General features: G+C 39.2%; 6 protein-coding genes and 1 long non-coding RNA gene across 15 annotated transcripts in view; 5 read left to right on the top strand and 2 right to left on the bottom strand.

The window, feature by feature from the left end:
- LOC121982436 (serine/arginine-rich splicing factor RSZ21-like) overlaps positions 1-959 on the top strand; it is a 5236-nt gene extending 4277 nt beyond the window's left edge. For 2 of the 5 annotated variants that reach the window (XM_042535486.1, XM_042535488.1), the window contains 2 exons: positions 4-75; positions 171-554. In XM_042535486.1, the coding sequence (XP_042391420.1) occupies positions 4-75; positions 171-228 (130 nt within the window). In that variant the 3' untranslated portion in view covers positions 229-554. The other 3 variants (XR_006112098.1, XR_006112097.1, XM_042535487.1) reach the window with 3 other exon arrangements.
- A 573-nt stretch (positions 960-1532) lies between these two features.
- Positions 1533-9400, bottom strand: LOC121982435 (uncharacterized transporter jhp_1155-like). Of its 4 annotated transcripts, XR_006112095.1 has the most exons (11): positions 9110-9400; positions 8711-8864; positions 7609-7783; positions 6664-6779; positions 5386-5445; positions 3947-4073; positions 3673-3739; positions 2899-3214; positions 2579-2655; positions 2442-2513; positions 2274-2341 (listed from the first exon to the last, which is right to left on the bottom strand). XR_006112095.1 is itself a non-coding variant. In XM_042535485.1 (10 exons), exons 1-10 carry the CDS (start codon positions 9302-9304, stop codon positions 1877-1879), a joined length of 1167 nt encoding a protein of 388 aa, XP_042391419.1. In that variant the 5' UTR covers positions 9305-9400; the 3' UTR covers positions 1533-1876. The 4 variants fall into 4 exon arrangements, 1 of the variants encoding a protein (XP_042391419.1); XR_006112094.1 differs by adding an exon at positions 1533-2011 and having other exon boundaries at positions 2276-2341; positions 2442-3214; XM_042535485.1 differs by lacking the exons at positions 2579-2655; positions 2899-3214 and adding an exon at positions 1533-2011 and having other exon boundaries at positions 2276-2341.
- Positions 9401-21944: 12544 nt separating this feature from the next.
- Positions 21945-23515, top strand: LOC121983388 (gallate 1-beta-glucosyltransferase-like). The gene has a single exon (XM_042536324.1). It carries the CDS (start codon positions 22017-22019, stop codon positions 23475-23477), a length of 1461 nt encoding a protein of 486 aa, XP_042392258.1. The 5' UTR covers positions 21945-22016; the 3' UTR covers positions 23478-23515.
- Positions 23516-38191: 14676 nt separating this feature from the next.
- On the top strand, positions 38192-38492 carry LOC121982434. The gene is made up of 2 exons (XR_006112093.1): positions 38192-38348; positions 38415-38492. It is a non-coding gene; the product is annotated as an uncharacterized LOC121982434 (long non-coding RNA).
- Positions 38493-45566: 7074 nt separating this feature from the next.
- Positions 45567-46981, bottom strand: LOC121982433 (transcription factor MYB44-like). Its single transcript, XM_042535484.1, has one exon. It carries the CDS (start codon positions 46832-46834, stop codon positions 45815-45817), a length of 1020 nt encoding a protein of 339 aa, XP_042391418.1. The 5' UTR covers positions 46835-46981; the 3' UTR covers positions 45567-45814.
- Positions 46982-51900: 4919 nt separating this feature from the next.
- LOC121982432 (protein unc-50 homolog) lies at positions 51901-59083 on the top strand. Of its 2 annotated transcripts, XM_042535482.1 has the most exons (10): positions 51901-52095; positions 53538-53605; positions 54788-54813; positions 56301-56391; positions 56554-56649; positions 57637-57705; positions 58221-58279; positions 58370-58492; positions 58585-58656; positions 58742-59083. In XM_042535482.1, the coding sequence occupies exons 1-10, from the start codon at positions 52009-52011 to the stop codon at positions 58795-58797; spliced, it is 747 nt and encodes a 248-aa protein (XP_042391416.1). In that variant the 5' UTR covers positions 51901-52008; the 3' UTR covers positions 58798-59083. The 2 variants fall into 2 exon arrangements, with proteins under 2 accessions (XP_042391416.1, XP_042391417.1); XM_042535483.1 differs by lacking the exon at positions 56554-56649.
- Positions 59084-61300: 2217 nt separating this feature from the next.
- LOC121982431 (sodium/proton antiporter 2-like) lies at positions 61301-67930 on the top strand. Its single transcript, XM_042535481.1, has 10 exons — positions 61301-61600; positions 62653-62829; positions 62998-63126; positions 63994-64170; positions 65157-65263; positions 65402-65522; positions 66374-66435; positions 66518-66820; positions 67211-67505; positions 67600-67930. The coding sequence occupies exons 1-10, from the start codon at positions 61373-61375 to the stop codon at positions 67717-67719; spliced, it is 1719 nt and encodes a 572-aa protein (XP_042391415.1). The 5' UTR covers positions 61301-61372; the 3' UTR covers positions 67720-67930.
- Positions 67931-71338: the final 3408 nt, after the last annotated feature.

The following is a 71338-nucleotide window of genomic DNA, read 5'->3' as shown; positions in this document are numbered from 1 at the left end:
CAGAAGTCCTGGCCCTGAGAAGAACTACAGTCCTTCACTGCCAAATCACCCTGAACAATCTCCTTATGCCAATGGGTAATGATATTTGCTTTGAAATTCGAACATGGATCTCTTAGTCATTGAAATGGTGTTCTATTGTGATTGCAACAACTGATGCTAAATGACTTCAGCAGGGATGGCAAACAGAGCAGGAGCAGGAGCAGGAGCAGGAGCAGGAGCAATAGCTGAACTACATTGTGGTCATCGGAAACTGTTACAAGTGGGGGGACCTTGGAGTATCTTTGGACCTACTATAATTTAGTTTGCTTAAAGTGGTTAAGTTCGAACAATGAAGCTTTGGATCCTTCCATTGGTTGGAGCACTCTCCTCAGCTTACTGGCATATGGAGAGGTTACTTTTCTAGTTCAGTATTCTGTTTTACGACTTTATTTCTGACACTGCACTTGATCTTCGTAGCAGATTAATCATGTTTTAAGACTGTTAATTTAATGCTGTTAGGTTAACCTTACTAAGGTCTTTAACAATGCCATCCCCCTTCTTTTTTTGTTGTTTGAGGTGTGGTTCTGCTAAGATCTAGATCGGCCGCACCATGGGCTGCTCTTCTCCACACTGTCTCGGCTTTTCTGCTTCTCCCAATCTATTTCTGCTAGGTCCTATGGCATCTCAAAAATGGTACTCGGCTCTGTGCTCGCGGGCATGATGAATCACTGGCAGATGCTTGAAAAGATAAGAAACTTCATAGCACTGTTAAGTTTTTGGTTTTGCCAGTATATACCGATCAAGTTCATTCCTACTGGAGTTTGATAGGGTGTTTGCTTTAGTTCATATCAAGCTATTGATCAAAGTTTTATTTTGATGTAGTAGTGATTATCGACTAAAATACTTAATGCCTCTACTGACTAAGAATGCTGTGCTGTGTTCTGTTAAAGAATGCTCAATCTAGCCTTTCTTTCAGTTAATTCTAGCGAAACATCCTTTCTCTATCAGCGACTACTATAAACTGCGAGTGGGTTTGTATGTGCATTTTCGAACGAAAGACATAATGTGGCATCTTCCTTCAATATGGGTCGGTCTGGGCATTTAGCCGACTGTCGATGTGCCTGTTGTGGTTCGAAAAATGGCATAAGCTTATTGAATTTTTTAAAACTTTTTATTTAATTTGTAAGGAGGTGCATCAGGGCCACTGTCGAACACGAACACACTTCCAGTCGACTATATCATATTTTTAAGACAATGGTCTCATCGTCAGTGGGATGCTTCTTCTCTTGTTATTGCCAACATAAAACAAAATCAGACAAAATAACTCTCATAGCTTAAAAAACAATTTATCCTAATAAATGTTATGATTTTGAAATTCAATGTGACATTAAAATATATATTTGTACGATGCAATCCTTCATTATAATTTATAAGATGATCTATAGAGGAGGGTTCTATACTATAACACCATGCTACTAAAAGATAATAATAATGATGATGAACAAATGTTATAAAATAAGATGAGTCTAGTGGCCATGTAGATAAAACAGTTATTCGCATAACAAGAAATTTAATTAATTTTAGTTGAACTTTTTTATTTGATACAAATGGTCTGAGTAACCCAAATTGTCGACCCTAATACAGTAATTTTACAAGGGCGACCCTCTATACCACGAGGAATTCCTCAACTCTTCGGGGATGACTTAGGGAATCTATCTATACCTATTGAAATTATGATGCATTTAATCACAAGTTATTTTGGATGGAGCATATGCATGTAAGCATAGGAATCACTCTTCGACTTCCTTCGAATTCAAGAAGGCAATTACAAATTTCAAACACTACATTATTGAAAGAATGGATGAATAAGTGGTGTTTCCAACTGATGCAACCTGAATCAATCATTTTCCTTTTCCAGAGCAATATAGGAAGTGCCGCAGATGGAAGCCAAAATGAGCAAACATCCAATGAGTTTGTTTAAAGTTGGAGAGGCCCCCTTGAAAGTCAGGCTCCACATTTGCGATAAAAGCACCTGCATCAAGATTATTCGAAGGCATTACTTAAGGAGAATATTAAATCAAAAGGTATCTTTTTTTTTTGTCTGAAGATTGGCACTAATAAGTGTTTGGATTTGTATGCTACAATAGTCAATCGATGCAAGTCAAATTTTGGCATTAAAAGAATACAATTTGTAAAGTTTGCAAAGGTTACTAGGCAAATAAAATGATGTTGATTTATCATCCCAGCAAATGTCAAAAGGCATTTAACAATGACTGAAATGTGCAAGAAATACGACCTTTAAGTAAAGAACGTTTGTAGTTTTAGCTATTTTGTCTAGGTGAAGCCCACGAGCTAGAAGCACCTGCAAAGTAGCTTATTTCAGCAAAATTCAGCTTGTGTATTACTTAAATGACGATAAGCCCCGGTAAGTATGATGCAGATCATGAAGTACAATATGGTACCTCTGCAAGAAATGCCAAGACACCAAGCGTGATTGCCAGGAGAAAAGTGAATAGATCGGGTACAACAAATTCCTGGAATTGGAGTTTAAATAAGAAGAAATACAATTTGATACAATTTGCAATTAAAATATGCTTACTCAGTAAGGCAGAACCACTCAATAACACTGAAGTTAAGTCAATACGAAAGAGAAGATACTCGAAGGCATAGCGTTTACTGCGAAAACAACAGGCCTCATTAACTCTTGTAAGCGTGTTTACATCATTGTTCTCGTCCATGAAGGAAACAATTTCTTCCCATGTATTGGTTTAGATAACAAAAGGGCCATATAAGTATCTCCTAATAACAGTTTAGCATCAAGACTGGCACATGCTAGAACTTCCATCTATTTGGACTAAAACGATGTTAGAAACCCTTGTTCGATCTAATTTGATTTAAAAGAAAATTGACGTGCTTAACTTGTGTATATTGAAACGTTTTTGCCTGTTGAGTGATGAATGAAAATGTTAAACCCTTGTTCGTTTTTGCCTGTTGAGTGAAAGTAAAAGAATATAATAGTAACAATAAATGGCGATAGCTCATTGCGCCTAAACTAAAGAAGTTAACTAAGGCCAGTAACAGATAACTGAGTCTAATTATGATAATTATGTAGTAAATGAAACTCAAGAATAGGGGTGTCAAGCGGTGGTGCTTGATCCAGCTGCCTAAATGAAGCATGGGTCTTGGCATGGTTGTCCTGTGTTGTACTCGGCATGGGTTAGGGGGCTGGACTAGCCTGCAAGGCCAGGGGAAAAAATGAACCAAAAATATATATATATATATATATAGATAGATATAGATATATTATTTTGAATTTATAAGGGTATTTGGTATTTACAACCAAATGAACATTATGTCCTCATGGATTTATTTATTTTCTATTTACTGTTTTAAGGGTAGAATGATCAGTTGACCATGTTTGAAGGGGGATCTTTTGGGAGGAAAACCACTTGTGCCTGGTGAAATATAAATATGTAAAAGTTTAATAATATAAATATATTACAAAAATGTGAAATATAATTCCTGTAGCTCATCTCCTAAAAATGGTCAGAGAATCTCTGAAATGAATTAGAGCATGATTATTTCATAACCTAGACAAATTACTGTAACCATGGAAATAACGACTATTTTTTGCTGATAGATATAGCTAGTGATTATATAATAAAAAATTTATTATTCATTAACAGATTGTACCTGATTTACCAAAATGAGTATGGCTGAGAGAGGAAGAGCAAGTATTGCAAATGAAAGAACTGTGTACCTGTGAAAAATAGGAAAAATTAACCGAGTATTTAGGTAATTAAGATTGTATTCAACTTTTAAATTAAGTTGTGCAATTTTGACGTTCACAAACTACAATGCCATTCAGAAATTAATGATAAAAAAGTTGATCAGCAAAGAAATAACAAGAAGAATAAACATAAAACACAGCTAACAGGCTCTGATCATTTAGCAGGTAGAACTTTACATGGGTTGATCCGTTGCCTTTGCACCAGCACGTACAAGACAGTAGCTAACTCCACCCAGAATTGTTGAAAATATACCAATTAAAATAGCAAACAAGGCATGCTTTTCTCCATTGGCGACACTGTCACCTACATGTATGGAAACCCCGATGTTAAATATTGGAATGTGCAAATGAAAAGTGAAAAAGGAAAGAGCTGTTTCTTCAATCAGAGAGGTTGCAGTATGATGCAAACTAGCACACACTGAGTTATATGTTGCTTGAGTAAATTATATGTACACCCCCTCTAGTTTACTGAAATTCTGTGCCCCTTCTTTCAGGTGTGGATATAAGTTTAACCAAAATCTTAAGCAGCTTTTTAACAAATGAAAACATAAAATGATGAGTACAACCATAAAGCATACTGATATGGTATATTCAATACAATTGGAGAATATATACGTATCAAGAACAACCAAACTGTCAATATGTGGGCTTCTATTTTCACATTTCAGTTGAAGCAGAACTGCTATTCTGTGGATCTTGATTAGAGGATAGATCAGTTGAAGCAGAACTGCTATTCTGTGGATCTTGATTAGAGGATAGATGGTTGGCAAGGCAATCTGAATATTTGGATAATTAGACATGGTTAGCTAAAAGTCCAAAATTACCTTGCTGCAGAACATAATTACAGTCTCTCATAACACTAAGATTCAGAAGTATCGGTGATCACAAGGCACCCTTTCGACGTTTATATACTTTTAGCTAAAACTGATAGTGGAAATCATATTTAAACTCATCAACAGATCATCAAGCTGTGCTTGTGTCAATTATCAGGGTTTGGCTACAGGTATCTTAACCTCCAATGATCTCTATACAAGACTATATCACAAGTGAATCATACTTATGCTAATATGACAATTAATAGTTTAATGATCAATTTTTCAATCAAAGAAACGTATTTGAGGTATGCACTATCTTCCTTGCTTATTTTTACTATAATCTCTAAGACTGGTGATTTACCAACATGTTGCACAGGAATAATAATGCAAACAACTACATGCTTTCCAACAATCCAATATTCTTTTCACTAGAAAATAAAAGATTCCACACAATCTAAAAACATGCAAATCATGTAAACAACCATTTAAAAAAGATAACCTTTGACGGAATGGACAAGAAGGGCAGCCTGGTGCACAAAGCTCCTGCCACGTGGGGTCCCGGGGAAGGATCCATTGTACGCAACCTTACCTTGCTTTTTGCAAGAGGTTGTTTCCAGGATTCGAACCCGTGACCTTTTGGTCACAAAGCAACAACTTTACCGTTGCGCCAAGGCTAAAGAGCAAACATTAAAATAAGAAAAGAAAATATACAGATAACATATGAGAAACTGATGACAATGTTTCACTAGATTGCTTCATGCAGAACAAAGAGTACACGTTCAGATCAGCAAAAGACCTTACCTCCCATAAGAAGCACAGGTTGAAAAATCAAGAATAGACCAAGAAAACTGCAAACTAAACCTGATGCACAAACATAAATGAATAAATTTATTGTTATTGCTTAGATTAAAAAGGAACAGAATTCCAGTTTATTTAACAGTAAAGCGTGTTATAAGGAAGCATCAAGTTTTACATTCAAACGTCTTGAGGAAGGAAAACAATAATAGAAGCTGATGCCCCAATCAAATGTAACACATATTTCTACTGAGAGGGATAAAGGTGAGTACTTTAACAACCATTAGGTCCCACTTCTAACCTATCTATACTTAATGTTAAGTACAAAGCTGGCCATCAATTTGTAAATTGCCCCCTTTTTCTAAAATATACAAAAATATTTGGTTACATAATTCAGAAACTACAATGGCTTAGTTATTGAAGAAAGAAATTACCAGCTCTATATTTTAAAAATTATTAACATAATAACAGGAGCCTCAAAACAATGAATAAGCTAATAGTTTATTAGTGCTAAAAAAGTTGAATAATTTATCCAAATAGTCAGGGACCAGCATACTTTATGATGTGAGAACCAGAATTATATCAGGCCTTGACCAATACACTCAAAGACAACATTCTATCATCAATCTATTATATCACCTATCTTGTGAAAAATAGATGTTAATTCCCAAAGGAATTTAAATAATAATAGCTATCTCTGTACTTCTGTTACTCCTGAAGTCTGTACCGTTCAATAATGGATTAGAGAAGTTCAAGAAAAAATTTCCCACTGCCCTGATATGTGAGATTGAGAAATAGAACCATACAGCTTAGCATTGAGAAATAGAATCATACAGCTTAGCAACAAAATTTGATTAGTCATTTGGCTCATATGCGATAGTCTTATTAAATGATGCACTACCACAAGCCCAGCTAAAGAAAATATATATAGTAGAATAAGCCTATGCCTAATCTTAAGACAAATGTGAAACACAGTTTTTCCTTTACCAGTTTTATCAAGACGACTTTGATACATGTCAGTTTTTTTGTCCAACTTATGTAGCCCTAGTTCTAATTTAGCTCAGTTCACAAAACTGGAACATGGACAGTAATTACATCTCCTTTCTTTCAATAAATGTTTCTCATGTAAAGATAAAAAAAATTTGTAAGAAAAATATTTGCAAAATAAATGATTTGATGATTATCCGCTAAAACATCTCTATGATTAATACAAGTACAAAAACAAATTTATCCAGGAGATAGGTATATGTATACAACCATCAAAAAAGTCAGCATATAAGCTACCTCCAATGTAAGGAAGAGGCAATTTCTCCCGTAAGATGATTATTGCTCCAAGTGATGCCATGATCGGGGTTGCAAAATTCAACATAACTGCATAGGACACAGGTAGATTTTGGACACTGAAATAAACAAAAAGGATGAATTTGGTTATTTTTCTATTATGAAGTGTTTCAAGACCAAACTGATAGAGGTTTGTTAATATTGCGATTACTTCAAAATAATTCTAAAAGTAATGAAATAAATGTGGAGACTCATACAGAAAAACCATGGAAATTCATCTAACTCAAATGCTTAAGAAAATAAACAATCTAATGTGAAATTGTGCAGCGGTACCGATTTTATGCACTAAAAATCTCCATATTTCTTAATCTCAAAACCTATCAGTAAAATGATATGAACCCATGCAAACAAAAACATCTTGGCAAATGCATCATTGAAGAAACGACTTACTGATAGATCAAACCACTGAATTTATATGTTCAAATGTAAAGCAGAGTTAAAATGAAAATATAATTAATATTTTTATTAAAAAATAGCAGAATAAAGAAGATTTCATCTGTAATTCCATATGTTCAAATGTAAAGATGGACCTGTGAATGGATCAGCAACTAAGTAGACGCTACAAATAATCTTGAAAAGGAAAGTATCTAGTAAAATAATCTGTAATCATTTTACAAAAAGACAATGGATCAAAAGGTAATTGAAAAAGTTTATATGTTACTAAGGATAGTATCCAGTAAATATTTTCAATTTGATCTTTCCAACATAAAAATTGGATGATAAATCTACTAATCCATGCAGATTGCCATTTCAGATAACAAGTCAATGACCAAACAAAAGAAGAAATCTAGAGAGAAGACTACTGGATAAGGGGATTTAACTAAAATGTAATGACCCAACTGAGACATATCACAGGAGTATAAACCTCAAAAACAAAATGGCACTAACCTATAGATGAAGCTCAACAATGAAACAGACCCAGTGAGTGATCTCAGCAGTAGTATAGTCTTTGCATGTGTTGGAATGCAAAGAGGATGACCAGTCCTTCTCAACCATAGAAGTGAAACAATGAAAAGGATTGAACATCTAGTAAATAGAGTCTGATATACTGGAGATGATCTATCTGTTTAATAGAAACGTAATTGATAGATAAGCATTAACTACTTCAAGCAAATTTTTTAAACATGCAACTTTCAGCAAACTCTAAATTGGACAAGGTATTGCTGACATTTAAAAAAAAAACTCAATTAAAACTACAAAGACAGAAACAATGAACCACGTGATAAAAGTTAAATTATGCTAAAATTTGGTAAAAGATTTTCATAAATTAAGAATCAAGAAGACACTGATAACCAAGTTTCTTCCTGCAAGGTCATGTAGTCTAACCTATACTTCCCAGTAGATACAAGTATGCCATCCAACCAAATTAGGTAACTGATATCCTGATTAAGTGCATTGACTGTATGATGGCCCATGGATCTCATGCTAGGCTATAGTGAGTATGTTAGGACAAAGTATTCTGATCTTAGGAAATATGAAAGAAATTCGACAATTAGGTTCTTTCTAATTAAACATAAAAGTTATTCCATCCCATAAATTTGTAAAGGTATAACAATGTAAAAAACAGAACAAAAAAATGTTCATGAGGATATACGAACTGTAGACCTGCCATAGCTGGATCCTCAACATGAGAGGGGGTAAGAAAAGGTTGCATTTTTCACAAATGCATAAACAACTAAGGCTGCTTTTAAAGTATTAGAAGTGTTAAGGCATTGAATGAAAACGTTTTTTTGCTGAAGGAATAAGATAGGAAAGGCGACAAGTGTAAAATGCCTTTGATGAGTTAAATATTGTTTTGGAGACTTTTGATGGCGTCTGTAGTGATTGACAGTAAAATGAAGCATTTACAGTAATTTACTTGTTAAACATGAGAAGAAACACTCATTCAGTAAAAAAACAAAGCTTTCCAAAAACACAAAAGGAAAATTCTAAGTACTATACGCTTCTAAAGATTATAAAAAGGTAACGAATTTCAAAAGAGACATCTGACCTGGAAAAATGTCTAGCAACACTTCGATAATGCTATAGATAATCGAAGAAGAACACACGCAGAGAATCCCAGAATGCCTAGAGCCACTCCAAATCCATGAGACAATCTGAACAAGAAAATTAATTTCTGGATCCGTCGAGCTATATGCCGATTCCTGACAAAATTTATAGCAGTTAGAGTGAATAATAGCCAATCGCCATGTTGTGTTCTTAAAGGATTTCACAGACTTAAACTGAAATATAGTATCCTTTCCAAAATTCGATGACATTTTTTTTCCTTTTCCGATTCTCTCACGATCCCAAGATTAACCATGATCGACTCATGAACTATCACTCAGCCTCAAGAGCCCCAAATGATCCAAGTCGAGGACTAAAGAAGGGAAATAAGATAGGTCCAAACCTTGGCGGGTTTCTTCCTGGGATAGGAGACGGAGAATATGGTCATCCTTGGTCGCTCATCTCCAGAGCCGTCCGCCGTCAGGAGGGGGGAGACCTCATCGACGGCCGAAGATGACTCCGCCGCCATCTCCACCACGTGTATCTCTCCGCCGCCGAATCCCCTCCCGCTCCCGTCGCTGTCAACGGCCAACGCCATCCCTACTCGCCGGATCGGCTCCACACCAGCTCACCGCGATCATGCACTGAGGTCGCCGGACGCACAACGATGGAGATAACCAGCCAATTGAAGAAAATTTCACTTGCCCTCACAATTTATCGCATTTATCTGTTTTTTACATTTTATCCCCTAAAGTTTTCTAAAATATGTCTAAACACGCATCATCTTGAGTTATTAACGTCAAAAATAATATTTCAACTATTATTTATTTTACCCAACGGCCAGGAATCTCTTGCTCCTCTACCAAATCCTTTATGAACCAGGACTCCACTAGATGATCAAAAGTCTAACGAAAAATTAGCACGAAATAGAAAGTCCAAATTAACTAAGGATTGATCGAATATTTGGTAAAAAAATTCTGGTAAATCAAAGTTGACTATATGTTAGACAATGGAAAGTTCTAATAAGTCATGGAAGACTTCGAGTTGGACAAAGGAACCCTAAAACAAGGTTTAGGAAATTAACTCTTGGTAATCGATTGGGTAATCGATCAAGGCTAAAGCTAATCGATTAGGTAATCAATTGAGAGCTTTTCTCGCGAAATAAAAGAGCTCTGAATCGATTGTATAATTGATCAAGGCCAAAGTCAGGTGATCGATTAAGAACATTTTCTCGTGAAATAGAAAGGTTCTGGATTGATTGAGTAATCGATCAATATCATTTCCGATCCATTGGGTAACTCAATTAATTCGAGATCTATAGGTATTCGAATAGTTGACTGATGTGACAATCTATTAAGAAAAAGTTGAATTGATTGGTAGTGTAGAGTGAATCCTAGAAAAGGGTTTTCACAAAGATTTGAAAACTCAACTCGAAATCACTGTTCACATTAGATCTTGAGGATTTGAAAGAGATGTGTTATTATACTTTACAAGTATCAAGAAGTTATTCTAAACCAGAAAAGAGCAAGTAAAGTAAAAAAGTTTTGATGCAAGATTTGCATGCGATTGCCATGATGAAATAGGACGTGGAGCCTATGATTGTGTTGTCGGAGCCAATGAAGATTGAACAACGACAAGTCGAAAAAGAGAACACCTTTTTTGGCAGTGTATCCTTGAGTATCACATCCTTGGCAATACCCAGATATGAATATGGTGGAGGTCGGTCATTGCGCTAGCATTGGATTGTTGTCCTTTGACAATGAACGACGATTATGGAAGAGCACCAAGAAGGAGGAGATAGTCGACACGATCGATTGTTGCGTTGATTGCCAGATTGGCAGTGGTCGGAAAGGGTGATGGAGATGCTTACTATTGTTGGAGAGATGCCTCCTTGTTGAGTTTTTCATGAATTTCATCAAAGAAGATAAGTGTTTCACGAGCATTAACTACATCAACAATTCATTTGTATTCCTCCCCAAGGCCATCAAGGATCTTGTCAATGACGAATTGCATATACTCAAAGATCATCTTGGAGCCCTTGACACAATTCTTCAATTGGTCCTTGATTTGTTTGATGTGATCACAAGGTGGTTTGGCATAGACATTAGCCAAAGTAGTCCAGTCCAAGCCTCTGGAGGGGTGGTAGTGCGGGCAACTAGAGGTTGGATGGATAGAGAGACTACACCAAGGAGTGCGCTGAAAAGAAGATGATCCTGCCCGCTAGCTTCCATGTTGAGTAGGCAAGATTTGCAGACAAGTTATCATTAGCAGTGATTATTATTGTGGGACTAGGATGAGAACCGTTAAGAAAATCATAGAAATCATATCCTTCTAATAGACTTCGGATTTGGAGGCTCCACGTGATGTAGTTGGAGGTTGTTAACTTTGTGATGTATGTAGTGTTTGTTAGTAATTAGTCCTAAGAGTTCATCATGAGATGATTAGATTTTTTGGTTACTAATTGAGTTAGACTCAAATGAACCTATTCATTGGATTGAGTTCAATCCGAATTAGACGCATTGGATTAATGGGTTAAACTCAATGGTTTAGACTTATTGGGCTATTGGATTAATGGTTAATCCAATATAATAAATCCAACCCATTAAGAGGGATACAAAGAGATAAAAATTTTTGGTATTCATTAGATGAATATAAATAGGTTTTTGTCATTTACTTTTCATGAGATGAATGAGATGAGAAAAGGTGACTCTTGAGATTCCATCTTCTTCCTCCTCCTTCCATGGCCGATTCTTGATGGTTGGTCGAACCATGCTTCTTGCTAGTACAAGAAGATGGTTCTTCTCCGAATACTTCGTTCGTGTGATGGACGAAGGATATGTTTGTGTGGATACCATAGAAGAGCGGACGCTGGAACGCACTAAGATCTAGATCCAAAGAAAAGGTATGTTGCTGTCGGGATTGCGAAGGACACGCAATAAAGGTATAATCCTATCATGTAGCTTAGCATAGATTATTGCCATGAAAATTGTTTCTTCCCTTTGGATGAATTTGCTGGATAAGAGGATCTAGTATTTTTTCCGTTGCACTTTAGTGTGTTTAGTGGGCTAGATCCCAACAGTGTTGATAGTAACAAGAGGATTATTTGGTTCTTGAGAATTTTGAATGGTGGTTCTTCATAAGCCATCATGATGAAAAACGTAAAGAGTTTTGAGAGAGGGAAAGAAACAGGTTAGAGTTATTTCTCTAATATTATGTTAAGATTTAGAATAATGTGTAGGTCAAGAGGGAGGGACCCTTGCGATAAAAATAAAAAATATCTTTCTCGATCTTATAGTTCGATTAAAATAAATACTTGTACAAAAAGAATTAGGAAGCTAATTAACAAAAAAGAAAGATGCACGGAGATTTATTTAGTTTGTAATCAAGGGATTATTAATCCAAGACATTGAAAGCTCACTATCAAATCTCCTTCTGATGAAGAAGCCTCTTACAACAGTTAAAACACTATATTACAAAGTTAAACAGAAAGTAGATGGTTTACAAGTGTTATTATTCTGAAATCAGGGTTGTATTTATAGCGCTAATCCGAGCGTCTCAAAGGGTTCCGGGCGCCTGGGTGTGGATAAAATTTAATCCATAACGTAACGAATCGCGATAGCTTGGCAAGTGATAAATTTTATGGTTCGGGCGCCTAGATCAGGTCCGGGTGCCAGACCGAGTTGAACTAGCTCGACTAGGGCGCAAGCCCGAGGCGCCCTGACTAGCCCTGGGGTCCGGGCACCGGGACCAAAGTCAACAGTTTGTTGACTTTTTCATCTGGGCTGTCACGCCCCAAAGGAGTCCCTGCCAGACAAAAATCCGGCAGAGCCTCCCCTGTACCAGTGACAATATGAAGCATCACTACAAGCACAATACATCAGCCACATGCGGCTGGAATATTTATATACACAACCACGCAGTTATAATAACAGCCCACACGGCTGGAATGAAACAATCACAACCACGCAGTTATATATAAAACAGCCCACACGGCTGTACTAAAAACCAACAAAGCCCACACAAGACAAATAGATACAATGCATGCCGACACGGCTTAAACACAAATACAACACCAAAAGAATAAGATAGCCACATGGCTAAACACAAATACAATGCCACGAATAAGAAAAGAATATACAATAGAAAACGAACACAGTCTTCGGATGTGACGTAGGACCCGGCAGACAGGATACTCCGAGCGACACCAACCATCTACAGGCTACCTGAAAACATAAATGTATACATGCGGTGGTGAGTATAGGTAACTCAGCGGGTAATAGAAAAGATAGTGCATGGTCCATAAACAACATGGAGATCACAAGTATACAGTCTCAGTAGGGAATAAAGAACATGATCATACTATCATAATCAAGGCAACTAAACATATCTGACATAATCACCTGACATATAAACTGTACAAACCACCACTAACACAATGACAGATACATACCCAATCTGGAATCGACGCAAGGTACAAAGCTCGGTAAACTCACTGGATCTGCAACAGATATACCCGTGACACCTGTGCAATATAAGTACGACTGCATATACATGTAAAATAAATGACATGTATGCAGCATGGCAACCAAATGCAACAATCATATCTCAATCAAGTGCAACAACGACAATCACATGCAACTAGTATCTACTAGGCATGTATGCAAATGCAGATGCACCGCGCATCAAATGCAAGAATAATAACTGCGTATGCATGCTCCATGGTCACCCCCGCCACCTCTCCAGACACCACGACCCCTGTATGGCCGAGAGGCTTGGGTCTGTGACGACTGTACTACCCTCCAGCCCACTATATAGTGGTCGAGGCGGACAGTCCGCTAGTAGCTATCTAACTACATAGCATCAGGGTCCCTGACTGCTCACAACACCGGATCTCACTAAACCTCGTGACCGGGTGGCACGACAGGACTAGCAGCAACTGCTCCAACTACCACTACCCATGAGTGGCCGAGTGGGCGGTGCTAAACCAAACCAACTGATGACTCTCTCACCACAAGGGAGACAATGGTCATCAGATGCAATGAATGATGAACATGATATATATATATAATCATCATCCATGCAACAACCCCAAACCTCATAAATACCTCCAACATGAGTATAATCGTCATGATACCTCCACATATCCCACCAAACATATGTATACAACTACACATGTATAACCAACCAATAATCGCCAATGAACATATCAGACATACATGGACAACCCCACATATACAATCAACATGTATCCTCCAATAAAAACACATCGGACACGTGTATAAACCACAGACGTGCAATCAACACACTCCTCCAAAAGTACATAACAAATACGGATATACACACCACGTGTAAATGCACGGTCAACCAGATGACTCCTCTACACATACCCACCTATATACAGTCCACATCATATACCCAATCAGCATGATAATACCAGCCACCCGACAATCCCTACAGGACATACTCTACACGTGTAATCACCATAGAGTAGATATCAAGAGTAGAGACTGTATATGAATTAAATAGATCATCACAAGGGTCAAGCATAAGTATCATGCAGGAAAAACAGCAACCGATCATGATATAAGGTCAAGTAGCCTAATTCATCCAATAATAACCATGCACTAAGTTTCAAAGAAACTATAAAGAGGTTAAGGAAGAAATACCCGCCTTAAAGTGTAGATCGTGCAAAATAATCCCGTGTCGAGACGCTTGTCCCGAATCCAAGTCCTGCGATCACATAATATATATTTAGCTAATTACATAGGTAGCAACTAGCTAAATAAACTCCCCAATCTAATTAGGGAAAACCCTAATCGAAGTAACTTACCTAATTCCTCACTTCAACTCTTTCTAGATCCAAACATAATCCACAATCTATTAATCAATCCAAAACTCACTAATCCAAACTCATCCTAAATCCACAACAACCTAACATCATCATCTACAACTAACCAAACCACCACATCAGACAATCCAACCAAAAAGCAATCCAATGACCTCAAGAATGATCACATAACAATCCACTTCAACCAATCATCATATCCACAAATTTCAACCCCATATAAACCTCAATCAATCCAACACATACAAATAATGATCATGTATCCATTTACATAAATCATTCACCAAATAACCATCACAAATCAACTTATCACAACCAAATCCCAAATTCAAATCAATTAATTCATTTAACACCATCGTTTAATCTACGTGTCATCTACTAACATCAAGAATCAATTCTACAATCCCTTAGAAAACCCAATAGAGTAGCACTCTAATAAGAAAACTAGTAGTACATCACTAGAAAAACACTTACCTTAAGATGAAGCAGCTAATCCAGTAGCTCACAACCCCATGACCCCTGTCCATAAGCTACAAGCACACACACACACCTATCCTCCCTAGAATAAATCCATAATCCAACCATACAGCAAATGATTTGCTTAAACCCTAATTCATAATACAAAACTCACCTCAATAGTCCCTTGCCTCCTCACCCGTGACCTCCACAGCTTCAAGAAGTGGAGAAGCAGTGATCGGCAGGAGAGAAATCTACCAATACCTTGATCCGATGCCTTCCTCCAATCCAGAACAAGAACAACCTCACAAAACATCAAAACCCTTGAATCTATTAGAGTCCAGATCAAGAAGAACATCACAAAGAGGTAAGGTCTTTGAAATCACCCAATTTCGGATGAAGCTTACCTAGATTTGGTCCCTTCCAGGTGCCATCGCCTACTCCAATCCGGTTGATGAAGAGCAACCGATCACTCTCCAGCAAACGAATTGAAGAGGATGAATGAGAAGTTCAATTGGCTTGAGACGACGCGGATCTATGTCCCTCATTGAACCCTAATCGGATCTCCTGGACGGGGAAAAGAACCAACCGAGGAAGCGATCACACCTCCAGAGATGGCTTGGACATCTTTAGTACCTTCAAGATCCGGTGAGGAGAGGTGATCGGAGACCTTGCGAGCTTGGCTCCGGCGTCTCGTGGGTCGACGATCGACGAGGAGAAATCGAGAGAAAGGGGCTCGGGGCTCGGGAGAAAAGAGACTCGCGGCGAGGGAGAGAGAAATGGGAGAGGTCGGGGCGGTAGCTTTCCTCCTCAACGATCAAGGGCTGCCTTGTGCCGACGATCGGCGTCGCTTCCCGACGACCGGCGATGAAATCGGATCGCGAGGGAGGGGAGTCAGGGAAGAAGGGATCGGGGAAGGAAGTGAATCGGGAGAAAAATTTAAAGAAAATAAAACTTAGGTTTAAGTTAATTAACCTTAAGTTAAATCCTTAATCAACTCCCATTTAAAGGGGTATCCCAAATAGGCTTCGCTGTACCCCGAATCCATCCCATCAAAACGGGTCATACGGACTCCGTTTAAATCCCAGAAAATTTCTAAAAATTCCTAAGGAATCCGATAAGATTTTTCGTTCAGTAATATTTATTATTTATTTTGCGATATCTTACATTCTCCCCCACTAATAAAAATTTGGTCCCCAAATTTACTGGTCAACTTAGGGACCCTCCTCCAAGGTAACTACCAACCAACATACTCATATGTCACTCATCCAAGTATCATAAACAAATCTCCAAATATGATAATCCTCCTCCAAGTGACTAGCGGCAACTCTGTGAGCTATGAACTCACCCTACTCCCGCTACTCTCACTCTGCAATCTAGCCAACTGTGGATAAATCAAACACCTCTAAAATCCAAAATCCACTATCAATAAATCCTCCAACACATGTATAGAGCGCTCAAACTATCCATCAGTCTGAGATGAAAATCTATACTAAAGTGAAACTCCTAATCCAAAGTCTACTGTAATCACAGTCAAAACCAAGATGTGAAATCGCGGATCTCCATCCAAAACAACCCTCAGAGATACATCATCCAGTCCGGTAATTCCTCTAGAGTATAATCCTGCTACTCAATCCAAAAGAATCTGTCCTACAAATCGATAGCTAGGGAGCAAAGTCGTCACCCAACAATGATTACCCAAACCAAAATATACTCTCCAAGTCTTGGATAATCCCACAACAAAATCCGTCAAACATGCTCCCAACTTCACTCCAGTATCCAAATCAACCGAGACAATCCTGCTAGTCTCTGATATTCAGCCTCCACGTGCTGACACACTAGACATCAAACTACCAAAATCCGCGATGTCTTTCTTCATATAGTTCCACCAATAAGAATACTCCAAGTCTCCATACATCAGGTGTCAACCGAATGTATCACAAATCTCGATCAATGTGTTTCCTGCAGTAACTCCTCCCGGATAAGAAGTGACTCGGAAACACACATAATCTCCGCTAATATCTAGACAGAAAATTTCTAAAAATTCCTAAGGAATCCGATAAGATTTTTCGTTCAGTAATATTTATTATTTATTTTGCGATATCTTACATGGGCTCTCTCTCCAGCTCTGCTCGCTTAGTGACTTCGACCATTCGGAATACGGCTTACCCGAACTCATTTTCTGGTTTTCTTAAACAACCTTCCACTTTGGCTTCTCGTCCCTCGGAACTGCCGCGCATTTCCTTGTCGTCCGCCAGCATACTCTTCCATAACGCCTCATCCCTCGGACGCACTGAGCCCATCATCTCTCTCCCGTGTCGTCCTTCTCGCTAGTTGCGCCTTTCGCTCGACCTCCTGCGTTCCTAAGTTTCTGCACACTTAGATACAAGGATCAACTACAATATGACCTAACTTGACTTAGTTGATCACATCAAAATTGTCACGGAGTACTTACATTATGACTTATCCTTTTCTTCATAAGGATAAGATATACATGTTAGGAGATGATGATATCTCCATTAGTATGAGGTCCTTTAAGTAGAATCCAAAAATAAAAGCATAAGGGTTTAGGCCTAAAGTTAATAATATCATACATTGTAGAGAAATATAAATTCTTTTGGTCCCAACAAATAATATTGGAGTCATGGTCTAAATCGGATGCCATGTGGGGTGGCCTTGAACGAAGTTGAGGGGAGGCCCGCAGCGGATCAAGAGTGATGGGATGCTTGCGGGAGGTCCGAAGTAGGCCAATGATCGGATGCTTGCGGAGGCTCAGAACAGATCAAGAGTGACTGGATGTTTATAGAGAGGCCCGGAGCATGTTAAGAGTGACCGGATCCTTACAGGTGGTTCGAAGTAGGTTAAGAGTGACCGGATACGAATGCTTACAGGGAAGCCTAAAACAGGTCAAAAGTAACCAGATACTTACAGAAAAACTCAGAGTAAGTCAAAAGTGATCGAATACTTACAGGAAGGTCTAGATCATAAGATTAATATAGTTCTTCATTTGAGGGAATGATTGTTAGAAATACAATCAAAGAATCATAATAAAAAAACATGAAAATGATCATAAGTTTAAAAGTATTTAGGTTAAAATGGATAATATCATATTATTATAGAGATATCTAAATATTTTTAAACACAACAATACAAGTATAAAATCGAGTTAATTTCCAATCATAACAAATAATTAATCAAATATTCTAAATCTAATTAACTGTCTAATCTATAACATTTATTGGTATCTCATAATATTTACAACTCCACTATAGTAAACCAAATAATTGCACAATAAAGTAATTTCTTTAATAATAGGAAGGTAAAGCAAATTTACCTCAGCTCTTTCCGGCGTTGCGTTAGATGGCGGCACGCCCAACACGACGATACTTCCAACAGCATCGAAGACAGAACTACAGAGGCGGCGGCCGCCGCGGAGGAGGAAATGAGTGATGGCGACAAATCGGCCATTGAATTAATCAAAAATTTCTAATTCGGTTTAAAAATTTATCATAAATCATCATATTACTTAAACTGAATTCATTGTAACTGTATTTTTTACCGGTTCATTTATTTGGATTTATTCTATTTAACTAAATAAAATCTAAAATCGAACATGAATCGAATAAACTATTTTTAAAAAAAAAAATTAAATAACTTAATTAAAATTTTAAATTCAATTAATTTGAATCAATCAGTTTATTCAGTTTAATTAAATTTTTGCTCATTTCTATACAGAGTACATAAACTATCTAAGTATGACATGATGCAATGGATTTAGCTACCCGATCTACACTTTCTGTGTCGGCCAGGTAGCCTCAATGGTTGCACTACTCGCGGCAGATACAAATGGCAATTGCTTCGCCTTCCCCAATTCACGAATAATGGTTCATCAACTATCTAGTATGACATATGGCAGTGCGACTCATGTCGCAATCCATGCCAAGGAGCTTCTCATACGCAAGAAGAGGCTAAATACGATCTACTGGCACCACACCCCAGTTAGTCTTTTCGAACGAGCAATGCATGGAACAAGACACCTTCATGTCCCTGAAGAAGCAAAACTATTTGGACTAGTGGACAAGCGATCAGAACGTTTTGGGTCGAGTTGGGAATTCGCCAGATGTGATAATAGTCTATCAATGAACAATAACAATCAAATATTGGTGCCCCAAGCTGAGTTGGAAGAGTTGTTAGTGCAACTTTCAAATTCAGTGAAGTAATTGACTAATGGGTTCTAGTAGTCGGCTATTTGGTCAAAATCAGCCTCGACTTAGACTCATAAAAAAAAAAATTTCGAAGAAGCTTTCATCATCAATTTTTGAGGGTTTTAAAAAGAGTGTCGTTGCAATTATATAACTCAAGCGATAATCCAAATTTAATAAGTCATCAATAATTAAAATTAATTAAATAAGTCATCAATAATTAAAATTAAATTTTAGACTGAATTTTTAAATTTAAATGATTGGGACAGTCTGTCCGGCCGATTTAACAAAACTTTTATTCCTTAAATAAGTAAAATGGAAATTCTGAAATCTACCAGTTCCGTTTCAGTAAAATGTCTAATATAATATATTTAACACCTATAATATTTCTGATAGTATTTAATAATATTTTTGAATTATATATGTATTTCAAGATTAGTTTGAACTGGGTTTCTTGAGCTATCTATCTCAAGCTAAGTAGTTATGTTTTTTTATTTCAAAATATAATCAATAATTTTTTTAATATGTCTTAACGAATTAATGGAAGATTTTTTTAATAGACAATTGATCTAAGAATAATGGATTGATAGACCACTCGTTACGAATGTTTTCTGATTTATCTTGATGGCCAATATATGGAGCTAGATTAGTCATTCTAAGATTAGTTGGAATAAGTTGTATACCGATACTAAATAAAAAAAATATTAAAAAGAGTAGATGGTCGTGATCCACGATTCACACGCTCTTTACATGATGTCTATTTTTTTATGGATTGCGATAGCGATCCCTAAAGATTTTCGCATGGCTAGTTTTGGATTGTAAATAAATCAAGCGTTCGTGAACAAATTTGGTGTTCGGCTTGATAAGACTTTGTTTATGTTCGCTCAATATACATAAGATTAATTAAACAAACAAGCTTGAACAATTCGTTGAGCTAAATAAACAAAATTGAATATACATGTGTTCAACTTGTTAACGTTCGTGAACAACGTTTATGAATAATGTTCACAAACCATATTCATTAATAAAACTATTTTCAATATGCTAAATAAATAATAAAATAAATAAATTTAAATTATCAAGCTCAATAACCAATCAAAAAATTAAAAGTTTCAAACAATCAAACAAGCTTGAATTGAGAGTTTAATAACATCTAAATGAATCAAGCTCGAGTCAAACTCGAATCAAGCTCAAGTCAAGCTTGAATTGAGAGTTTGATAACATCTAAACGAATCAAGCTCAAGTCAAACTTCATATAAGCTCAAACTCATAAAAAATAAATCAAGTCAAGCTTCAACACTCATTTCAAAAACTTGATTTATTTTAAATTTGGTTCGGCTCAGTTCGATTATTTTATCAAATAAATTTCAACACCCCCAAAGTTCGATTCGACTTGTTTATAGTCCTAATAATGTATGAGATTAATGGCTAAACAGTTGAATTGTTGTTAATTTTTCAAATATTATGATGACAATCTTTGTAGGTTTCTCTCGGCTTATATATATCTATACCAATGCACGCTTGTCATTCAAGGAATTAGCCTTTATAGCTTGATACTTTATCATCCACTGTCTCCCCTTCATATATGTATGTCGGATTATGATGGAAATCCCAACTTCTTCACTCACACTAGGGATGGCAATGGGGCGGGGCGGGTTTGCCATTCCCATCCCCGCCCCGTTTTCATTTTTTCGGGTTCGGGGATTCCCCGAACCCGAATCCACGGGTTCGGGGATTCCCCATCCCCGCCCCATTTCCAAAAGAAAGCATGATTTCGCATCCTAACTTACTGAACTTTAAACTACCAATATAATTATATACTCATCCTAGCTTACTGAACTTTAAACTACCAATATTCACGTTTATTAGATCTATTTTAGTTTTTAAACTTGAGTACTTGACTCGAGATAAAATTGATAATATGATAATATGATATAATTAAATTATGATTCGATATAAAAATCATTTTTCGGGGCGGGTTCGGGGATGGGGATAGTATTCTCATACCCGCCCCATCCCCGCCCAATCCCCGAAAAATCGGGGATCCCCATCCCCATTTCGGGTTTTCCCCGCGGGACCCCAAACCCGCGGGGAAAATTGCCATCCCTAACTCACACCCTTCCCTAAGCACCTTCCATGCGCCATCCTCTGCCCTGCTCCCAGCGTCATCTTTTTGACAAAAACACAAACTGTTTGACAAAACTGTTGTTGAAAAACAAAAATAGCAGGCCATGGCATTGTGCTACGACATCATTCTGAAGATAGTCTTTCTCTCTGATTTATCAAACTATTGAATAAAATTTGGAATACAATCAATATACACTTAAAAAAGCTTATCTTTTTTATTATTAAATTTATTTTAAAAAACAAACTGTTTGACAAAGTATAAAGTAGGTGGGCATGGTCATTGTCCGCGATGACGCACGCCGCTGCTCTCTTCATTGGCTGGCGAGAGGCACGAGAGAATAGCTAAAGCCAATCCTCTGACGTCATTGCTTGCTTCACTACCAAGGAATTTGATAAGAAATAATAAATCTACATTTTAACAATTTGACAAAATGAAGCTTCCAAGTGACGTCCATGACTCCATGCAATATGAAAATTTGTGTTGGAGTTGACTTTGGAGTTGCAGTCGAATCCGTGGACTTTGAAGAAGCCAAATTTAGATGTAAACCATAATCGATCGATGAGCTCGAGGATACAACTGCTGCTTCTATAAATGATAAATCCGTTCTCGATCACTTCGAACAAAGAACGCAATTGACGAGGAGCTAGCTAGGAATATTACCTTCTAATTGTGTGCATATATGGCCATCGCCGTCACGGGCACTGAGGACACAAGCGCCGGCGGCCGGGACACGGCGATGCCCCACGTCGTCATGGTGTCTTTCCCGGGGCAGGGCCACCTGAACCCGCTCCTCCGCCTCGCCAAGCGCGTCGCCGCCAAAGGACTCCTCGTCACGCTCTGCTCCACTGACGACACCGCTCGCCGCATCGCTGCCGCCGCATCCACCTCCGTCGGCGCACTCGCAGAGCCCACCCGCGTCGGCCGCGGCTTCATACGCTTCGAGTTCTTCTCCGATGGCATCGCCCCCGACGACCCCGTGCGTTCAGACTTAGATTTTCTCATGGCCTCCCTCCGCTCCGCCGGGCCCCCCGCCCTCGCCGCCCTCGTCCGCCGCCAGGTTGTCCCCGTCGCCTGCATCGTCAACAATCCGTTCGTCCCCTGGGTCCTCGACGTCGCCGCCGACCTTGGACTCCCAAGCGGAGTCCTCTGGGTCCAGTCCGCCGCCGTCTTCTCCATCTATTACCACTGCCGCCACGCCCTCGCCGCCTTCCCTTCGGAGGACGACCCCGACGCCATCGTCCAACTCCCCGGCCTGCCGCCTCTGCGGCCGGAGGACCTTCCCACCTTTCTCCTCTGGACGTCGCCCTATCAGATCCTCAAAAGTGTGATTTTAGAGCAGTTCGGCAATTTGTCGAACGCCTCGTGGGTGTTCGCCAACACCTTCGACGAGCTGGAGCACGAAGCGATCGAGGCGATCTCGCATCGCCAGGTCATCATCCCCGTAGGGCCGCTGGTCGATCCGCCGCCGGAGGAAGGCGGATCGAAGGAGATCGGCGGCGGGGAGATCAAAGCCGACCTGTTCAAGGCCGCGGACGAGTCGATCCAGTGGCTGGCGCGGCATCCACCCCGCTCAGTGGTGTACGTATCGGTGGGAAGCGTGGTGGTGCTGACAGAGGAGGAGATGGAGGAGATGGCGTGGGGTCTGAAGCAGACCGGCCGGCCGTTCCTGTGGGTGGTGCGGAGCGACGCGCGGGAGAGGCTGCCGGCGGGGTTCGCGGAGGAAGTCGCGGCGGAGGGGATCGGGATGCTGGTGGAGTGGAGTCCGCAGGAGCGCGTCTTAGAGCACGAGGCGGTGGCGTGCTTCTTGACGCACTGCGGCTGGAACTCCACCACGGAGGCGCTCACGGCGGGGGTGCCGGTGGTGGCGTACCCGCAGTGGGGCGACCAGGTTCCGGACGCGAAGATGCTGGAGGAGGCGTGCGGGGTCGGTGTAAGACTTCCGGCGCCGGCGACGAGGGCGGAATTGCAGCGGTGCGTGAAGGCGGTGACGGAGGGCGAGATGGCGGAAACGATAAGGAGGCGTGCGAGTGAGTGGAAGGAGGCGGCGGCGAAGGCAGTGTCGGAGGGCGGGTCGTCGGACCGCCATATTCAAGCCTTCGTCGACGAGGTGACCAAGAGAGCGGCGCCGGCAGCGAACTGAGAGGGGCCCTCATTTTTAAATAAATTACCGGTTAATTAGTTGATAGACGCGTCAAACTGATATTACCCGGGCAGTAAACATGTGCCATTCACGTGCATATCTATTTAATTTTTTTCGCCACAATAGCATTAATTGTTTTTAGAAATAATACCAATTTGTAATAAGTTTGAATTAAAAGATAAGAGAAAATCAAATTTAACTTAAACAACTATTTTAATAATTTGATTGATTTTAAATTTAGCTCGGCTTAAAGCATTCATAAGTAAATTACTATTTCCCTCTTTTCACACAGCACCCGCTTCTCATTCCCATTTAAATGATGTTTACATGCTTTTTAACTTCTTTACTTATATTGTTTTTTTAATTTTATTTAATTTTTATTTAAATTTATTTTTAATCAAATTTGTTTATTATTTTTTCACCAATTTTTTATTTTTTTATTTTATATAATTTTTAATATATGTCAGAATCTTTTCCTTATTTTAAATTACATTATAAATTTTCATGTATAATTTTTCAATTTTATTTAATTTTGTTTTTTTATCAATTTTATTTTTTAATAAGTTTTATTTGTTATTTTTTCTATCAATTTTTTATTTTGTTTTATTTAATTTTTGACATATATCAAAACCTTCTATTCTTTTTAAATTATCTCTCTTCAAACTCTTGACAACTTCTAACGTATATTAGAACTTTCCTCTCTCTTTAAATTGCCCCTAAGATCCCCCTCCTTTTAAATTATCTCATCCAACCCTTGACACATTTCAAAATCTCTCTTTCCTTTAAATTACTCACTCTCCAACCCTTGATACTGTTGGTGCAATATCCCTCAGGTCAAGGTTGACCTGGGTAACCAAGCTGAGTCTTGGTTTGGGTTTAGATGTTTGACAATAAGATATTGATTGAATAAGAGTCAAGTAGGTCAAGGTTGACTGGATACTTGACTGGGAAGTCCTAACTGGGATGTTAGGCAAAATGAAAGTCCTGGTGAGTGAAGCCAGGTGAAAGTCCTAGTGAGTGAAGCCAGGCAGAAGGAAGTCCTAGTGAGTGAAGCTAGGCAGATGGAAATCCTGGTGAGTGAAGCCAGGTGAAAGTCCTAGTAATCCTGGTGAGTGAAGCCAGTGAAAGCCCTAGTGAGTGAAGCTAGGCGGATGGAAATCCTGAGTGAGGCAGGTGAAAGTCCCAGTGAGTGAAGCTAGGCGATGGAAATCCCTGAGTGAAGCCGGTGAAAGTCCCAGTGAGCGAAGCTAGGCGGTGGAACCTGGTGAGTGAAGCCAGTGAAAGCCCTAGTGAGTGAAGCTAGGCGGATGGAAATCCCGGTGAGTGAAGCCGGTGAAAGCCCTAGTGAGTGAAGCTAGGCGGATGGAAATCCTGAGTGAAGCGGTGAAAGCCCTAGTGAGTGAAGCTAGGTAGATGGAAAACCCTAGTGAGTGAAGCTAGGTGAAAGCCCCGGTGAGTGAAGAGCAGGAAAATCCAGATGGATCAAGGATGATCGGACATCCGGTCGAAGTCCAAGTAGGTCAAAGGATTGATCGGATACTTGGCATGAAAGAAAAGTCCAAGTAGGTCAGGATTGACCGGATACTTGGCACAGAGAAAGTCCAAGTGGGTCAGGATTGACCGGACACTTGGTAAGGGAGTCCTAGCAGGTCAAGGAGTGACTAGATGCTAGGCATGACATACCAACAGTCAAGGTTGACCGGATGTTGGTTCGAGGTTTAGGACTTGGTTTTGGACAAAACCAAGTGCTGGATCGATCGGATCGATCCATCGGCCCAATCGAAAGCTCGGATCGATCCGTGGATCGATCCGAGGTCCCAATCGATCGGTGGATCGCGGCCGCTTCGCGCGATAAGCGCCGGATCGATCCGTGGATCGATCCAGCGCTTTCGCTGGAGTGCCCGGATCGATCCGTGGATCGATCCAAAGCCTCCCGATCGATGGGAACATTCGAATCGATCGATCCGACCGCTGGCTTCGCTTATAGCCGCAGCGCTCGATGGTCGGAAGGACTTCTCGATTCACTCCGAGCTCTCGCCAACTCCTCCACAGGCTCATCGCCAGTTCTTGAAGGATCTTGGAAGCTCTCCAAGTCAAGAGGCGGATCAAAGCCAAGAAGAGAAGCTAGGGTTAGGGTTTTGTACTCATTGTAAGCTTGTATTTCTTGTATCCTTTCCCTCTCTTCTTGTATTGAGTATTGTAGGGCTTCTCCGCCCTTGGTAGTTACCACAAAGGAGAGTTTTATTTAGTGGAGGGTGTGTGTGTTGGTGTGGATCCTTGAATTAGTCACCTCTTGTGAGGTGGATACCAAGTAAAACCAACCGTGTTAGCGTTGTGTGTTTGTTTCTGTATTTTGAAGGAACAAGCAACGCCGAGCACCGAGCGAACGCGACGAGCTATTCACCCTCCCCTCTAGCTACTTTTGGTCCTAACAAGTGGTATCAGAGCGAGGCCGCTCTTCACCGGAATCATCGCCGGAAGGGTCAAGCATAACAAGAAAAGCTAGAGGGTGAAGAAGTTGGAGCAAATTCTTCAAGTTCAAGATTTTATCAAGCTCAACTTCAAGATGCAATTCCAAGATGGACTTGGATTTGACACAAGGGTGGCTCCACCATATTCATTTACAAGCTTCGATTCTTGAAAATCAAGAATCGAAAATTTTCTTATGATGGAGATAGAGCAATGGTTTGCTCTCATGGAAGGTTTTGAAGCTCTCACAAATTCCAAGGGCAAAGTACTCAAAAGGAGCAAGTGGAGCAAAGACCAAATCCAAAGATGTGAGGCCAATGACAAAGTGACCAAGCTTTTGGTCAATTTATTGCCAAGCAACATCTTGGAACAAATTGGAGAGTTTGAAGATGTCAAGGAGCTTTGGAGCAAATTGGCAAGAATTCATGAGATCCCCTCCACTGTATCAAATCAAGGAGAATCCAAAGAGGGCGACTCATTGGATCAAGACCAAGAGGAGGACTCCGAGGTTGAGAGATGCTCAACCTCCGAAGAAGAGGAAATCCAAGAAGCTTCATCCTCAAGGGAATGCACCGAAGGGAACAAGGAGGGAGCATACTCCTTGTTTCACATTCAAAATGATGAAGCCTCCACCTCTAGGATTGAGGGGGAGCAATTCTTGGTGACGCCGGATCAAGAAGAAGGAGAAGCTTCTACATCCGGGTCAAGTGAAGAAGAAGAAGATTGTGCCACCTCCGAAATTCAAGAAATATCAAATGGAGGAGCAAGTGCCATCCCTATACAAGAAGGTATAAATGTTTCAATTAAAAATAAAAATCATATAATATGTGATCCGGCAGTAGACCCAGGGTAGGCTAACTAAGCGAGCCGAGCAGCTGGGGTAGGTCCGAGCGGAGCTAGAGTTAACCCATCCAAGGGCTTGGGTTTCCGACGTCAAGGCTGGGAGATCGAAGGGCCGAGCGGTAGTCCGCTCGGCAGAAGCATAAGGGCCGAGCGGGAGTTCGCTCGGCAGAAATATGGGCGAGGGTAAAAGGTAGCCGAGCGGCTCATCCGCTCGGCCCTGGATCTAGGATGTTAGCAGGAGCATGTCTGATGATTAGGCCGTACACAAAATCGCACGATGGAGGATCTCGCCGTCACATCGTGAAATGGTCGGTACAGTAGCAGTATGGTCTCATGAACATCTTCCTGATAGATCCATATTTGGGCATGGCCCTTCTGACAGACCCATACTTGAGCATGGTCAAAGGCATGTTGTTGATTTGACCGGGGCATTCGGGTCTCCTCCAAAGGTCTATATAAGGCCTCCATTTCTTCACCGGAGGTATGAAAAATCTTGATTTGGGAACCACCTTTTTGTTATTCCTCGCCTGACTTGAGCGTCGGAGGGCCGTCGCCGGGACACCCCTCCCGGCCCGGTTTTGTTGCAGGTTCACCGGAGCATTCGAGGATTCCGCAGGAAACGCCACGTGCCCAGCGTCCCTTGACTCCTGATTCGGACAGGATCAAATTGGCGCCGTCTGTGGGAACGCTCCTGCTTCCGATCGGAAACAATGGACGAGGCTGGACGACAGCACACGGTGACGCTTTCAAGGGAGGAACTCGACGCTCTGGTCGAGATAAGGGCCGCCAAACTCGTGGAGCAAAAACAAAAAGCATCCGCCGAGCGAGCGGAACAACAAGCGACATCTGCGTCTGGTGGCCGAGCGGAAGCACCTCAAGCCACCATCGCATTCCATCGGGCCCTATTTCGCACCCCTGAAGCAGCACCAGCTCGAAGAGATAGAGGCTCTTCCTCAGACGAAATGCCAAGACGGGATGATAGAAAAGGGAAAGCCCCCCGGACGGACTCATCTCCCGAGCGGACCAACCGCCAATTTTCGGAAGCCATTCTGCGAGATCCTCTGCCCAAGCACTACGTGCCCCCTACGATCGGCGAGTATAATGGAACAACGGACCCGGATGATCATTTGGGTAAGTTTGATAATACCGCCACGCTCCACCAATACACTGATGGAGTGAAGTGCCGAGTCTTCCTTACCACGCTCTCGGGATCGGCTCAGCGGTGGTTCCGTAGGCTGCCGGACGGATCCATCACAAGCTTCAAGGACTTCCGAACGGCCTTCCTCCACCACTTCGCCAGCAGTCGGCGTTATCAGAAAACAAGCGTCAGCTTGTTCGCCATCAAACAAGAGCCAAAGGAATCGCTTCGAACTTACATCCAGCGATTCAACCAAGTGGCGATGGACATCCCAACAGCCACATCGGAAACGATGATGAACGCCTTCACACAAGGCCTTGTTGATGGGGACTTCTTCAGATCGCTCATCCGAAAGCCGCCCCGAGACTATGATCACATGCTACATCGGGCTAACGAATACATAAACGTGGAAGAAGCGCAAGCCGCTCGGAAAAAAGAAGCTCCAACCGAGCGTGCACTTATTCATGCCGAGCGGAAGCAGCACTCCGCTCAGCAACCACCTAGAAGACCCCAGGCCGCTCGGCCGGGCTGCGTATAGAACATAAGCATCGTCGCCTAGAAGACCCCAGGCCGCTCGGCCGGGCTGCGTATAGAACATAAGCATCGTCGCCTAGAAGACCCCAGGCCGCTGCGTATAGAACATAAGCATCGTCGCCTAGAAGACCCCCGCCGGCCGCGATAGAACATAAGCATCGCCTAGAAGACCCCAGCCGCCACGATAGAACATAAGCATCGCCGCTAGAAGACCCCAGCCGCACGGTCACAGATAGAACATAAGCATCGTCGCCTAGAAGACCCCAGGCCGCGTATAGAACATAAGCATCGTCGCTTAGAAGACCCCAGGCCGCTCGGCCTGCGTATAGAACATAAGCATCGTCGCCTAGAAGACCCCAGGCCTGCGTATAGAACATAAGCATCGTCGCCTAGAAGACCCCAGGCCGCTGCGTATAGAACATAAGCATCGTCGCCTAGAAGACCCCAGCCGGGCTGCGTATAGAACATAAGCATCGTCGCCTAGAAGACCCCAGGCCGCTCGGCCGGGCTGCGGATAGAACATAAGCATCGTCGCCTAGAAGACCCCAGGCCGCTCGGCCGTCGGCCGGGCTGCGTATAGAACATAAGCATCGTCGCCTAGAAGACCCCAGCCGCCGGCCGCGATAGAACATAAGCATCGCCGCTAGAAGACCCTGTGCCGCCGGCCAGATAGAACATAAGCATCGCCGATAGAACATAAGCATCGCCGCTTAGAAGCCAGATAGAACATAAGCATCGTCGCCTAGAAGACCCCAGGCCGCTCGGCCGAGCATCGCCGCTAGAAGACCCCAGCCGGCCGCGATAGAACATAAGCATCGTTGCCTAGAAGACCCCAGGGTATAGAACATAAGCATCGTTGCCTAGAAGACCCCAGGCCGCTCGGCCGGGCTGCGGATAGAACATAAGCATCGTTGCCTTGAAGACCCCAGGCCGCTCGGCCGCATACTATTATGGCAGGATGGGAAACTAAAACCCTGCGCTGTTCAGGGTGATAGAGGGAGGTTATTGCCTAGGAGCGAATGCCCGAGCCGCTCGGCAAGGTACATTATAGCCGAGACTACCTCGGGGAGGATTATATGCAAGCCCAGCGCTCGATGTGAAGGCCCGAGCCGTTCGGCCGGGTATATGGTATCACTTGAAGACCGACGAGCACCGTCGTTAAAAATCGAGAGTCGGACCGGCGACTATAAACCGCCGGGCGACCGACCAAGAGTCGGAACGCAGTCGGACCGGCGACTATAAACCGCCGGGCGACCGACCAAGAGTCGGGACGCAGTCGGACCGGCGACTATAAACCGCCGGGCGACCGAGGGACGCAGTCGGACCGGCGACTATAAACCGCCGGGCGATCGACCAAGAGTCGGGACGCAGTCGGACCGGCGACTATAAACCGCCGGGCGACCGACCAAGAGTCGGGACGCAGTCGGACCGGCGACTATAAACCGCCGGGCGACCGACCAAGAGTCGGGACGCAGTCGGACCGGCGACTATAAACCGCCGGGCGACCGACCAAGAGTCGGGACGCAGTCGGACCGGCGACTATAAACCTCCCGGGCTGGACCTCTGCACGGACCAGCATATCATATATTCTCTCCCCCGTTCGAGGTCGCGTTATCACCGAAGGCCCTCGAGCCGTTCGGCCGGGAGGATTATGTCCGAGCCACGGGCTCGATGCCGAAGACCCTCGAGCCGATCGGCCGGGAGGATTATGTCCGAGCCACGGGCTCGATGCCGAAGACCCCCGAGCCGATCGGCCGGGAGGATTATGTCCGAGCCACGGGCTCGATGCCGAAGACCCCCGAGCCTATCGGCCGGGAGGATTATGTCCGAGCCACGGGCTCGATGCCGAAGACCCCCGAGCCGATCGGCCGGGAGGATTATGTCCGAGCCACGGGCTCGATGCCGAAGACCCCCGAGCCGATCGGCCGGGAGGATTATGGGCGTGCTCCTCATCGAATCGGCTCTCCATGGTCAAGTACCAAGGGCCCAGAGCGCTACCAGCGGGTGCGGAGGAGCTTGCCATCTCAGAAAAGCGGAAGAATGGCGAGAAATTGAAGAAAGGGGAAGGAAAGGGGCGAAAGGAGCAGGAAAAACCTAATAAGTGAAGGCAGAGGACTCACGGGGAAGGAAAGAGGTCGGAAGAATCACCGATGAGGGGATCACTTGCGACACGTGGCGCTCTGTCACCGAGTGCAATTAATGCGCGTCATACCGCGCATGCTGTGATTTAATGAGAAAGATTTTGCGCGATTTTCGGGAAATGCAGGCGAATAAACATTTATCTGGAACGACAAGGCATCCCAATTGAATAGCCGAACGGCCTAACCTGATGTAAGGACCGAACGGCTCAAAGAATATTATAGGCGACGACTACCCGCTCGGACACGCAGTCCAGTCAGTCGGACTTACTGCCTCCTTCGACTAGACTTGAAGGGAAGGCAAGTGATCCGGCAGTAGACCCAGGGTAGGCTAACTAAGCGAGCCGAGCAGCTGGGGTAGGTCCGAGCGGAGCTAGAGTTAACCCATCCAAGGGCTTGGGTTTCCGACGTCAAGGCTGGGAGATCGAAGGGCCGAGCGGTAGTCCGCTCGGCAGAAGCATAAGGGCCGAGCGGGAGTTCGCTCGGCAGAAATATGGGCGAGGGTAAAAGGTAGCCGAGCGGCTCATCCGCTCGGCCCTGGATCTAGGATGTTAGCAGGAGCATGTCTGATGATTAGGCCGTACACAAAATCGCACGATGGAGGATCTCGCCGTCACATCGTGAAATGGTCGGTACAGTAGCAGTATGGTCTCATGAACATCTTCCTGATAGATCCATATTTGGGCATGGCCCTTCTGACAGACCCATACTTGAGCATGGTCAAAGGCATGTTGTTGATTTGACCGGGGCATTCGGGTCTCCTCCAAAGGTCTATATAAGGCCTCCATTTCTTCACCGGAGGTATGAAAAATCTTGATTTGGGAACCACCTTTTTGTTATTCCTCGCCTGACTTGAGCGTCGGAGGGCCGTCGCCGGGACACCCCTCCCGGCCCGGTTTTGTTGCAGGTTCACCGGAGCATTCGAGGATTCCGCAGGAAACGCCACGTGCCCAGCGTCCCTTGACTCCTGATTCGGACAGGATCAATATGTTTTGAGTGTAGGGAAAGTGGGCACTACAAGAGCAAATGCCCTAAATTGGCCAAGAAGAAGGGTCAAGTGGCACAAAAGGGCAAGGAAAAGCTCAAGGAGACCACCCCCGGGACAAAGAAGAGCAAGGAGCACATTGTGTGCTTCTTGTGTCAACAAAAGGGGCATTACCGAAGTCAATGCCCCAAGGGGAAGAAGATGGTCGAGGCTCAAGGAGGCACTAGTCAAGGGGGAGCCTCCAAGGTAAAAAAGAAGGTAACTTTCGTTGAGCCTATTCCCTTGCAAAATGGTAAAAAACATGCTAGGTCAAATTTTTATCATTTTAATGCGATTTACCATAAGAATAGGAAGCATGAGGGCTTTAAGGAAAAGCATGTGGCCCTACATGCCAAAACTACTATCCCTAAGGCTAGGAATGTAGGTAAAAACCTAGGCGATAACTCTAAGGATGTAAGATACAAGCCTAGAAACAAAAATGCTCATGGATCAAATGAAAAACCAAAAACTAAGGACTTAGTGATAGAAAATCAAGTCTTGAGATCAAGGCTTGATAAAATGGAAAAGACCCTAAAAAGGATGGAAAATATCCTATTAGGGCAAAATGAGCATAACCTAGGTTTAGGGGTACAAAAGCCATCCAATGGCCATAAAGATTTGGGATACAAACCAAAAGCCAAGAAGGATGTGCCTAGTTATCATAGGGTTCCATATAGTTATGGAACGAACCCTAAGTCTAGAGGTCAAGTCAAGGATACAAGGGAAGATATCCCTAGAAGTATCTTTGCAACCAGAGTGACTAAGACTTCTAAGAAGTCTAAGAAAGTCACGAACAAGGTTACAAGGGAGGCTATCCCTAGAGTTGACCTAGAAAATGTGACCAAGGCTTCTAAGAAGCCCAACAAGGTCACTAGGAAGGTATCTAGGGAAGTTATCCCTAATGAGTACCTAGAGCATCCAAGGAGCACCAATAGGTGTTGGGTTCCTAGGAGCATCTTCTCTACCCCATAGATGGGTTAGAGAGTGTCAACTCCGATTAGAAGGGTAGTTAACCCAACTTTGAGGAAATTGACACTCAAGGAGCATTTTCAAGGTTTTAGTTAACCTTTGAAAATGAAATGGAATTATTATTTACTCTTTGAAAGAGTAAAATGTGCCAAATTTGGAGAAGTATTGATTTTATTTTAAAGTGGCACAAATTTGAGAAATTCATAAGAACTATCAAGTTGGGATTTTGGTATGTTCTTAGGCAATTTAAGGCAATCCGGGCCTTAAAAATTTAAAAGTGCTACTCTTGAGGAAAAATGGAATATGCCAACATTTGAGGACATGTTTACTTTCAATTGGCATACATTAAATCAAGGAAATTAGAAATGCCAATTTAGGTTTTGGCACTCTCTTGAAGCACTTTAGGGCAATCTAGGTTTAAGTTGTAAGTTTAGCTAAGACTTTAAGGATACTTAGATAGTTAATCTAGGTATATTTTATTTATGCTAAACCTTGTCATGATTGTTTGTCCATCATATGCCATGACATCATGTCTATTTTTGCATTCATGTTTTATTATGAAAAATCCAAAAATACCATGTCATGACATTCATACATCATGTAGTAATAGGATATTTTCTTTTGAAAAATTATTTTCTTTTGATGTATGCCATAACATAATCATGCATTAAGTTTAATTCCTTGTAATTAAGGACGAATGGCATTTAACGACACTTATTAACAAGTGACATCCTGGGTGGATGTCTAATATCTCTAAAATGCCTAGATAGATATGCATGATCCCTAGAATAGGGCAAAACCAAATTTTACATCTCACAAAGACCTCTAAGGTGACTTGTATGTGTTTTAGTGCATATTATATACAAGTGAGATGTTAGGATGATGAACAAAGCTCAAGATGTTGATTTAGTGCATTCCTTTGAGTTTTAAATTCATCAAAACACATAGTTATGTGTTTTCCCATCATTGGGAAAGCTAATGTACAAGTCATGTGCATTAAGCCCAAGGAATGTGATGGGATATTAGTTTTGAAAATGTTTTTGGAAAACCTTGGTGAAGGCTATCTATTGATAGTAATCACCATTGAATAGTTAGACACAAACTTGAAGAAAAACACTAAAGTTTTTGCAAGTTTTCAAGTTTATGTCAATCTTTGAAAATATGATGTATTTTCATAGAAAACTATTTTTCCATAATTAAGTATGCCCTAAATAATGTCTACACGAAATTTCATAATTTTTGGATTTTTGTAGAATTTTCTAGGGTTTCGTTGACCGAAATGGAATTTCAGCAACTATCGAGTCGATCGATCCATGGATCGATTGAGTTCTGAATCGATCCATGGATCGATTCAACGGCAATTCCCGCGAGCAGAAGTCACTGGATCGATCAGCCGATCGATTCAGGGAGTCTGAATCGATCGCTGGATCGATTCGAAAATTCAATCGATTGAACCCAACTCAATCGATCCAAGTTGCTGATTTTGGCGGAAGGCCTGATTTCCGCATCTTTGAACCTCTTTGAGTCTAGGTAACCATTCCAAACCCCTTAAATACATTTGTATACATACAAAGGGTGTTTTCATGTTGAAAACAAGGATGGATTGGTTAACGAAGACTAAGTAGAAGTTTAGGTTGAGGTTGTTTCAAATTTTGAATATTTGAACCTCAAAACTTCTAAATTTGGGTTTCTAATGGTTTAGGGATTCCAAGTCATTGTTGGTGCAATGAAGTTACCACCATGCCTTTAGGGGAGGGATTCTTTAAAGACATGAAAATTATTTTTCATGAACCTTGGAAGGTGGATAACCTTCTGTTGTGAACTTGCGCAAGGTTGAGCATTTAAACTGGAAATGGGGAGAAATGGGGAGTGGATATCCTCATTATTTCAAGTGGACACTCAAGTGGTAGATAATGCTCAAGGTTGGGTAGTTGTCTACATTGAGGGAGAAGTTAAGGATAAATGAAGGGTATGGGACCTTCATTATCGTGTTGATCACAACGAGTGATGTTGTGAACAACGATGAGCAACTCTTCAGGGGGAGAGTCTTCAACAAATGGATTTGTTGAAGTGTGCCCAGAATTGGAGCATAGGTTGATGTGTGCCAATAGGGGGAGAATGTATGATTAAGCTTAGTCCTTCATTACCTATGGGAAGGTCATAGGGGGAGAATGAAAGGACTCATGAAAGGGAGTAAGTTAGGCTTTCATTACCTAGAGGGAGTTTGCCCTCTTAGGGGGAGAATGAAGAGCTTAATTTATGCTTTCATTACCTAGTGGCATGAAGAAGGAGGCTATGGGATTAGCCTAACTTACATATGGGATTATAAGTGTTATTGTGGTATTGTCAACATCAAAAGGGGAGATTGTTGGTGCATATCCTCGTGTCAAGGTTGACTAGTCAAGCCGAGTCTTGGTTTGGGTTTAGATGTTGACAATAAGATATTATCAAGAAGAGTCAAGTAGGTCAAGGTTGACTGGATACTTGATGGAAGTCCAAACTGGATGTTAGGCAAAATGAAAGTCCCGTGAGTGAAGCCAGTGAAAGTCCTAGTGAGTGAAGCCAGTAGGAAGTCTTAGTGAGTGAAGCTAGCATGGAAGTGAGTGAAGCCAGTGAAAGTCCTAGTGAGTGAAGCTAGGCGGATGGAAATCCTGGTGAGTGAAGCCGGTGAAAGCCCTAGTGAGTGAAGCTAGGCGATGGAAACCTGGTGAGTGAAGCCAGTGAAAGCCCTAGTGAGTGAAGCTAGGCGGATGGAAATCCGTGAGTGAAGCCGGTGAAAGTCCCAGTGAGCTAGCTAGGCAGATGGAAATCTGGTGAGTGAAGCGGTGAAAGCCCTAGTGAGTGAAGCTAGGCGGATGGAAATCGGTGAGTGAAGCCGTGAAAGTCCTAGTGAGTGAAGCTAGGCGGATGAAAATCCGTGAGTGAAGCCGGTGAAAGTCCTAGTGAGTGAAGCTAGGCGGATGGAAATCCTGGGTGAAGCCAGGTGAAAGCCCTAGTGAGTGAAGCTAGGCAGATGGAAATCCTGGTGAGTGAAGCCAGGTGAAAGCCCTAGTGAGTGAAGCTAGGCAGATGGAAAACCCTAGTGAGTGAAGCTAGGTGAAAGCTCTGGTGAGTGAAGCCAGGCAAGGGAAAATCCAGATGGATCAAGGATGATCGGACATCTGGTGCTGGGAAGTCCAAGTAGGTCAAAGGATTGACTGGATACTTGGCATGAAAGAAAAGTCCAAGTAGGTCAAAGGGATTGACCGGATACTTGGCACAGAGAAAAGTCCAAGTGGGTCAAAGGGATTGACCAGACACTTGGTAAGGGAGTCCTAGCAGGTCAAGGGAGTGACTAGATGCTAGGCATGACATACCAACAGGTCAAGGTTGACCGGATGTTGGTTTGGGAGGTTTGGGACTTGGTTTTGGACAAAAATCAAGTGCTGGATCCAGTACTTTATGCTAGAATAAGTATATTTTCTATCAAAATTAACCCTCATATTTTTTCAACACAAATAGTCTAAAAATGAGTATAATTCCTATTAAATTCAACACATTAAATTAGAATTGAGTATATTTCCTATTAAATTAAGAACGACTTTTTTCCTGCTTAATATAATTCCTTATAAATTCAGCATTATTTACATTTTAAAGAAAATGTAGTATATTTTTTATCCAATTGAGTACCATTTAAAGAAAATCTAGTATATTTTTCATCCAATTGAGGTGAAACAAGAATCGTACTCAATTTGATAGAAAATATACTATATTCTAATTTAATATACTGAATTTAAGAGAGATTATACTGATTTTTAGACTTTTTATACCTAAAAGTATCATGGGTAATTAGGTAAATATGTTTAACTAGGGATGAAAATATAGTATATTTTTCAAAAAAAATCTAGTATATTTTCCATCCAATTGAGGTGAAAAAAAATCATACTCAATTTGATAGAAAATATACTAAATTCTAATTTAATGTACTGAATTTAAGAGGTATTATACTGAGTTTTAGGCTTTTTATACCTAAAAGTATCATAGGCAATTAGGTAAATATGTTTGACTAGGGAGTGGAAATAAAGATTTTTATGGATAAAAACTACATGCAAAGAATTATTTATTAATAGGGACTGTATGTAAATTTTCCCTTGATATATTATCAAATGACTCGAAATTAAATCTAACATCTTACTTATATCGTGAGGTAGTTAAATAGTTAATTTTTAAAAATTTTAAATATTTCTATAGGTTGATTTGTACCATTTAAAATTTAAAATTTGAGTTTTAAAGCCAAAAAAAAGAGCTTAAATTTTAAAAATTCAAGTTTAATCTAAGCTCTAATTAAAACAACTATTTACTGATTCTCATAATTTATTTATGACTCAAAGTTAAAAATTTATTTATGATATCATTTTCTCGTAATATTTAACATCTTACATCATGGTGTATGATACGGTAGAGACTACAATATACATAGGGAGAAAAGGAAAAAAAATGAAAGAATTTTTTTCTTCAAAAATACCGTAATTCATTTTAAACCAATCGAACTTATTTAAATCTTAAATTTAGTTCGATCATTATTTGACCAAATTAACTTTAAATCAATCATAGTTTGAACTAAAGTAATTATTATTTCTATATCTACCAATTAGATTTAGTTTAAACCAGATCAAATTTTAATTTAGCGTCTTTACTTCAAGTTTACATTTAATTTATCTATTTATTATTATATATATTTTATTTTTATAATTTAATATTTAACATTCCAAATACGATATTTCTTCGTAAAAGTGGGACCAATAAATAGCTTACGTCAAGAGCTTACCAAATATATAATCAATTTCAATTTTCTAACGATGAACAATGATGAATCAGTCTATCAAAGTAGAGGCGAGGGATTTTCAAATATATACTACTAATCTTTCTTAAAATTTCAAAGGCTAAGTCGGATCCCCTCCTCATAATGTGCTACGCCTTTGCTTGCACCACATGTTTAAAAAATTTTAAAATATTTTTTAAGAAATTTTATTTTTAAAAGTATTTTTTAAAAAATATGTTTAATTTTTTTATTTATTTTTAGATATGATATTATTCATTCTGAGTAAAATATAAAAATAAAATCGTAAAAATTTAAACTCAAATTAAATAATATTATACCATTATACATAAATTTAAATTCTTTCGATACTAACATTTGTTTATTGAATGCACAAGGCGTAGTCGTCGACTACATCGAGAGTTTCGTACGATTGAAAAAAAATTATCGGTCGATCAGATCTTTTGATCAACCGGACGAACAGAACGATTGATCCAACACCACATTAGCAAAGGAAATCGTCGTAGATGAAATCGTTAGACACGTTAGCTTTACCGGTTACCATATCGTGGTAGATGAAATCGTTGTACAGCTACCCTTTTGGGTAGAAAGAAAAAAAAGATTAAACATTGAGCCCCCATTTTAAAATTTTTGATTTACAAGGTTTAAATTCATATATTTGCTCTTTTACAACCATTCCAACTGAATTTGAAAATTATCGAGAAGTCCATGAGCCATAGGCCCAATAACGTTCCAAAGCCTCTGCTCTTATAAATTGAACCGGAATCAAGAGGAGGAAAAAGGGCGCGAGTGAAATGGGGGTTTCCGTATCCGGCGATCGCTTGAGAGCTGCGATAAGGAGAGCAATGGAGTTGATGAAAGAGGCAACTGCTTCCTCTTCCACTCACCGCTGCTTCTACGCGCCTAGGTCGTGCAGATCGTCACGGGAGCTAATCAGGTGATGCCTGATTAGGGTTTTTCTTCCATTCTCCGATTAACGATTAACTTCTCTGCATTTGTTCAGAATTTATTGGACTATTCTAGTTTCTATTTGCTGGGGGATTGGACTTGACGTATTGAATATTGTGGAGAACTCGATTTACCTTGTTCTGTCTGCTTGTGCTGCTCTACTGCCTTGTATTTTTATACCTTACATTTGTTCATTATATAGTTGTTCTTTTATGATTTGCAGACATGCTTGATCTCGTGATGATGTTAATGGAACTATATAGAGGTTATGTATTTTTTTATCATACCAAGGTTTACCTGTTTAGCTATTCTTGTAATGTATTGTGATGTGCGCGTATGATATTTTATTTGATTGATTTTACATGATATCGCTTCATGTGGTTTAGCATGTGGTCTTGTGGACTGATTTGGTTGTGTTTGGATTATTAACATGATGCAATTATTTATTGTTGTTGGCCTAGTGGTTAGATTCATCACGGTGGGTTAGAACTTGGTGATCATAGAACATAACCTAATGTAATATTTGATGATCTACTTGAGGTGTGTTAGCGGATGTTGACCTTATTGTGGATGTGGCCTTTTAGCCCATTGGCATGATTTCTAGACCATTTAGTAATTGCATTTGTCTTTTCACCTCAATCATGTGTTGGCCTGCTAGTTAGTGTGATGTGCTGGACACAACATGCTTCGGTTTTATCTGTTAGTTGTGCATGTATTAGAGCACACATGGGCATCACTCTCTTGTTGAGAGTGTAGAGGTCCATGCACAATGGATAAGTCTAACTGTGCATTGATTGGTGGTTTGCAGTTATTAGACATTATGTCGATAATGGTGTGGAGTTCTTTAGATGATGCGGAACTCTTAGAATAAGTCATTGCTTCTCTGTTTTGTGAAGGTATTCATGATAGATATTCATTGCAATTTTGCTTAGTTTCTTCCCTTCATTCACATTGATATTTGTGATGTATTATTGTCGACTTGTTTCTGTTACTAAGTCTTATTACCTTTAAGAAGTCAATACCCTCTTGTGAAAAACTTTGAGCTACAAATTTTGTTTTATATCTTTCAACTTGAGCATCCAAGTTCTCTTTGACCCATTTTTATCCAATTGTTTTTCTTTCCTTTGATTCCATTAAAGTTCTTTCTGCTTTAGAGCATGAATTTCCTCGTCTATTGCATTTCTCCAACAAAATGCATTCTTTCCCTTAGTCGCTTCAATGAATGTAAATGGTTTCTTATCCACAATAATCAAAGCTCTAAAGAATGAGTGGATTAGTAATTTCTTTATACTTGCTTAGCATTCAAGTTTCCCTCTATGATGCCCCTTAAATTGGTGGAAAATCTACTTACACACTATCTGATTTTGCAGCTTAATCAGTGTGCCCTTTTATTATCTGAAACATGTTCACTCGAGGAACATGGTTACTGCACAACAATTGTTTGCATTACAAAAATGTTTTTTGATTGCTTTCCTTGTCCAATCCCTTGGCAACAAAGTGCAGAACTTGGCTATGGGTGATCTTGTGTATTGATGGATTAGGTCCAATAGGTGATAATCCTTCACATTCTTGATATAACCTACAAACAAGCACTGTCTCATTATTGGTTCAAGTGTCCTTTGACAACTAAAAACCAAAATACATGCATAAAATCAGAATAGTCACAAGGAGCACCAAATCATGCCTCATTTGGTGTCTTCAACTCCAATGCCTTTGATGGTGATCTACTCACAAGTTAGCAAGAGAGACCACTACTTCACTTCATCATTCTTGCTCTAGCCTTACGTTGCTATGTATAGTCTGAGTCCTCTACATTGGAGTCTGATTCATGCACTCTGCCATATTGTTTTATTGAGCAACATACTGGTTATAAAGGGTCTTGTTATCTCTTCACTTTGTAAAATTCTTATACTCTGTTGATGCATACTCTGCCTATTTATCATTTCTTATTTTGATGCATCTATCAATAAATTTCTCCGTGTCACCATGAAGTTCTTATAAGTTTGAAAAAACATGACTTTTTTACCTTGTATCCTGCACCACCATAGGATGGGACTGGTGAAGCTCCACATATATCAAATGTGCATAATCAAGAATCCACTTGATCTTTTTAAGTTTATTTTGGCTTTTAGACTTGTTTATTATGTTTCCCATGGACATCATACTCGTAAAATTCTTTGTTGTCCAAGTCAAAAGAAGGAACACGTTTTTTCTTCGTTAAGATTTGCATTCCCTTGCCACCCGCATGCCCCAACCTTTGATGTGATAATTTAGGGGAATTCTCTCCAGGAATGACAACATTAGCAACACCATCGCGTATAACTTTGCCCAATACTAAGTGTTCTTTTAGTTGAAATGCTGCCCATCTTCATTATACCATTACACAGTTCAAAAGTAGCAAACTGTAACTCAAAAAGGCATAAATAAGTAGTGGCATTGGTGCGAAGCATTCAATCGGGTTAGTTCTCCGTATTATAGTCTGCTACTAACACTGAATCTCTTATGACATTTGATGTTGTCATCACTTCCATTGTTATTTCCATTGTTACCTCTACCTTTGTCATCTTTAGATGTTAAAGATATTCAGGAAAATGCTTCTTTCCTTTGTAAATAATTCTTATTTACATGCCTAATTTTGCCACAACAACATCACACGTCCTTACCATCATTCTACCCATTGAATTTTAAGCAGCCACATGAGTGAATTTTTGAAGGATTCTGTTGGATCAAATGAGTGCGATAGAGGGGGGGGGGGGTGAATATCGCACTTTTAAAACTTTTCTTTTACTCGTTAAAAATAAAGTCATGCAGCGGAAAAATAAAGAACAGTTCGGTTACTTGGTTCGAAGTCTAGGTCGACTCCTACTCCAAGGCCCGCGATCCTTGACCGCACCGATGGGTAATCCACTAAAGTCCTTCTTTCCGAAAACCTCGGAAAGAAGCAGTGCGTGCAATATGCAAGATAGTAACACCCTACTATCTTGTAAGAATTTAAGTACAATGCATGCTTTTCTTAAAATAAAATATATCAACAATAATTGTAGACAAAACTTGGTCGACACTTCTTGATCGAACAACTTGCGAGTCGTAGAGCAGTAGTAGAAGCTTGCACAGAGATGATTTTCGAAGCAGAACAGTGTTGTACCCAGCATCGGACCTCGAGCTCTTTTTTATAATAATCATCGATGTTTGGTCGACCGATCCCTGGTTCGGTCGACCGAACCAGCTCCCTTCCATCTTCGCTAAGATCTGATGCTGATTCGTTCTTCGACATTAACTGATCATTAACGGTTCGATCGACCAATCCCTTTGTTTGGTCGACTGAATGGGCTCTTTTCCTGTTCGTCGAGATTTGCCGAGATTCGCATTTACTGTGCCTTTAATGTTGATTGTTCGGTCGACAGATCTTCTTGTTCGGTCGATCGATCAGTGTACTTTCCTTCTGCTTCTGATCGTTGCTGTTTGAATTGATCTACGCTGAGTCATAAGGGTTCGGTCGACCGATCAAGCTTAGATCGAACTGTGCTCTGCTCGGTTATGATCTGGTCTGAGTCAACTTGGTTTGGTCGATCGATCCTTGTGTTCGGTCGACCAATCAGGACATAACCTGCAAAATAGTGTTAGACAATATAATCCTGCAAAACAGATGTTAGCACAATTATATAAAATACATGACTAGTAATAATAGATAGTTGAACTGTCTTGATTTCAACTTGGAAACCTTCTCGGTTTCTTCAGTTGGATTAGCGACTTTAGGTTGTTCTCTTCAAGAACCCGATCTCACTGTCGCTCCTCCAGTTATTTACCTCAACCTACCTACCATACATTGATCCTTCAGATCTTGTTTGGACTTTTCACTTAGCCTTGATCGGCTCGACTTTTCTTTCGATCTTCGGTCCTCCAGACCTCTTGATCACACTGTCAAGCGTTGGGTCCTCTCGACCCACTTGGATTTTCACCTGGGTTCCACGATCTGCTAAGACTGCTCCTGCCTAGTCTCCAGCTAGGTCTTTCCCGGTTGAGAAAACAACCTGCATACTTAGTCAACTTGTTAGATCACAACAAGACTTAACTTGAACGTTTGACAATATCAAAACTCAGGTTTGATTCTGGTGCAACTTGCACCAACAGATTCTTGTCATCAACTTCATAAGTAGTTCTTCCTCTTGTCATAAAAGCTTCCCGTTGCACATTGCTAGAACTCTTCAAAGAGATCCTTTTGTGAAGTTTATCCGCAAGCAATGCACGATAATTCAAATTATAATCAATAGAATTTTCTTTGCTACAAATTAAAAGTGGTAACCAAGTGAACAAAGGACTTAGGTGGCGTTTGGTTTATGGGTTTGGGAATGAGGGAATGAATTTATTCCCAAACCTTGTGTTTGGTTAATGGGAATGGAATCAAGATTTTGGAATGAAACCCAAAAATTTGGGTATGGATGAAACCCACCCCCTCCCTTGGGTTTTGATGGAATAGGATTGTGAATTAAGTTTTAGACAAAAATACCCTTAGTATATTTGTTCATTTTTTTTTAATTTCACACACTCTCTCTCATCATATTTTCTCTCTTTTTATTTTATCATCACATTTTCTCTCTCAAGATACTTTCTCTCTCCTCGTTCTCTCTCTATATCTCTCTCATCATATACTCTCTCTCCTTATTTTCTCTCTCTTCATTCTCTTCTATCACACTTTCTCTCCCATTACACACTTTCTACTTATTTTTTCATCATACTTTCTCTCTCATCATATTTTATCTCTCCTCAATCTCTCTCAGCATACTCTCTCTCCTCGTTTTCTCTCATCACACTTTCTCTCTCTTTATTCTCTCTCATCACACTCTCTCTCTTTATTTTCTCTAATCACACTTTTTCTCTAAGCACACTTTCTCTCTCATCATATTTTCTCTCTTCTAGTCTCGCATTTTCTCTCATCACACTTTCTCTCTCTTCATTTTTTCCCATCATTCTTTCTCTCTCAACTCACTTTCTCTCTCATCATACTTTCTCTCTCCTCACTTTTTCATTTTCTCTCATAATACTTTCTCTCTCCTCAATCTCTCATTTTCTTTCATCATACTTTCTCACTCTTCATTTTTTCCCATCACTCTTTCTCTCTCAACCCACTTTCTCTCTCCTCACTCTTTCATTTCTCTCTGCATTTTTTCCCATCACTCTTTCTCTCTCATCACACTTTCTCTCTCATCATACTTTTTATCTTATCAATCTCTCCTATCATGCACTCTCTCCTCATTTTTCTGATCATACTTTCTCTCTCTTCATTTTTTCCCAACACACTTTCTCTTTCATCACACTTTCTCTCTCATCATTTTCTCTCATCATATATTTCTCTCACATTCAACTTTCTCTCTCATCTAATTTTTTCTCTTATTTTCCTATAAGGGTAAAAAAGAAAATTTAGGTTCATTCCGATTGAAAATATTTAACTAACCAAACATCATTTTTAAGAATGATACCCAAGCTCATACCCATTCCCATTCCATAATACTATGATACCCATTCCCATTCCCATTCCGATTCCTAGGAGAGAAACAAACGCCCCCTTAGCAAAGTACACAACTTTAAAATCACTTAGTCCTCATCCTTAATTCTCTTTTACGCTTTTCAGTGGTAAAGATTGTTTTGAAAACTTATTCAAGTGTTTTGATACTGTCTCTGTTTTCCATTCTCAAATGAAAAAAAGGAAGAACTTCACACTTTTAAGCAAATGCAGTTTGTGAGGGACTTTGAGATTAAAAGTCTCTTTGGTCATGGATGTAGACTTCTTGTCCTTCCCCAGCAAAGGATTGTACAATTTCTTTATATCAATAAATGTCTAGCATTCATCTTTCACAAATCAAAGTTAGTTTTGTAATCGAACTTCTCGACCACATCTTTTCACCTGTGCTTTTGTAATTCTCAGTTGTTTTACTTTTTGTTCTTTGCATCTCTTCGATGTAGATGTTTGTTAGTTTAGCATTTGCCACAGCATCTACTTTAGTATCCGTTCGTATCTAAATGCCTTTTCAAGGTGAATTGAATGCCAGCTTTCTGTTATCATAAGAACTGAATCTATTCTTGGTAGGAAGTTTTTTCATAAAAAGATATTCAAAACAAATATAGAATATGTAAAGAATTTTTTTTAGGTTCGAACTGACATTTCTAGCCCATTCTAGTTGTCATTCTATGTATGTCACTATATCTCATAACTTCTTTCTTTTTAACAGATGGAAGGCACCGCAACTGTGGTTGAGATGTCCCTACTACTTGCTATTTTGATGATCCTGCGTTCTGGTTTTCAGTCGTTGATAGGAACAATCTAACGGCACTGTGAAGGATAAGCAACTACGCTGCAACTTGGATATCGGTTAGTTTTTTAAACTTTTATCATCTGCTAACAGTTAACTAGTATTTGAAAATTGAAATATCATTTGCATGTATAGCTAACCACGGTAGTAATTCTCCAAAGTGTAGACGCCTTTATCGGTTCTTGATTCAATCATAGCCGATCTCTGAAACCGGTTGAAATTGATAGGTCGGGTCAGATATTAAAATCACTGATTTGATTGTTTGGACCTAACTTGTTATCATGGGCAGTAAGCCATAAAAGTAAACTATGGATGTTGACCACAGAGAAGGAAGACAAGGGCCACGGCGACGCTGTCGCTGTTGGAACTTGGAAGCGCAGGGACACAAGCCCCCAGTGCGGTAGGCGTCACTTGGCCGCAAGTCCCGTCAACCACTAGGCCCCCTCCTCCCCCGTTCAATAATAAATTAACTACGCAACTGCTGCCCAACTGGCATGCAGCCAAACTAATCTAATCCACATCTCCTTTTCCTCGCTGCTCCATGTCACAACACAACCAATTCCGAATTCTCTCCCACCTCCGCCCGCTGATGACCAAATCAACCACTGTTTCTTAATTCCCACCCTGGCAATTTCACTCCCTTTCATCATAGCGATTCGTGCCGTGAACGTTTATTTAATCTTGGTTCCAGATAAGAACACCCATCCCATCTCGTCCCCATTCGGCTCCATCTTTATCTTCTCCAGCTGCTGCCTTTTCCGTTAGTTTCCAAATAAAACTATAATTACTGGAGCGGGCGGGAACTAGACGGCCATCGGTTTGCTCACTGTCAGCTTCTCCATCAAAGTCTACGCATTTGTACCCATGCATGCGCTAATTTGACGCCTTCCTACCCAAGCTTAAGCAAATAATTCACTCAGCTCTTATTTTGTATAAAACCAACTACTGGAAAACAAAAAACGAAGAAGAGACTGGGGAAATTGAACATGGTAGATTTAAAAGAACTACAGCAGACGGGTTTTTTTTTTTTTTTATCCTTGTTCTGCTATTTCCTTTTTTTTCTTCTTATTTTCTCATATCAGATCTTTGATGCATGCTCGTGCATCCAATCCGTTGCCTTCTATAGCGGGGATGAGTTAGCCCTGGTCTAATCGATCTTGGTCAGGCCCAGGGCCTTGCGGACAGACTCCGCCTGCGGCTGCACGCTGCACTGCTCCAGTCCGGCCATGTAGCACCGCACTTCCTTCCGTATCATCTCGTGCATCACCGCTAGAAACTCCGCGCTCAAGGAGGTCGGTGGCCACACGGCAGAGTCCGGCTGTTGCGGGGGGTGAATCGAACCCGGGAGCAGTTGCAGCTCGCTCTGGTTTTGATGATGCTGCTGGAGGTCGGAGGTTGTGTCCATTGGATCTGACCCCGGCAGGGAGAGGGTGAGGGAGGTCGCCGGATCATCGTCCTTCTCGATCGGGTTGTCACTTGTGGTAGCGGCGATAGTAGTTGAGATGCGTTCATTTTGTGGGTATTGGGAGGAGGAAGTGATAGGAGGGATGATACCGCCGGTAATGGGAAACGGTCGACAGATGTGAGACGTCTCCGCTGGGTGGCTATGGTGGCTGGATTCGCTTAGATCGGACCCCGAGGGGCTCCCGGGGCTCAAGCACAGCCCCAAGCTTCCTCCAGACAAGAACACCGGCCCGTCGCTGCTGGCCCTCTTCAGCGGCCTCTCCGACGCCTCCTCTGAATCGGCCGCCGCCATCTCCTTGGCTGCCATGATCCCCTCGTACTGCTGCTGAGCGTCGTTTTCCAGGGCCGTGTACTTGCGCTTTAGCGTGGAGTTCCAGTGGTTTTTGATCGCGTTGTCGGTGCGGCCGGAGAGGAGGCGCGCGATGGTAGCCCACTTGTTACCGAAGCGCCGGTGGGCGCGGATGATTATCTCGTCCTCCTCCGCCGTGAATGGGCGGTGCTCCACCTGCGGCGACAGCTGGTTGCACCACCGCAGCCGGCACGACTTGCCCGACCGCCCAGGGATCGACTTGCTGATCAGCGACCAGTTCCGCGGCCCGTGCCTCTGCACCAACCTCTGCAGCGCCGCGTCCTCCTCCGGACTCCACGGTCCCTTTATCCTATCCACCTCTTTACTCCTACCGCTCCCCGTCGCTGCCTCCATGGAGCTATTCCTCAGAAGAGAGAGCTACCTTTAATCCTCCCCTGTTCAAGTTTCAGAGTTCAGAAGGGAAGCTAGAGAGAGAGAGAGAGAGAGAGAGAGAGAGAGGAGACTAGCAGTCGTTTGAGTAGAAGAATACGAAGGACAAAGGGATGGATTTGGACCGTGTCTTATAGAGCAACGCATCGGTTGCAACCGGTGTATCGGTCTAACCGGGCGTTTGTCTCGCTTCCTTCCGGTTCAGGCAGACTTGGTTCGCGCACAGCTGGCCTCAGACACGCGTCGTCCTCTTCTCTCCTCCGTCCGGCGGTCCCTTTCGCCCCAACCCGTCACCAGCTACGCTCTCACCCGCTCCGACTCGCAGAAAGAATCAGGGCCCCGCCAAACTGCTCCTATCCAATAACACCAATCGGTCAGCATTCGGGTACACTGAACCCCAAGTAACGGCGTGTTGTCCGTTTCCCCCACCGTCAAATCCCACCCTCATCCCTCCCCGGCCTCCCGCAGATTCTACTCTCGCGCCTATTGATCGAAAACCCATGGCCCACTCGCGCCTTCAGAATTTGAACGCGCCAGCTGCAGATTTTGACTCGGGTCAACAGAAATCTTACAACCTCATGTTCATGGGCCTTCCCTCCGTGCATGCAATGCAATGATTTTCCATCGAATTAAAACCTTCTGGATAAATTTAGCATTCTCTGCCGCTGAGCTGGCGATGGATTTCGATTTGGCCAGGCTGGATACAACACACACACACAACGGCACTCTCTCCCATTCAGTCTCTCTCTCTCTCTCTCTCTCTCTCTCTCTCTCTCTCTCTCTCTCCTTCCTTTTCTCCTTCCTCCCTCCTTCCTTAATCCTTTGTTAACCCGTCGGTTAATAGGTTATTAACTAAATCATAGTGTAGATTCTCCTGCCCGAAGCTATCCCGTTTAAAATGTGTTTAGGAACAGCAGCGAGATGGCTTTGCCGGGCTTAATCCCAGCAGCCGATGCTACGCCCACGAGGGCCGGTAGCAGTAGGTCGGATCGGGCCGGTCCGTATTCTTGGCGTTTTCTTCTGCTCGTACGTAGCGTACTCTTTTTTCGGTTCGGAAACTGGACCGGGCGAGGATTCTGTATGCTTCCTCACCCACTTCTCCTCCTTATCCTCTCCTTCCAAATTTAAAAAATGAAAATTAACTCAAATAATTATTGATTTGTTGTGGGCCATTTATTGAGCGGGAAAGGAAGGGAAAGAGAGCGAAGGGACATTGCGAGATTTATGGGGAGGAAGAGGAATCATATCTTTTTCAGTTCGCAGCGGTTACGCGTCTCCAGCTCTCCAGCTGTCCGTCACTGACTTTTTTTTCTTTCCACGGCTCGGCCGCATTATTTATCCGTAACCGTATCGCCCGTTACGAACCCTCCTCGTAATAAAGCGGTTGAATAATAGAGAAGATGACAAATGAATACAGGGTGCTACACGTGCCCAACCAACACCCCACTTCCTTCCCCCACACCACTGCTGGCATGCCGCACGTGTGCCTCCCATGCAAAACCCCTTTCTCTCGAAACTCAATTCATGTGGCACTGGGAATATCTTGATAGGCTTGCAGTTGGTTTGAATCATTTTGGCGAGTCAAAGTCAAACTGAACTTGAAATTTTTTTAATTTAGATGGAATAGAGAGTTTGATTTGATGTCCAATTAGAAATTGACTCGCGTGCTCTCGTGTCTCTATTTTGATTGGTCTATATTATTTTATTTTGATGAATATTTGTAAATTATAAAATGTAAATATTGAGATTTATTGAGAATAAATATTGCTACTTGTAAATGGAAAGAAATTATGCGGGAGGAAACAACCAGGAAGCTGCCGCTTAGATTCTTTCCAATCCCTTCAATTTAATTCTCGTTGACCATGATCTGTCACGTGAGAAATACGGCCGGTATCAAATTGGATTCTTTCTCCCACGGTCAACCCCGCACGTGTTCAAGGATTAGATAAGTGTCCCTGCATATTGTAATTAACCTAATCACGATGCTAAGCTTGTCTGTCAATGAGCCATTTTTCGATCAAATTTAGCCTAATCCTGTTAATGTGGCTTGGACCTAGTCATCTCTCGCTGAGCAAGGCCTGGGCCGATCGAGCATTGGCTTGTTGCTTTTGTTTCCTTTCCTTTGCTGTACAGTATCAAAGTCAAGAAGTAAAGTTATTATTGTTTTCTTCTAATTATCATGGTCAACATTAATCCTTTGCAAACCCTTCAAATTAAATTTATTCTTTATAATTTGTTTTGTTCTATATTTGATTCAAGTAAACCATCCTTTTAATTGCTTTTCACGATAGAAAAAACAAAAATGTGCTTGAAAGAATCACAACAACAGCAATAATGATAAACAATTGGTCTTTATTGTGGTGATGGTCCACAGTCAGCGGATAGGCATGAGATGATGGCAATTTAGCATCCTCCACCTTTGTCTCTTTTTTGCTTAATTATTTTATTTATCTTTTACAAATATTTTATTTATTTCTTGTCTCCCTTTTTCTTTCCTTAATGGACCTGAACTCCTCAAACTTTGAGAATGCAATTAGTACTCTTAATCATTAAGCATCATTTCTTGCTCTTCTTTTGATATGTCGATTATTTATTTACTTAATTATAGAGTTTTTCTTAGTTAATTATGTTTATTCATCTTGAATCTTTCTAAAGAGATCAATGAAGGGGCTCTTGCAGTGACTGATTTATATACCCATTAAGTGTCCAAAGGTATAAACGAAGGCTTAGCACAATTGTAGAGTTGTTGCATTGTGATTTGGAGGCCACGAGTTTGAGTCGTGAAAATAAACTCTTGCAATGTTGAAGACCCTATATACATTGATGGGAGCTTAGCTACTTTTCTTTTTAAGTGTCCAAAGGTAGGAGTAGCAAGCTATGCACCATTTATTCCACTTGATGGAATCCATGCAACATGTAGCCTTCCTCTAATACGACTTTTGCTTCTCCTTTAGCTATTTCAACGGCTCTTTCCTCTTTAATTTCTTGTTTACAAAGATTCAACAGCAAGCATAAGAAACCATGGCTGCACTCTCCAACTTTACTTGGCTTTTCTTTTACTTTTTCTATTCCTTTGGCCTCATCTTTATCACCCTCTTCAATGCTTTGCTAAGGAGGTCATCTAATAATATGAGCATTTGTGTTGTGTTGGTAGCGGAATATATATTATATATATATTGTAAATTAATTTTAATTATTTTAAGATTGTTTTAGGTTGAAAATTTTATGTCAGATCTCTTGAAGATTGAGATAAACCTAAACTGGTTATAACGTGCGTAACGGAGTGTTATATAACCTTTGACTAATTATTCATGATTTTGAAGTCTCTCTTGTAGATTGTGCGACTTTGACTCCTTTGTGAGTTTGATAGAATCTGATCGACCGACAAGTAAATCCAATGAAATCAAATCGGAAAGGTTTGCAAAAGCTATCCTTTATATTCTTTGGCAATTGGCAAACATCCAAATTACAGTTGGCTTGGTTGAATTAAAATGCGGCCTAATAAATTGGTTTGGGTCCGATTGACTCTTATTTTGTCACTCGGCCAAGCAATTCAGGAACCATCCGTTCAACCACAATTCTTCATTGAAATGGACCCGTTGACTTTTGACTTCTATTATTATTATTATTATTATTCGTGTAAAAATAAAAAGATCCCATTAGATGTTTTATCCTATAGTACCTTTTTTACAATACTATTGTAACCGTTACCACTAACTACTATAAAGTATAGAAGTTTTCTGTAGTTATAATGTATAACATTTAATATAATAATATTGTAATATTGTAATAACTACTTAGCAATTTCTATAACTGTTTTAAAATAATTTTAATTAATTTAAAATGATTTTGATAGATTTTAAATAATTTTGACTAAGTTAATAAAAATATTTTGATCAAATAGTATTTAGAGTTTAAAATTAAGGGTTTAAGATTTTTGAATTTATGATTAGCTGCAAGTGTGTAACAACTACAATTGCTACACAATGTTTAATAGCTATTGCACCATGTAATAACTAAGGGCGGAGCTATCCTCGGGCTAGGTGAGCTCCAGCCCCACCAATTAAAAAAGAAATAAAACTAAAAAATAAATTTAGTCCCATTATTCTATCAATTTCCTTTTATTTGTTTAGACATTTTTTCCCTATTAGATTTGGTTTAATTAAAGTTGCACACTTGGAATTTTAATTAAATAAAAAATTTTACAATACTTTACCCTTCACCCACAAGATGTTTCTCTCACACGCTGCAAGGGAGATAAGATCCTCTGTCTCGAAAATGTTGTGTCCCCATATCCCAGCGCCGATCGAACGATCTAAATCACATCTCAAGGATGCAGTGTACATCATGAAAAAATCATAACCGTCCGATCGGCACTGGGACATGAGGACATAATATTTTCAGGACAGAAGATCTCATCTCCGCTGCAAGGGCAACTGATGTGCCTTGTTTGTTCCTCCTTGCAGCCATAAAGTCACAAGTGCAAAAATATTTTAGTTTTGATTCTCTTTGTTCTTTTTCTTGTTTGAGCAGATCCTTTCATCTTTGAAATGAATTTTCTTCGATTGCCTTTCTCAACTGTGAAATCTCTCTATTTTTTTAAAGATCTTCACATTATCCTTCACTTAAAATAGAAGAAATTATCTATTTTACTTAAATTAAATTAAATCATAAATTTCAAACCTTAAACATGTTTTAACAGCTACAAATTATTTCTTACGGTGTAGCATTACTAAACAATACTAGAATAAAAGTTATTTTTGGAGAGAAAATATTTCACGGGCACTCTTTTGATTCTTTTTTTAAGGTTCCCTTTTAATATTTGCCCTTATTATTTATTTTACATTTTATCATTTTATTATTATTGAGGCCTCTCCGTTGTATTGGGCAATATTATTGAATTTGAGCTCTGGCCCGGTCTATGTCTCACGGCCCAGCCCACCATAATATTATTATCATTATTGTTATTTATTATTATTTTTTAATATTCATTATTGTTATTTATTATTATTTTTTTTAAGAGGCAAGGGGAGGTTGGGCATTTGGGAGCTCCGCTCTGTTCATTTCGTTACTCTCTTCCGTTCTTCAGATCTCGGTTAAGAGGAGAGGGGAAAGGCGACAGATCGATTCAGGGGAAGATGCTGCCGACCGTGTCGAAGGGACGCGCACCCTCCGGCGCGCGGCCTGCTCCGGTGCTGGCCCAGTACCTCCGCCGCATCGTCAAGGTTCGCTCTCGACCTCCCCCTTCTGTTCTTTCCCTAACCACGCAGCAGCTTGTGATGCTAATCTCAGCAAACGTTGGGGTGATTCGATTTGTTTTGTGTAGTGATCGGCCATGGAGGCCTGGCGAATCTCGAATTGGGTGAAACCGTCGATCATCGCCTGGCCGTTAATTTCTTTATTCGAATGTTACAGCAAGGGTTTAGCTTATAGAACGTTATGAAACTAGTTAGGCTGGGAAATTCGATTGTGCGGTGCAAATGCCCAAAGAGACCGTAGTGTAACCTGCTCGCGCTGGAACATTTGAGGTAGATTTCATCTAGATTGAAGCATCAAAGAGAGGTGTTATATAACTATTAATCTTTGAGACTTCAATTACAGAATGCAAATGAGAAGCCATATGTGAAAAAAAAAATCTGGATCTATTTGCAGCATGAAGAAAAAATAGGACAACGTATAGGTTGTAGGTATGACCGACTGAGATATCGGGATGCCAGATGTTAATGAGATAAAACATTTTAGTTTAATTGAGAATCAATCAATTTGCAGTGCCTGTGTATTTTGGATTGTAGTTTCATGTGACACAGGTGCTTAAGAAATTCATGCTTGCAATACCTAAATGCTCTTCCTGAGCATAATACAGAAAATTATTTTGCTTCCTACTTCCTTTTGAAGTTGAAACCCCACTTCTTGTTTCTTCAATAAGTGCTGGAGCTTTATGCATTTTACATCCACTTGCAAGCTAAGAGTTCTTATTGTTTTAGATTAATGTCTGATTGTGCCATCCTCTTGATGAACACCCCCCTTCAAAGATAATTCGTACATAACCCAGTCACACCAATATGTTCTCTTCTTCTACTTTAGGCTTTAAACATGGGCAACTTCGAGTTAGAAAATACTAGTATGGACACTCATTCGTTGCCTCCTCCTTAATTCAGCATTCCGACCTCACCAATGTCCTATCCAAGGAGTTAAACCATGCCAAATCCCTTGTAGCCTTTTGGGTTAGGCTGTATAGTTTGTAACTTAATCATTTGGGTTTGTCACACATGCAAGGTAAGAGTTAAATTGACTAAACACTGAGCATTGGTTTAAATTGATACCAACAATAAGTTCATTTGCTATTTGGATAAAAGAGAAGCTTTAAAATAACAATGGTAAATTTATGGAAGGTTAGGATTTGATAATCAATTAGCAATTTAACATTAAGATAATGCCTCCAAAAATGGGAATTTCTCCTTTCTCTATAAGATATTTTATTTCAACATTTTTTGTGAATAACTTTACTTGTTGTACCTGAATTCTATACTTTTGATTACAGAAACTAAAGCCATTGTTATCAATTTATTTACATACCATTGATACTTTGTTAATGCTAAGATATCATTATTTACTATTTGATTGTGAATTAAGTTGTCACATAGAGCATTTTGGTTTGGTGTTTTAGTGGCAACAAATGGATATAGAGTATTCATTCTGGCAAATGCTCCATCTCTGCACCTCCCCTAAAGTTGTGTATGTATCTTTCTCAAATGCAGTTATTTCAAATGCTTTATCAATGCATTGTATCTTAGCATCTGCCCTAAAACAAATTTCATCTTTATTTGTGTAAATATCATGCATGATTTTGTCTTTTTTCTTCTAGTGATGAAGCATAGTCTTAGTCATTATCTAATGAATTTCCATGAAGTTCTTTTATTGTTTGCATAATGGGGGCCATGGAAGTTTGAAGAAGATGTTTTCCAAGATAAACTTGACATCTGGTTGTTAGTTGATTTCACAGTTCTGGAAGACAAGTTCAAAGAAGAGAGAAAGAGTTTTAAGAACCAATTAGCATAAATTGAAGAATAAAGTAAATTTTGAATTATATAGTCCTAAATGGAAGCATAAATTGGAGGATTTGGCAAATTTCTTCATTAACTTGAAAAAGGTGAATTGAAAGGAAAAACAATTTATGGTCAGTTATTCATTATATAGTCAGTTATTAATTTTTCAAGCTGTTTGATCATGGATGAACCGGATTGGGAGAAACAATTTATGGAGGAATAAATAAGAGAGTCTTTCATGGACAACTTGATTGAGAAAAACATTAATAGAATAATAGACGAGAGTCTTTAAAATTGCTCTTTCACTTATTGTTTGTAGCATTTATTGCATATCATTGCTTTATATAGCTTAGCTTTTCATACAGGCACCACTTGTAGATTGACCATTGCATATAATATGGACAGATTTACATCCATTCGGTGACCACCCAACATAACCAGCGGTAGTTAGTTCTGTGTTACATATGATCATGAACATGCAATAGGTTGATTTTGACATACATGATTAGCAATAAAAAAAGAGAGCAATTCTGTGGGAACTGGAGTTTTTTGAAAGGCAAGGAAGTGACAATCTTGTTGTAATAACCTCTTTTATGGTTTTGCTGGCCTTAAATATTTCTGATTGTATAAATAGATATTGAGGAAAAAGTCTTTCCATGGCTTGATATAGCACTCTTGTTTTAATTTCTTCAGAGGAGTATCATTTGACTATAAACAACATTTTTCTTTAGTTAAATGATTTTCAGTGCCTTTCAAAAAGAAAATTGTAATGCTTTGGTTGCCTATTTTCTTGACTTATGTTCATTGTATTGGGAGTTTCTTATTGGAGTTTACTGTGTTTTTACATGTTGACATTACCTTTGGAAGGTAGCTATCAGCACACAAAGTATCATAAACGTAAGTTTCTATGCTTTTCATTAAGTGCCTGGTGTCTATTTTTTGTTAATTAATTATCACTTTCATCTAGCTATCTACCATAAGATATACTATCTTGTGTTTATTATTTTTTTTGCATATTGGTATTTTAATTTATTTCTTTCTATTATTCGGTTTTGTTAACTTTGTTACCATGTTTTGTAAAAGACTTTTAAAAGAAGAGTATATGACTTGCTACATCAAATTTTGCTGTAATGTCATAGAACTCTTTCAAAATATCTCTATTGAGATATAGGTTGCTCTCCCAAATTGCTATTAGTGTTTTGATGCTATGTTAATTAGTAAGAATTTTTTTTGGGTGCTTCTCAAGCTAAAGTAACGGGTCTTCTAAGACATGGTATAATGTCAGCACCAACCTGTTGTGCTAGACTTTGGAATGACAATTTAGCCTGCCTTGATCTTGATCCACCTTCCTCCCCATATCCGTGGGGTTGGCACTAGAGGGGCCGCGAGGTAAGGGAAAGATAACCCTATTATGCAAGGTTGTGTGGGTATAGGACAAAATTTTTTTGCCTCACTTCACTTGCACCACGTAAACTTTAGTTTACTTTTATATTTTAGAGACTATCATGTATTATTTCATTATGTATTTTAGTACTTTGTTCTAAATGAGAGATGGAAAGTTAAAAAGTCATCATGCCGTGTCCCATTGCCATCCCTAACCAGACTCAGACTCAACTCTCTGCCTCAGGTTTGGTTCTTCCAGAGCTCCCTCCCTCACTTGCTTCCTCAATCTCCCCCCTCTTCTCCTTCTCTACTTCCTTCTCCTCTAATCCTTTTTGTTTCCTTCCTTTTTTCTTATGTTCCTTTGTCATGTATGGTCTTTTTCTTCTTTTCCTTCTTATATGGTCTTTTGCCTTAATCTGGGAGGAGGAAGAAGTGAAAAGCATTGTTTTGCTTTTGAACCTCACTGCTGCTCTTGGCAATAAACCTTGGCCCATTTTCCTTCTCAATGGAGATCTAGGAGGAAGTGCCATTGGTCGCCATATCATTGAACATAGATTAGACCTAAATCCTTGGTACCTGCCAACAACTGTAGACCTTAATTTACCATATTTTTGGGTGTTCCACGTGTCCCCTTATTTGCCATTATGCCACAGGAAGGGCAACATCCCATGTTAAGCTTTACATCCATCATGTTTAAACCTCCCTTTACTATTTTTCCGCACAAGTTCTAATCAACACTGCTCATCTCGTCTAACCACTATATCTTGATTCTAGACGTATAATATGTTATTTGCCTCCTATTTTTTTGTTTGGTAAGATGTATACTTCTCTTAAAGTACATTTAGTCGGTCCTAGTTCTATTTCTCAATCTCTTACATGATATCATGCTCAAGCTTATGGATTTACATTTGACTAGAAATTTGTCAATATGGTAACATCTGTCTGTTGATTGTTGTTTGGCAAAAGTAGTCAATATAATTGATTCTTGCTAATGTGTCCAGAAACAAAGAACCAATGGGCCAGGGATGATCCTGCTTTTGCTGTAATCTTCTGTATTTTCTTGATACTTGCTACTTCAGCGTACTGTGCTGCGTAAGTTGATTGCTTTTTATTCACCTTTAAATGCAATCTTTAACTCTTACTTGGTGTTTTCTCATTAAATATGTGTAATTCATCAAACTAGGCTTAGTTTTTATCTCAAGAAAATCTAGAAAGCATTAATTGTATAGGATCTAATTTTTCTTTTGTGTTTAGGTATGGTGAGAATTTGGTTAATTCTGTCTTCACCGTTATTTCAGTTCCTTTCTTCCATTTCTTGTTAGCAGGAACTATTTTGGCAACATCTTGTTGGTAAGAATATTGTCTTATTATTTCTATTGTTCAAAATTTTCTTGACTAGTTTACAAATCTCTAATATACTGTGAATATTAGTCTTATGTGGATTATTTTTTAGTTAATCCATTTCTAGATAGTAATTCTTTCCTTTTCTGTATTGTGTAAGACATACTTGGGAAGTTTTTTGTTTTGAAACTTCAAATGATATCCGACTGTTATTTCTAGTTTTAGCAGCAGGCAAATATATATTCTGCCTTTAGCAAGAAAAAGTATGAATTAATCCTATGAAATGAAGTTTTTTGTTACTTAAAATGCTAAACTACCGTTCTTGGTCACATAAATTACTGACTTATATGTCATCTTTGACACAGATAGTGTCATCCATTGAGTCAGTTATCTGTCATTTATATGAAGGCATAGAGGAATGGGAGTAGGAAAGAAGAGCTGAGAGGTAGGGATATAGAATGAACAGAAAAGAAAGAGGAATAGTTCGTGTTGTACTTGTTTTTTTGAAGAGGAGGTAAAAAGGGAAAGAAATGGTTGAGGTGGACAGAGAGGATCAAAGGGAGACAATTATGACAAAAGGCTCACAAAGGACAAATGAGGTCTGATGTGCTGCGTCGAGGAGAGGTACATGTGTCACTGTTACACATTATGTGATTTTCACCCAATTTGGATGAATAGGTTAGCAGAGAAATAGGGACCAAGTTTCATTCCTGAAAAATGATTCTCTCCTCTGAAGAAATTGTCAAAATTTTGGTTTCCCTCTTGTTTTCTCTCCATAGTTTTTTTTCTCTCCCTAACCTTTCTCTGTAGGAAAGACCTAATGGCATGTGTATTATGCATGGTTAATCAAAGTCATTAACACAACAGACTTACTGATGGTCAAGAATCAATATTATTCACTTTCAGCAATGTTGTTATTAGAGCGTGTTTAATTGTTTTTGTTAAATAAATTACCCATGTACTTTATTTAACTATTGTTTTTCTGGTCTTGTATAGGTTTCTGACTAATACATACATGCGTGAGGAGGCTACAAGCAGTCATGTAGTGGAGCAACGAGTTGAATGGTAGCTTATAGACTTTTTCATGTTAATGATTCTGTTACTTGCAGAAATTGTGAAGAGATTGATTGAATCATGTGCCCACAAGAATTTGCACTTAATTCAGAATTCTTAGGAGAAATAACAACTGTGATTAACACTTGCAGTTTGAACATTGGTTTGGTTTAATAAATTTCTACTTGCAATATAGATTAGCAAGGGCATGCATATGCAAACATGAGATATCAGGATGTTATGCCAATGCCAAGGATTTACATTTAGGGTACACTGTAATACTCCATTTTTTCTTCCCTTCTCCTAAAGAATGCTCAGTTGGGTCAGCTCTTTTGTTAGTTGCTAATCCATGATAATATTCAGTGACATGTATTTACTGTGTTCTGATCAATTTACATTGAATGCTATAGTTAAGTTTATCCTATTTTATTTTCCTATGAGTTTTTTTAATCTTTATGTTTGTATAAGCTATTTGGACTGTGGTAATCTAATGCTGCTTCTGTCTTTGTGGCATGTCCTATGACTAGGCTTTATGCTTTTGATGTTCACTGCAACTCTTTCTTTCCAGCATTCATCATGCTCTATGGTAACTATGCTTTCCCTCTCCATTACTTGTACTACTAGTCATACTCATACGAAATATGGATATTATACTCATCTGTCATACCCCTTTCAGTGCTTCAATACTTCATATCACCTCTCTTAGTGGTGCATGGTTTCTTCCCAATGCTGGTGTCGAACCTACTCTTCATGGTGTCCATTTCCTACTATCACTATTTGAATTTCCTTGGCTATGACGGTTAAGTACAATATTACCTTATCAATACTTTTTACAGCAGTTTACTTTCATAAATTGTCCTTCACTCACTAGCCAAGAATTTTCTGCTCCAGTACTTCCATTTTTGGACAAAACAACCTTCTTTCTGTATCCAATTGGACTTGTGATCATCTTGTCCCCACTCAGTAAGTCACTAAGATTGCAACAACACATCATTTTCTATTTGATAATTTCTCCTCATCTTATTTGTCGTGCTATTTTATTTTGCAGTGATTCTTAGTGGTTTCAACCCAACAAGATATATCATGAACTCGTACTTCAGCTAGCAAATCTACATTGACGGAGTGAGATACTTTCTCAATGATACCTCACTAATTTCAAACGATAAGCAAACTTTGTATCGATTTTAAATGAATCAGTTTTTGTAAATGAAATTTGAACGATGAGGTGTTGAAGCTTTTGTGCAAGAGTGAGTTGTTAGTCATGAAGAAGAATTAGGGATTAGGGAGTTTATATAGATATTATTTATTTCTTTAGTGATTCATTATGTGCATTTAGAGTTTATCTAATGACAATTTTATCTTGGCTGGAAAACTTTCAAGCCTCTGTAAATGTATTGTCATAAGCTTATATTTTCAAAATTGATCTAGGAGGGCCTCCAAGGAAAAAAAAAACAAGTATGAATTGACAACAATACTAAACTTCTATTTGTTTAGTAAATTTATATTGTAAAGTTTGAAGCATTTTGCTAGGTTGATTTTCAGATTAAGCCCAGCGATCTCTACCAGATCGCTGCCATGTCTCCTGAACACAGAGTGAGGTAGAGCCATCTCTCTGTTGGGATTCTTGGCGGAGACTGGATCTTTTGGTCTATTTTTTGCAGATTAGAGATAGTTCATAATGTAATTACAGTTAGATTGTCATTATGATTTGATTGTAATTAATTGTGATCCTTTTTTAGGTTCATCTTTCCATTTAGATTATAATTGGGGTTGGAATGGGCGGCCGAAGGCCGTCGTTTACTCAGCGCCAAGCAGTTTGACCATCCGTCCACCGCTGACAACTTCTGATGATCCATCTCGATTCAAGCTATTTTAACCTAAATGGGAAGATGAATCTAAAGAGGGATTGTAATTAATTGTGATCAAATCGCTTGTGATCATGATCTGATCGTAATTATATTGTGAATCATTTCTTGATCTATAAAAAGTGAATCAGAAGATACAGAATCGGCCTAGGGTTGTCATGGTGGGGCCAACGCTCACCTCTGATTTGATTGTAATTAATTGTGATCCTTTTTTAGGTTCATCTTTCCATTTAGATTATAATTAGGGTTGGAATGGGCGGCCGAAGGCCGTCATTTGCTCAGCGCCAAGCAGTTTGACCATCCGTCCACCGCTGACAACTTCTGATGATCCATCTCGATTCAAGCTATTTTAACCTAAATGGGAAGATGAATCTAAAGAGGAATTGTAATTAATTGTGATCAAATTGCTTGTGACTATGATCTGATCGTAATTATATTATGAATCATTTCTTGATCTATAAAAAGTGAATCAGAAGATTCAGAATCGGCCTAGGGTTGTCATGGTGGGGCCAACGTCCACCTCTGATTTTTTTTTAATTATATATATAAACTAATAAAATATATTTATTAGAAAAAAATTAGAAGAGGTTCTATTTTTCTAAATCCTAATATTTCAGAATTCATTTTTTTTCATCCTCAAATTCTTCGTCCACCATGTTGATAGTCATCGTTTAGCTTTTATATATACGAGTGTGATCATGCACACGCGTTGCGTGTGTAATATAATGACTATTGTAACAGGCTTTCCTATGTAAAAAAATTATTTTAATTTAATATTATACTTGTCTTAGTAAAAAAAACTAAGAAAAGTATATTTTTTAACATCGTTGGTCTAAAATATTTATAGAAGTTTTTTTGATCATGGTGTTATCAATTCTAAGATATGGGACTAAAGAGAACTATATATTTTTTATATAAAGCAATCAGAAAAAATTAATGATGAGAAAAATTCATAATAATACGTTCTAGCTGAGTCTCGAACTTTAGATCACTGATTGTTTCGCTTGTGGAATTACTAATAAATCTTGAAATTATTTTTAGTATAAATAGAAAAAAGGACATTAATGTAAATGTATTTTAGGCTTCACCAAAGTTAGTTGGTAAAGTGGAGAGATTTTTAATAAAATAATAAGATATATATATAATAATAAAATATATTCATTAGAAAAAAAAATTAGAAGAGATTTCATTTTCCTAAATCTTAATATTTCAAAATTCATTTTTGTTAATCCTCAGACTCTTTGTCCACGTCTAGTTTTACTATTCTCGCATCGTTGTTTTTGTCCATTGATACTATATAGTAGTACACATATAAATCATTCGATTTAAATAAAATTTTCTTATTTAAATTTAAAAAGTTTTTTTTACACGGATGCTTTAAAACTTAGGACTGGACCGGTCCTCTGAGGATCCTCAATCTTCTTGGCGACGTCATCTTTTCTCACACCGGCAGATTGAATTAGGAAAGTGGGGAGATTTTTGAATTTCGAATTCGAAAATAAAAAACACTCCCTCTTCTCGGCGACATCGTGTTTTCTGCCACCGGCAGATCCAATTTATAGGAAATTGGGTAGATTTTTAAATTTTGAATTCGAAAATAAAAAATAAAAAATAAAAAATAAAAAAACACTCCAAGAACGAAAAGAGAGGTAAAAACGAATACCGGTAGAAATCAGAAATCATCCAGTAGGATGCTCAATAAACAAGTTTATAAAAATTACCCAAATCCATTTTTTTTACTATTATTTCGGCGGTGGATCCGTCTCCAAGCTCTCGGTCTTCATCTCCTTCGCTCAACACCTCTCTCCACCAAAATGGCTGTCGCATCCTTCTCCACTGCGACTCCCACACTCTCCCGATACCTCTTCAAGCTCAACGCCGGGTCCTCCGCTGCCTTGGCTTCTGCCTTGCCGCCGCGCCCTTCACTCCAGGGCTTCCAGCGATGGCGCCGGGTGAGCGGCATCGTCAGGGCGGAGGAGAAGGCCAAGAACGCTGCCTTTCCGTCCTCTCCGGTGCCTGGAAAAGACCGTGGAGATTACGAGGTCGCAAAGTTCTATTTTTATTGTATTATGCCGTGTTATTCCCCTTTTCTTTTACTTTGTCCTGGGTTGAACTAAAGAAGAAGAAGGAAAAAAAAAAGACGCGTAGACTTCTAAGGCATCGTAAAACACTCAAGCATGTCAATCTGTAGCTACTGAAATTACCTTTATTGATTGCTCATGGTGTGAATTTAATTTCCTTTCGAGATAATATCATATGATGATTGTTTGCTCAAGAGTGATTTGGAGAATGAATCGACATGCATGCCTACGGATGAATGTTCAATTCACATGTATCTGGCGATGAAGTGGATTGACCTAGCTAAGCTCATTTGGTGGAGCAGCTAAACTTGCATGTTCCTAGCGAACACAGTATTATTGCTTATTTAAAATTTGAGACGCTTTTTGAATTGTTTATTCAGATCTTGATCATTAAAATGATACTGTTCAGTATGTATTCTTGTTATTGAATCTTGAAGAAAGCATTGTTGTAATAGCATACTCAACTAGTTTTTTATTTTGTTTTGTTTTATTTCTCTAGAAACTCAGAAAATATGTCGAATACTTTTGTTTCAAGTGAAACTCACATGTTTGTAGTCCATGATTTTGGCGGAGGTTATTCGAGAATGAAGATATAACTGTAATGCTAGTTATAAGAATCATTGATAGTGGATTTCTTTTTGTTATCTAATCATAATTTCTGTTTCCTGCTTTCACAACTTATAAAATACTCTTTAGGTGTCTTCTAATGCTAAAATGTGCCATGACATGATCTTGACCTTGTTATATTCAAATAAATGTCATATGTTTATAGGTTTTCGTGTTTGTTTCTAAATTCTACCTTTTTCTGGACTTTGGTCATCAAGAAAACATATATTAGTTGCCTCTTGGTTAACAATCATGCATCTTATAATTCATCCTCTGTTTTTTTGGCTATTGTCTATTCTTGGTGACTGAACTAATAGTGGCGACCACTATAATCTAAGCATGTCTCTCTATTATTAATGTGTTTGTTACTTACCTTGCTATGAATTTGGAATTTTATATCATATTAGGAACTGACAAGTGGATCTAGAGATTGTGATCCTTTATGTTCTCTCGATGAAGTGAGCTCACGGGATTTTGAAGAAAGTTACCAACCAAAGACTGATTTGGTAAAAGCTCTTAGTATTCTTGCAGCTACTTTAGCAGGAGCAGCTGCAATCAATCATTCTTGGGTTGCTTCTAATCAGGTTCACACCTATAATTGATGCTTGAACATTGGATAATAAAACAAATACTTGATCATTCATATTTATTGTTATTGTTTAGTCTAAAGTTTTTTAAATCTTTACCCAAGTCTAGATAGTTCCCTATGACTATGGAGAATCTCCAGTTTAAATTTATGTCATATGATACAGGATCTTGCTATGGTGTTGGTATTTTCAATTGGTTATGCTGGCATCATTTTTGAGGAATCATTAGCCTTCAACAAGAGCGGAGTTGGATTGTTGATGGCTGTTTGCTTATGGGTCATTCGAAGCATTGGGGTGAGACTTTTAAAGTGTGATGTTTCTTTTCTATTTTCTTGTTAGTAGATTATATGCATCAAAAGTCAGCTTCTTTGAATACTTTGTCTATGATGCAGATCAACTAGGATGCCTATCTGTATTGTTTACAAGAAACTTATCAATCTACCTTCTATACAACTCTGGAACAATATGAACTTAGTGAACATTGTCCTCATAATGCAAACATGACGAGAAGACTTTCATTTCACCTACATAAATGTGAAAGGTGTGAAGTTAGTCTTAGATACATCATATTCATCAAACATCACTGAGATGTTCAAATAATCAATTTATTCTTGGTTCTTCTTACTCTGTGTACAAAGAACCATGGATATCTTGGTCTTTTTTCCTAGTTGAATTAAGTTATGAATTCCTCTCTGGGGAAACATTTTAAAACTTTGTTTCTTTCTGCTTGCATTTCTGATGATGAAACATTGCAAACAAAAATGTGCAATTCTAAATATGTTATCCTTCATCTTTAGTCATCTTTGTCTATGGTGGTCAGTTGATAGTCTTAAATAAAAGCCAAATTGCATAGTTAAAGCCCAATGCAAAATTAAAAGGAAATAATACTTGAGCTCCCTTTAGTTATTGACCTATGATTATCTTGGCTAAATACTCCTATGAACTTTCATGTAATTGATGTGTAGATGCTTACATACTTTTTTTGTACGTAATTGTCATACAACAAGTCAGTTTTATTTTTTCGGTGGTTAATATCTGGCTTAATTCCCACTTGTTGCAAAGTAAATTGCATATCAACTATCATTGAAATCGAGATAAACATATGTTGGCATTACTTGTTTGTATTTGGAGGTTTTGTTTTGAAGAATTCCTCCTGTGTAGGCTCCATCAACTGAGATAGCTGTTTCAGAATTAAATCACGCATCTGGTGAAGTCAGTGAAATTGTGTTCTTCCTTTTTGGTGCAATGACGATAGTGGAGATTGTTGATGCACATAGAGGATTCAAGCTAATTACTGACAGTATTACCACTCGCAAGCCTCGTACTCTCCTCTGGGTGGTGGGTAATTTTTCTCACTCTTTTACATATCTCATATGCTTACAGCTGGCTAGTCCATAATTCTCCTTGTAGATTGTTGTAACTTATATTGGTTTTGCAGAATTTGTATCAAAGAAAAGTCTACTAGATGTTTATGAACATATATTGTTTGTGAGTCAGCACCAAATAGCATCAGGGTACACCAAACTGTAAGGGCACTAAACCGGAAAATGGGAAGGATTGTTATGTGTTTCCCAGTGTAGAATTGACACAATATGTGAATATGGTGCTCGTGTGGTGGAGGTTTTGCTGTGGCATATTTAATAACATATTATGGACTACTACAAAATCTTGGTTTGTCTTATAAACATTTGAATAAATGGTGGTCCAGAATACCCTGATAAATTAGTTGAATCTGAATTCCAATGTCAATTATGAAAACAAAATTCAGAGATCTAAGAAATTGTCATGTTTATACTCAACGATTATCTACTAGCTCTCAAACTCATTTTCCTGTCTACTGAATATAAGAGACAGTTCCAAGAAAAGCCTGTATTCAAATGGTGGAAATTGATTAGATTGTGAGGTTTTGATTGGTCATAGAATCTGGATTTGTGGATTTCCGTCTCAGAATGATTAATAGACTCTACTGTTTACTGAAATTATCCTAAGAACTTTTCTTGACGAAGCTTAACAATGTGTGAATGTATTCACATAAATTCCAACTAAGTCGGTGAGTGTATTGGTTGAGATGTTTGAGAAGTTCTAATCTTATATTGCACTCTCTATTGAATAAAAAAGGACTTATATGGCAAATCATGAATTTTAGCTTGCCCCAGTACCAGAACAATAATACAAGGTACTCTTCGTCTCAGTCTAATTTGATTGAGTAAAATGCTTAAACTAGTCATTTGATTATTGTGATTAAGACTAGCACAGTCATAGAGTGAATGATGAAATATATTTCTAGAATTACCTATATCCTGAGATTTCATGGTTTATTGCAGGTGGGTTTTGTGACTTTCTTTGTGAGCTCAGTTCTGGATAATCTAACATCGACAATTATTATGGTTTCCTTGTTAAGGAAGCTAGTACCACCATCAGAATACAGGAAGTATGATTCGATTTGCTTCCTTATTTTAGTGCATGTGGAGTTAGCTGCTAGTTATATGGCTTCCATGCTTACATGTAATATAATATGATTATTTTAGTGTATGTGGAGTTTGTTATTGTTTAGTATATGATTCGACAGATTATTAGGTGCTGTCATTGTAATAGCAGCCAATGCTGGAGGTGCATGGACACCCATAGGCGATGTAACCACTACTATGTTGTGGATTAATGGTCAAATTTCCACTTTGCACACTATGCAGGTATATTAAATTTCTGATTCCACTTGCTGAAAATATTTCAAATTAAAGAACAACGGCTCCCAGCATGGATATTGCTTGTCCAATTTCTTTGTCGAGTTGATTAACTAGCTATCTGACTGTCATATTGAAAGTCAACAGAGGACTAAGAGGTAAGAATATCTTGAAAATCAAAATGTCGAGGCTTGTCCCATAGTTTTCTTTTAGCTGTTGAGGCACTAGTTTTAGATGCTTGATAATCACAATAAGTTGCCTTAACTATTCAAATGATGTAATTGTTTCTTCACAATTCAATATTCATATTCTCTTGTGAGCATGTTACAAGCACATGGATCTGTGGTTACTTGAAACATCTATAACTCTCCTGTAATCCTATACAAGATTTGATTTCATAGGAGGAAATTTGCAAACGACTGCTAGGTTTAAAAAGCCTGTGGTCATGCGAAATACACGCTATTACTTTGCAATTGGATTTTAAATATCTACAGTTTGACTTAAAAGGTCAGGTTAGGTTAATTGTTTCCAATCTCATGATCAAACTTTCAAACAAGAAAGTTCTGCTTTATCAAATTGTTGTTTTCATTCATAAGTTGTACATGGTAAAGACCATGATGAATCTCGATTTCCAATGAGGTATTTGTATGAGATCATTTTGGTGTTCAGTATGGCATATTGACTGGATAAAGCTTGCTGTGCGTTCCCCTCACCAAACTTAAACATCTACGATTAACAAGACCAATTTCTTACAGTTCTTTATTATCATTATTTTTTTGTCTATTAAAAAATTATGGAATGTTAATGGACATTCAAGATAGTATTTTAAATATTTCACTGTTGTGCATTGTTGCGTATAGGATTTATTTGTACCTTCAGCCATTTCTTTAGCTGTTCCACTGGCTTTGATGTCCCTTACTAGGTATGTAATGCATAACTAGCAAATATAAAGTTATATTTTCAATAATATTACTGATATACATTTTTTGTTCTATTTATTGTAGCGAGGTCAGTGGTACATCAGAGAAAGGTGCCAATATTTTAGCTTCCGAGAAAATGGCTCCTAGAGGACAGCTTGTTTTTGCTGTTGGCATAGGAGCATTACTGTTTGTTCCGGTGTTCAAGGCTATTACAGGCTTGCCACCTTACATTGGTATGCTTCTTGGACTAGGAGTCCTATGGATTTTGACCGATGCAATTCACTATGGTGACAATGGAAGACAAAAACTGAAAGTACCGCAAGCCTTATCTCGTATTGATACACAAGGAGTCCTCTTCTTTTTAGGGATTCTTTTATCAGTAAGCAGGTACCTCCAAAAACCTTCATCTCATTTTACAAAAGAAGCTGAGTTCTGTGCTAATTGAAAGAAATTATCATGAATTGTCAGATACATAACCAATATTCTTGTTCTCAATTTGCAAAACAAGATGATTGAATAATGTTTCCAAGTTATTTATCATATTAATTGTGGGTCATCTCATTTTTATCAATATAAAATCATGCAACTTAATAGAAAAAGAAATAGTTTGATCGTCAAACAGGTCATGTCGTAGAACTCATTGTCATATTTATGTTTAAGTTTTGAATGTGATCAGGAGCTGTTACTTCCATGTACACAGATTTTATGATACGGTAATGACAACTCGATCTGCTAACAGGATAGTGAGATTCTTTTGATGTGTATTTGTCTTTGTAGCTTGGAGTCTGCTGGAGTCCTGAGGAATTTGGCGAATTACCTTGATGCACATATCCCAAATGTTGAATTGATTGCAAGTGCAATCGGAGTGGTCTCAGCAATCATAGACAATGTTCCGCTCGTCGCAGCAACAATGGGGATGTATAACCTGACGTCGTTTCCTCAGGACTCGGAGTTCTGGCAGCTTGTGGCCTTTTGTGCTGGAACCGGGGGTTCCATGCTTATCATTGGGTCTGCAGCCGGAGTTGCATACATGGGAATGGAGAAAGTGGATTTCTTTTGGTATCTTCGCAAGGTAATGTCCCGATATCTTCAACAAAGTATCCTCCTCCCCCATTTTTGTGCTTGCAGTTTGACTCATTGAGATTGATGCCTGTTTTTCATGTCAGGTGAGCGGTTTTGCTTTCGCCGGTTATACTGCTGGAATCGTGGCATACGTAGCGGCTCATAACCTACATCTCACTCTCCCAACCTCCATGGCTGAGCTCCCATTTCTTTCAGGATTTTAGATCCTTCACCGCATTGTCATCAACTGTTGTACAAGGTGGTCAATTTTGAAGTTGCTAGGTCACTGATGACTAGAGTTTTAAGTTCTTCGCTACCATTCAACTCTAGATATCAATCGATCATTGTAATACTAGAAGTGGTTTATCTCTTGTGGCTATGCAATATAGTTTCCGGAGGACATCAGGTTTTATAAATGTTGTTGAATTCATTCAATGAATGTTTTTTTTTTCTGTTTCAAATGCATTCAAGGAATATAATTTCTTGTCATTTTCTGCCCATCCGCTCCTCAGACAAGTTCTGTCATTTTGTAGGCCGCCTCTACGTGTAAAATAAGTGGGGATCATCACTCTCCATCAATAATGAAGAGTGGCTCATTTTCTGATCCGTATTTTGCGGACCAGAGGATCTGAGTTGATTTCATTCTACACTTCTCTTCCGGTCTGGTTAATGATTTCTAAGCATCAAACCTTGATTCTTGATAGTCAATATAGATATTATTTGTTTCTTTAGTGATTTGCATTTAGAGTGTATTTAATGACAATTTTACCTTGGATGGAAAAGCTTCCTTTGTTGGATAATGTTCGATAGAAGATTGTTTCGATGGTGTGAAGAAGTTCCTTAAGCATAATGATGCTTAAGTTAATACACGATAAGTCAGAATACGAGATGAACTGAAATCAGAGCGCCATCAATATGCTATGGCAATAAAGATAATAAAATCTCATCCTTAATTTCGTTTAGCTCATTAAATCTTAAATAAATATATGTTATAAATATAAATTTAATGTGCTATATTTTTAAAAATGCATTATGTTAAATATAAAAAAAAATAATTTAAATTTAAAAATAAGATTGCATGACAACAAAGCTTAATTTTTTTTTAAAGCTTTGCCTGATACCATAGAAATTAGAATACAGTGTTGTTGCTTAAGAGATTTATTAAGCGTCTTCAGATTTGTGTTGGACCGACTTTTAGTTGGGTCCGGGCTAATCAAAGATTTTAGTTGAGTCATGAGAATTTGACCTACATAAAATAAATTGATTTTAAAATTTCTTTTTCATACCATTTATTATTGTTTTTTTAAAATAATAATTATTTTTGAACCTTTTAAAAATATTTTTTTATTTATTATTATTTTTTAAATTACATGATCTATTTATAATGAAATATATTTTACGAGGGCAATCAATCGATCACATTACCAGTTGACTCGAAAATCATGATTATATTACATTCGATAGAATATTCTTATCAAGCATAATTTCCAACAAATCAAATCATATTGTGCAAGATTTGATTTAGATATGTGCTGAGCTAGTCAACAAGAAAATAAATCATGGGTCAAATTGAGCTTGCAATATAAAAATATAAAATAAAATAAACAAAATACCCCATAAACAACACATTTTGTTTAAATGTATTTCAATTCATTTTTTTAACTTTAAAATATAAAATTGACTAAAAACAATTTTAAAAACTAATTGACTAAAAACAATTAAAAAACTCTAAATTTTAAGATATTTTTCTCTCATGTTTTCTTTTTATATATATCTATTTTAAAATTTTATTTTACTATTATGTATGCACATGACTTTTCCTCTACCCACATACTATTTAAATGTCAACCCTACTTCCCTCGCTTCGGTAAATTAAACCGTAGGCATACGATAGATATTATGCGATCTTCTTCACCCACATCGAGTCCTATTCCAATGTCACCCCCAAAATGGCGTCTCCGCCTCTTCTTGCCATAGGGATATCATGTCATTATGGAGATAATATCCTTTTGATCCCAACAAATAGTCTCAGAGTCATGGTTCAGACTAGATGTCATATGGGGTGACATTGAACGAAGTCGCGGGGAGGTCCGGAGCAGGTCAGGGAGACCAGATACTCGCGCGAAGGCTCGAAGCAAGTCAAGGTTACCGGATGCACGCGGAGAGGCTCGGAGGAAGTCAAGAGTATTGGTCCCAGTGCGACCGACTAGAGGAGATGAATAGTCTACAATCAAAGTTAGAATAAAGCAATCTCTTGCTTTTGCTTAGCAAGAATGCACAATTAGATTAAGCAACTATAGATAATTAACATTAATGAAAATAATAATAACTTAAAAAGAACAAGTAAGAAGGCCAGAATTTACTTATTTACAATTTAGGTGGTTGTTAATCTAAGACAGATAAAAGTACTAGAAAAATCTCCTTCGTGAAAAGCGGAGAAGTCTCTTACACTCTTTGATAGTTTAGAAAGATACTAGGAAATGAATACAAAAGTTGTTATTGATTTCCTAACTCCATGAGTCTTTGTATACCTTTGGAAAATCCTATTCATAGCTTGGAGGCACCTTCAATTGATTAAGTTTTATCCGTTGAGGATAAAACTTTATCTTCAACGAGCGGCTATTGAAGGCGTATTCGATATTGTTCATGTGAGGCGCCTTTCAGGGCATTGAAGATGCCTTCCATAAGGCAAATCAACCTTTTATCTTATCATTGTTCGCGTAGGTGTTGATTCGGTTAACCGGAATTGAGTTCACCCAAACCCAACTCCGACATTCTTCTCGAGCAGACTTCCTCCCCGGCTTCTCGTTCCTCGAACGTCGCGCACGTCCTTCTCATACACCTATGTACTCTTTCGTAGCTTCTCGTCCCTCGGATGCACTGAGCTCGTTGGCTCCCTTCCCATGTCATCTTTCTCGTCCGTTGCATCTTCCATTCGACTTCTTGTGTTCCTAAGTTCCTACATATTTAGACACAAGGCATCAAACACAACAGAACCTAATTTAACTTGGTTGACCACATTAAAACTACCACGGGATATAGTTTTTTACTTCGTCGCTCTTTACTTCGGCGATTGTTAATTACGAAGTAATATATAACAATCAACTTCGTTAATAATACTAGCAAAGTAAAATATTATTTTTTACTTCAGAATTTAAAAAACAAGGGCTTCACTATTAATTTTAATAATATTTTACTTCGTTACATTAATTTTGATAAAGTAAAAAATTTAAAAATATATAAATAATTTTTTTTGTGAAGTAAAAGATAACCCGATAGGAATTAATTAGACTTCTAATTTCCCATCTCACTTCTAATTTTTACAAGTTTTAATTAACATTATAACCAAGACAGTAGGACAACCTCTCTATTAAACAAAATATATGACATTAATTAATTAATCGTTAATTAAACTTTGCCACAATGTCTGTAGGGATCGACGTTGTTGCAACTGGTGACTTTGGCGCGGCGTAGATGCTGTTGAAGATTCCGAAGACAAGTTCGTATGTTCTTTGTTGCGATAGACGAATCAATCCTATATTACTCAACATCAGTTGAAAGCAGATCTTCTAGACGAACTTGTCACTAGCATTGCTCAAAACAAATGCTTGGAAGTCTGAAGGGCACACGTGTCGTGGCTTTTAGCATGGAAGCATTGCGGCTTACTGTTGGTGCGGTTAGCACTAACGGTCTAACTCAGGTTTTAATGAATGACAAATTAGGTTAAGTTAGGTTTGTCGTGATCTAACACTTTGACCGAGTGTGTAGACGAAGTCCAGACAGGTCGACGAGCTGACCGGACGCTTGGCGAGAAGTCCAGCTAGGTCGACGGGCTGATCGGAT

This window comes from Zingiber officinale, chromosome 5A, assembly GCF_018446385.1.
Source record: "Zingiber officinale cultivar Zhangliang chromosome 5A, Zo_v1.1, whole genome shotgun sequence".
NCBI classification, from domain to species: Eukaryota; Viridiplantae; Streptophyta; class Magnoliopsida; order Zingiberales; family Zingiberaceae; genus Zingiber; species Zingiber officinale.
Note: the sequence above shows the minus strand (reverse complement) of the source record. Positions and strands in the feature narration are given on the sequence as shown.

Bases quoted from the DNA above. Each gene is read 5' to 3' on its own strand.
- LOC121982435 (XM_042535485.1), bottom strand. From the start codon at position 9,304: ATGGCGTTGGCCGTTGACAGCGACGGGAGCGGGAGGGGATTCGGCGGC. The intron at 6,780-7,608 runs GTTAGTGCCATT...TGTTTATTTCAG, and splicing joins TTGTTGAGCTTCATCTATAG to TGTCCAAAATCTACCTGTGT. The intron at 5,446-6,663 runs GTAGCTTATATG...TTTGTGCATCAG, and splicing joins GCCTCTTCCTTACATTGGAG to GTTTAGTTTGCAGTTTTCTT.
- LOC121983388 (XM_042536324.1), top strand. From the start codon at position 22,017: ATGGCCATCGCCGTCACGGGCACTGAGGACACAAGCGCCGGCGGCCGG.
- LOC121982433 (XM_042535484.1), bottom strand. From the start codon at position 46,834: ATGGAGGCAGCGACGGGGAGCGGTAGGAGTAAAGAGGTGGATAGGATA.
- LOC121982432 (XM_042535482.1), top strand. From the start codon at position 52,009: ATGCTGCCGACCGTGTCGAAGGGACGCGCACCCTCCGGCGCGCGGCCT. The intron at 53,606-54,787 runs GTATGTATCTTT...TTTGGAAGGTAG, and splicing joins TGCACCTCCCCTAAAGTTGT to CTATCAGCACACAAAGTATC. The intron at 54,814-56,300 runs GTAAGTTTCTAT...TAATGTGTCCAG, and splicing joins GCACACAAAGTATCATAAAC to AAACAAAGAACCAATGGGCC.
- LOC121982431 (XM_042535481.1), top strand. From the start codon at position 61,373: ATGGCTGTCGCATCCTTCTCCACTGCGACTCCCACACTCTCCCGATAC. The intron at 64,171-65,156 runs GTGGGTAATTTT...GGTTTATTGCAG, and splicing joins CTCGTACTCTCCTCTGGGTG to GTGGGTTTTGTGACTTTCTT. The intron at 67,506-67,599 runs GTAATGTCCCGA...TTTTCATGTCAG, and splicing joins TCTTTTGGTATCTTCGCAAG to GTGAGCGGTTTTGCTTTCGC.